Here is a 72089-nt window from a genome sequence, read left to right on the forward strand (position 1 = left end):
GGAGGGAAGGATAGTAGAGACCAAGATGAAGTACTTTGGCCACATCATGAGAAGAAAGGAAAGCTTAGAGAAGAGTATGATGCTGGGGAAAATGGAAGGAAAAAGGAAGAGGGGTCGACCAAGGGCAAGATGGATGGATGGTATCCTTGAAGTGACTGGATTGACCTTGAAGGAGCTGGGGGTAGTGACGGCTGACAGTGAGCTCTGGCGTGGGCTGGTCCATGAGGTCACGAAGAGTCGGAAACGACTGAACGAATGAACAACAAATATTGTCGAAGGCTTTCATGGCCGAAATCACTGGGTGGTTTTAGGTTTTTTTGGGCTATATGGCCATGTTCAAGAGGCATTCTCTCCTCTGAGGATGCTTGCCATAGATACAGGCGAAACGTCAGGAGAGAATGCCTCTAGAGCAGGGGTCCTCAAACTTTTTAAACAGAGGGCCAGGTCACAGTCCCTCAAACTGTTGGAGGGTCGGATTATAATTTGAAAAAAGCATGAATGAATTCCTATGCACATTGCATATATCTTATTTGTAGTGGGAAAGACACTTAACAACAATACAATAATTAAAATGAAGTACAATTTAAACAAGTATAAACTTATTAGTATTTCAATGGGAAGTGTGGGCCTGCTTTTGGCTGATGAGATAGGATTGTTGATGTTGTTGTGTGCTTTCAGGTAGTTTCAGACTTAGGTTGACCCTGAGCGAGGGCCGGGTAAATGACCTTGGAGGGCCACATCTGGGCCCCGGACCATAGTTTGAGGATTCCTGCTCTAGAACATGACCATATAGCCCGAAAAAACCTACAACAACCTACTGAACAACAAACATTTAAAGTAGAATTCAAGAATCTGATCAGAAAGTAAAGTCCATCCTTGATTCCCTTTCAATTTGATTTGAGGACTGATTTTCATGTTGCCGCTGGTGGGGGCATTTATGCACAATGCATGTCATGTGCAAAAACTGCATCTATTTTGGAAGATAGCTGGCTTCCAGGTGCAGATAAGAATACTGACTGTTCCAAAGATTTCCAAAAATATCCACTTTACAAGGAAAATGCTTACTTAGATTTTTATTAAATAGGTGTATCTGGTTAACAAAACCTGACAAAGAAGTTCTAGCCCTCTCTCTTGTCTTCTATCTGGAAGTTTTCTTAAACCTTGGAAAATATTTTCCAGCAAAGAGCCACCATAGAGTAGTTCTGCTCTTTTTTTTTTTGTGGTGTAGGAGCCCATTTTCTATTTATTGTCGAAGGCTTTCATGGCCAGAATCACTGGGTTGTTGTAGGTTTTTTTTGGGCTATATGGCTGTGGTCTAGAGGCACTCTCTCCTGACTTTTCGCCTGCATCTATGGCAAGCATCCTCAGAGGCTCAACTTTTGTTGAGAGGTGATTAGATGTCCTTGTTTGTTTCCTCTCTGTTGTTGTGCTGTTATAATTTAATGATGTTAAATATATACAAACTCTAAAATTACAACAGCACAACAACAGAGAGGGAAACAAAAGTTTGCTCCAGGCACTGCCAGGCAATCAAATGCTAATCAAGGTGATCAAATGAAACATTCACACCTAGCTCCAGCTGACAAGAGTCCTTTGTCTCACCCTGGTCATTCCACAGATATATAAACTCTTTTTCCTAGTTCCTAGACCTCACTACTTCTGAGGATGCTTGGCATAGATGCAGGCGAAACGTCAGGAGAGAATGCCTCTAGACCATGGCCATATAGCCCGAAAAAACCTACAACAACCCATTTTCTATTATTTCCATGTTATTTCTGCCTCTGGTACTGAATCTTATGTTAAAGAAATAAAGCTTAGGAGCACAGCTACAGTGGGCCCTTGATATCCGCTGGGATTTGGACAAGGATAACAAAATCTGTGGATGTTCAAATCCTGTTATATACAATGGCACAGGAAAATGGCACCCCTAGTTTTGCCCAAAATGGCAAAGCTAAACTTTGCTTTTCGGATTTTCAGGAATGGTTGAAGCCATGGATGAAGAATGTGGGGAAACAGAGGGTCCACTGTACTTCTTTAATTGAGATAGATCTGTACACTTTTCCATGTGATCTTTGATCCTGGCCCCCAGCAGTTAGGTATCAATTCAACCAAATACATTTTAAAATTAAAAATATAAGACAGTATGAAAGCTATGGGGACTGGGCATGATCCTTCTGGTTTGAGTGAAGAGACTGAAGGCTCATTCCCAAAATGGTAGAGGGAGAAACTCTGATTGCTATACTATACTATAAAGTAACCAAAAACCAAATTTTCAAGGTTTTCCCTTCAAATACTGTGACTCAGACATATCGTTCCTTATACAAAGAAACCTTCCAGACAATTGCTCCAGCAGCCAGCCCCGTTCTGGAGTCTGAGAGAGGAAAGCTGTCTGTATTACAAAGCCTAATTTATGGGGATTTTATATGTATGGGATTGGTGTCTGAGCACTTCTATTTTATCTCCTTACTCTTAAGTTGATAAGCGACACAGTCTAGCAAGACTCCTGCTTTAAAACCCTTAATCCTTTCTAATATTTAAGTTAAATTTTTCATTTGGCTGGGTCTGATTTTATGCCGGAGCTTGAATTTCTCATATTTTTTTTTCTTTGATGTCTGGTTAAATGTGGCTTATTTTATTTTTAATTAGTTAAAATTCAAATTCTTGCCATCTCAAGGTTGGGGGAAGCCAGTATGGTGAATACGTATCAGCATTTGCACTGCGGTTTCGTAATATCTAATGCCTCGAGTTTGGCATTTTTAAAGCTAAGAACCAGCATGATGTATTTTAATATGCATTATAGACCTATGGAGATTATCGTCTGTCCTCTCTCCCTTAAGGGGAAGAGATTTGATGGCTTAGTAGGCCATAGACATCTTTAACCTTCCTGATTCTGCACAAGACATTGGGAGGAGATTTCTATATGTCAACATCACAAATGGGATACTCAGTTTTCACCGGCAGACAGTGTACCTGATTTGCTGAAATCTGCATCATTCTGGGAATGAAGTTCAAGGGCTTGGTATTTATCTAATGTATTAGGAAATGCATGCTTATATAATTGGGGTTCACTCTGTTCTACTTCATCCTGGGGAGAGCTGGCTATTAGGGGGCCACAAGGTCTTGTCTTGAGCCCACGGCTATTCAATCCAATCTGTGACTTGGATGCTGGAATAGAAGGCATGTTTATTAAGCATTGCCAATAAGCTGTTCCTATGTCTGACAACTGCAAGACCTCTTCTGAGCAATTAACAAATCAGAGATGAATGCTGGATCCAATTAAAATTGACAAGACTTCAGAGCTGAAAACAGCTCTTGGAGAACGTGTGAACAAACTGCCACAACATAATAGTCTCCTTGAAAGAATTGCAGTTATAAGCACTGTTTTCACCTCTGGTTTGTTGTTGAAAGGTGTTGATGGCAGTGGAGAGGGAACAGCTGTTAGCTCTCTGTTTACCCATGACATTATATCACAACTATTAAAAAGTGGAGGACCGGAGCAGTAATTTTGACAATTTTTTGTACTTCCTCCTCTTTTTCCTTCTTTTCCTTCTTAATTTTTTACTTTAAAAAGGGGATTAGATGTATTATTATTATTATTATTATTATTATTATTATTATTCTGACACAAAAGCACAGTATGTCACAGCAAACGAGATCTCTATGCTGGATTTCGTATAACAAAATCACAAGTCAAACACTTCCCATGCGTCTAGGACTATGTGATGTATTTTCGAATGATCCGTGCAGATCGAAGCAAGGTGGCCTTTTGTAGTTGACAGATCATGATTTTGTCAATGTTTATTGTTTCCAAATGCTGGCTGAGGTCTTTTGGCACTCCACCCAGTTTGCCGATGACTACTGGGACCACTTGTGCTGGTTTATGCCAAAGCCTTTGCAGTTCGATTTTGAGGTCCTGATAATGGCTGCATTTTTCCTGTTGTTTTTCCTCAATGCAACTGTCACCTGGCATGGTGACATCAATAATCCAAACTTTTTTCTTTTCCACAATCGTGATGTCTGGTGTATTGTGTTCCAAAACTTTGTCAGTCTGGATTCAAAAGTCCCAAAGTATTTTTGCGTGTTCATTTTCCACTCCCTTTGCAGGTTTATGATCCCACCAATTCTTTACTGCTGGCAGGTGGTTCTTGTGACATAAGTTCCAGTGAATCATTTGGGCCACAGGGTTGTGCCTTTGTTTGTAGTCCATCTGTGCAATTTTCTTGCAGCAGCTGAGAATATGATCCATGGTTTCATCAGCTTCCTTGCATAGTCTGCATTTTGGCTCATGAGCTGATTATTATTATTATTATTATTATTTAGGCATATTTAAACATGGTACTTTGTTTAGTCCTGCGTCTTACGTGTCATGTTTTCATTTTCCAGGGAAAAAGACCACAGGGCCTTTGTTCTATGCCGACAGTTGAGATGAACCAGATTGAGTGAACTGAATTGTGGTTGCTACTCACAATTTTACACTACTGTAATTTGGGTCTTCTTTATGTAGACTAATTACATCACTTGGAGGGCAGACCTCAATGTAGACCATTTTTTTAGGACTTGCAAGTAATGCTTGTATTAAGCCCATTAATTATGTGCATTCTTGAGAAATGATTTGCATAATTTAAGTTAAAATGTTGGCTATTTCACATTGTAGATTCATTGATGTTGGGGGCTCAGGGAACAATTTTCACATCTGATCTCTATGTTGGATATATTCGAAGTAAAATCATGTCACCTAACATTACTGTTTGGATTACGTTTAGAGGTCTCTGTGAGGCTAACAAAAGGTAAGCTACAGCATTTTGGGATGGTTTGGCGGTTGATTTGAGCAGTTTAGGGCAAAACATTCTGGGGAAAAATATGGATAAGTGAGGGGCCTTTAGGGTTGCAGAAAAGGGATTTGGGGTCTGCATGAATTCAATGGATCAACTGTAGTTGGGACTAGAAAATGGATTTGGGCAAAGGAAAACACTGAGTTGAGAGTTCATGACCTTGGTTCCAAAAATGACCCCTGGGCCAATAAAATGGACATGTCATGTTAGATGGATCAAAGTAATTTTCTCAGCCCTCTTTTCCTAAACGTTCCATCAACAGAACCTCATTAGCTTGGACAGCTTTCTTCTGATTCGAAGGACACATTGCTTGTTGGGTATGTAAGAGCGGAGAAAGCAGGAGAAGCCCCCAAAGCTGCCAATCACCCTCCTGCCGCAAATGAGCTTTGGCCTCTGCGGAGACGGTTGGTAATTGATTCAGGTGCAAGGAGAAAAGGGGGAGCTTGTCTGGCGATAACATCAATGCCAGGACATGCTCACCTGCAAGCAAAAAAATTCAATAGACTTGCACAGTTTGACTAGGCCAAATGATAAGCTCCTTCTCTTTATTGTCTAATATTTTTTCATTATTTTCCTCATTTTGTGTCCCATCTTTCAATAAAACACCTTTGGATAGCTTATGAATGTCTAAAATACAATAAAATAGAAATATACAAATTAAGGATGGGGGGGGGGAACCTATCAAAATGTGGAAATCAGTGCAAAAAGCAGGAAGGAAGAAGAAATAACAAGGAAGAAGAAATAATGTAGTTGGAGTTTTTGCCTTCCACGAGTGGTCTTGCTGAAGAAGAGAGAAATGTGTTATCTTATTGAATTGTGGGTAGAATATAATTTTTGCCAGGTTGAGTAGCCCTGATCCAAAATCCCCAGGAACGGAAGTATTTTGTAATATTTTTAGTTTTTTTCAGATTTTGGAAAACTTGCATTTGCACATCGATGCGTCAGAAGATATGTTGGAGTTGGAAATGTCAAAACATGAAATTTGGCCCAGGGGTAATTATAGATAATATTTTTAATAATTTTGTGCATAAAATAAACATTGTGATCATGGAAGTGTCAGAAAGCATACCAAGATATAAATTGTCTATCAAGTAAACATTTCCGCAGGAGAATCCTACTTCTTCTTGCATTTTGGAATCCCTTCTTGAGGATCCAGCAGAGGAGAGAAATCTAAATTTTGGTTTCCCTAACGTTTTCTTAGTTTTAAATTAAGAGATATACTTCTTAATTAACTCAAACATTGCCCAAGAATTTCCAGACAGCTTGCATGGCTACTTAGTAGCAATCCCTCACAACAATACTTACTCTTGCATCTTGCAATCCCTTCTTTAGGATCCGGCGGAGGAGAGAAATCTGGATTGTGATTTTTTGAAAGTATTTTTTTGTTTCAAATTAAGGAGCCAACTTCTTAATTAACCCAAACCCAGATGTTGCTCAAGAATTCCCAGGCAGCTTGAATGGCTCTGCAATAGTGCTGCCTTGCATTGCTGTTTTAACTCAGCTCCCGTTTGGCTTCACCTCCCGGATATTTCAATTATTCATTTGCAGGGACAGCTGATATATGTGGTGTCCTTATCTCTAGGGAAACAGAGCAGGCTATTGCTGTTTGATTTATCCCAGGGGAAGGCATTTCAATTACCAGCTTAAGCCTGCAATTTTGTGAATCACCCCCTATTTAACATACTCCACTGCTCCCCCCCCCCCCCCAAATCCACTGCGGTGGGTGTTGGATGGCTGTAGATAGTGTCCACAGCAGTAGAGATGTATTTATCAGAAAAGAAAGAGTGTGGCAGTCTGTTCTTTCACCTTGATACAGATCTCTGGTGACAACTCCATTAACATTAAGTGGGAATGTAGCTATGGATCAGGTGCAAGATGAGCAAAGGATAAAGAATTCTGCCCCCTCAAATGAAGTTTTTGGTCCCCAATTTTTAACACAGCATTTAGAAATGAAGCTGTTTCCTCTAAGCCTTCGACAAAACATTGTTCCCACTTACTTAGGAAATCCCTCGTAGCTCCAGGATGATTGTCTTCCAGATGTGGTATCTTGGCGGTGGGTCCGTAGGTGGCTGTGGAACCCTATTCTTGATTCGCAGTGAGGATATCGGTTTCCAGACGGAAGGTGGTCCCAGTCAGGGCTGGATTGATGTGCCTTCCTCTTGGCACATTTCTCCCTTTTGTCCTGTATTCACGCCTTCTCAAATTCTGCAGCACTGCTGGACACAGCTGACCTCCACTTAGAGTGCTCAAGGGCCAGGGCTTCCCAGTTCTTGGTGTCTATGCCACAGTATTAAAGGTTGGCTTTAAGCCCATCTTTAAATCTCTGTTCCTGTCCACCAACATTACATTTCCAGTTTTAGAGTTTGGAGTACAGTAACTGCTTTGGGAGACGGTGATCGGGCATTCGGACAACATGGCCAGTCCGGCTGAGTTGATGGCGGAGGAGCACCACTTCAGTGCTGGTGGTCTTTGTTTCTTCTGGCATGCTGACATTTGTCTGCCTGTCTTCCCAAGAGATTTGCAGGATTTTTTGGAGGCAGCGCTGATGGAATCATTCCAGGAATTGAGTATGACTTCTGTAGACAGTCCACATCTCGCAGGTGTATAGCAGGGTTGGGAGGACAATGGCTTTATAAACAAGCACCTTGGTATCCCTACGGATGCCTCGGTCCTCAAATACTCTCTGCTTCATTCGGAAAAATGCTCAGGCGATGTTGTATTTCAGTATCAATGTTCCCTCTATAAATCCCTAATTCCACTGGAGGAAGTCGACCATAGAGTCACACTGGAGGACTTCAGAGATTCCACAAGAGAACATTTTGAATTAACTTTGAGAATAATCAAATTCACAAAAGTCAAAATTGCAGATGTGGAGGGATGGCTTTGTAGCAGGCATGAGCTTAAGTGGCTGAGGGAGGAAAGGAAAGGGCCTGAGGCTGTTAGGAATTGTGGGAGTTGAAGTTCAAAACACCTGGAGGGCTAAAGTTTGCCCATGCCTGCTCTATAGTGTAGGCATCTAAAGAAAAAGAGGTTAAGTGGAGTAACCAAGGAGAGCCAACATGGGGTAGTGGTATGGGCATTGGATTCTGGAAATCAGGATTCGAATCCTTGATCGTCCCTAGATGACTGTGCAAGTCACACTCTCTCAGCCTCAGGGGAAGGCAAACCGATCAAATCTTGCCAAGAAAACCCCATGACAGATTCAGAAATAACTTGAAGGCATACAGTTAAAACAACAGAATGCCCAAAGGAATCCAAACACAGCAAACACCAGAAATTTCTATGTGTGAAGGGCATTCAAGGTCTTGCTTTCTCCAATGCTAGAAATTTTGGAATTTAATGAAAAAATTTAATTGTGGGCAGAATTCTTATATGTGGGCAGCATCCTTACTTTGAACACCTAGCTACACCCCTAATGTTAGGAGCACTGGAAAAAAAGAAATCCCCAAAGAAAAGATTTGAAATGACTGTGGTAGATGGGTGAGCCACTCGGGAGAAACCAAGGGCCACATGGAACCACTTGAACCTACTTGGGCCCAAAAGAATTGCCAAAAATGCTCTTTCTCATAGGAAAAAAACCCAGGAATAAGCCTGGTTATTTGGCTATCATTTGGCAAAATGAACCCCCTCTTTGGAGAGAACCTACATATATGGAACATATGCTTTGGATCTATGCCATTTTCCCAGAATCCTAGAGTTGGAAGAGATCACAAGGGACATCCAGTCCAATCCCACCCTATGCAAGAACACACAATGAAAGCACTCCATACAGATGGCCATCCATTTTTTGCGTCTAGGATTCAGCACTTTGGATAATTCCTTCAAAGTCCGGAATAAAACCCGGAACGGACTATGCAGCCCCATAGCAGCACTAATGTCAACAGACTCATGTATGCTTAGCATAATGGAAGAAACTGTTGTAACGTGGAGAAAAAAATAGCCTACAACTCTCCCCATCGGCCATGAAAAAAATGATTTCTCATTCATGGTGCAAGCGCTCTTTTTTCACAGGCTCTGCGTCAGCCTGTGGGTGGCTGTGATGTGAAGAACTGACTCATTGGCCCTGGAAGATGTTGTTTGTGCCCTGCTTGTGGGAGGCTGGGAAAGAAGTGGGATTGCCTTTGGCACCACTCTGGAATTGCGCAGAAATGATTTTGCCACTCAAGTTTGTACTGACGCTTGCATTTGTTGGGTGATTCACGTTGGATAACATCAGAGGCCACCTCAATCCAAAAGCAGCTGGCAATATGGTCTTTTTTCAGACTAGAAGGACCAAAATCTCTCTCTCAAGTGTGGATACTGGCTGAAATTTGATTCTGGAAACTGTAGCCTGGCTCTCTACTATAGAATTGTAGGTTGGCTCTCTACTATAGAAGAGAGATATTGACAAGGTGGAATGTGTCCAGAGGAGGGCAACTCAAATGATCAAGGGTCTGGAGAACAAACCCTATGAGGAGCGGCTTAAAGAGCTGGGCATGTTTAGCCTGATGAAGAGAAGGCTGAGAGGGGATATGATAGCCATGGATAAATATGTGAGAGGAAGTCATAGGGAGCAAACTTGTTTTCTGCTTCCCTGGAGACTAGGACACAATGGAGCAATGGCTTCAAACTACAAGAAAGGAGATTCCATCTGAACATTAGGAAGAACTTCCTGACTGTGAGAGCTGTTCAGCAGTGGAACTCTCTGCCTTGGAGTGTGGTATTTATTATTTATTATAAAAGGCCCTGTCTCTCATCCCCGCCAGGTGCATTTGTGCTGTTGACGGGAGCGAGAGCAGGGCCTCCCCAGATGATCTTAGGTTTCGAGGTGGGACATAGGGGTGGATGCGTTTGGAGAAGCTCCTTCTTTGGAAGCTTTTAAACAGAGGCTGGATGGCCATCTGTCGGGGGTGCTTTGAATGCAATTTTCCTGCTTCTTGGCAGGGGGTTGGACTGGATGGCCCAGGAGGTCTCTTCCAACTCTATGATTCAATAGACTGAATGCAGTTTGGCACCATTGGAACTGCCATGGCTCAATCCTAGGAGTAGTATTCTGGTGAGGCACAGCACTCTTTGGCCAAGAAGGCGAATCATAGAATCAAAGAGTTGGAAGAGATCTCATGGGCCATCCAGTCCAACCCCATTCTGCCAAGAAGCAGGAAAATTGCATTCAAATCACCCCTGACAGATGGCCATCCAGCCTCTGTTTAAAAGCTTCCAAAGAAGGAGCCTCCACCACACTCCGGGGCAGAGAGTTCCACTGCTGAACGGCTCTCACAGTCAGGAAGTTCTTCCTCATGTTCAGATGGAATCTCCTCTCTTGTAGTTTGAAGCCATTGTTCCGCGAAAGACCTTGTTAAACTACATCTTCTGGAATTCCATAGCATTGACCCATGGCAGTAAATATGTTGTCAAACTGCATTCATTCCATAGTGTAAATGCACCCTCAGAATCACACTCTTCCCCTTTCTTTGGCAAAGAAGGTTAAACTACAATTCTCATGATTATGATGACTAAAGTGGCATCAAACTGCATTATGTCTACACAATGTATAGATTCACCCATAGTTATCCTATTTCTGAGTTCTGCCCACCAGCCAATGACAGGATATATTAGATCAAAGGGAGACAACAACATATATTCCAACTATCCTGATTTGGTCGAACGGTCTCAATCCTTTCCCCACTTTCCCAGTTGGTTTTAAAATGTCCCAGTTTCTTTTCCCTACTCCCAATTCCCCCTTTGTCATCAGCAAAGCCCCCGGTGGTGCAGTGGGTTAAACCCTTGTGCCGGCAGGACTGAAGACTGACAGGTCGCAGGTTCTAATCCGGGGAGAGGCGGATGAGCTCCCTCTATCAGCTCCTCATGCGGGGACATGAGAGAAACCTCCCACAAGGATGATAAAAACATCAAATCACCCGCGCATCCCCTGGGCAATGTCCTTGCAGACGGCCAATTCTCTCACACCAGAAGCGACTTGCAGTTTCTCAAGTCGCTCCTGACACGACAAAAAAATAATAATCAGCAAACTGAGTTCAAAATCAGTTGACTCAGAGAGGGAAGAAGAGCAGGCAGAGTCTTATATTTCCCAGAAAATATTTCCAGTAACAGACCCCAGATTATTTCATTATATTGATTTAATTGGTTTATTAGCCAGTTTCTATCTCCAGAATTAACTGTATATATTTTCCCAGTTCTGAACAGCAGAGGGCAGCAATGGGTTTCAATGGAAAGCTTGACTTGCATCAGAAGCTGGAGAAGCAAATACTGTAAAATGCAAGAGAAATACTAAAATTCCAGCACAACTCTTGTTGGCATTGATGTATGACATTAGAGTCGGGCAAATTTATGATGCAGATAGAGAGATACATTCATGTTCCCACCGTGACAGCTTCAAGAACAGCAGTGCCTTCTTGTTAACTGTTGTCGAGCTCAAGTTATGGTGATTCCCAAAGTTTTTTGGAGTTTTGTCCCTCCTTTCCATAGTTTTAGCATCCCTTCCAGTTTTTTGTCAGTTGCAAACTTCATAAAGATCCCTGCTGCCTGTCATCTAAGCCATTGATTCAAATGTTGAAGAATAAATGTCCCCACTTCTGAGCATCACAGTCCCCTTTGGGGAGATGGTGTTGGGGTATAAATAAAGATTATTATTATTATTATTATTATTATTATTATTATTATTACTATTAGTATTATTCCCACCACCAGTGGCAACTTTTTATTCTTACCTTGGGGTGCAGATGGTTTTTTAAAAAACATATATCATTCTTAAAAGGTTCTAAGGGGAATGAGTATCCCATACGCATGGGCCATGCCCTCCCTCCTGTGTTTTTTTCAGTCGAAGGGAGAAGATATTTTTCTGCTGCTGCAAAAGAAGAAATTCAAGGAGGGAGTGGACACCAAAGTGGGCAATTACCATCCCTCAAAATCAGAGAAGATACACTATGTTGATCAGTCTTGAGGAGACTCCAAGGACCCTTCCACCCAGCCATATAACCTAGAATATCAAGGCAGATAATTCACAATATAGCTATGCGAAACTCAATATAGCTAAGGTGCTCTTACTGCCTATTACAGGGAAAACCAGCTGATCCCTAATCCATCTAAAACACAGACATGTGCTTTCCACCTTAAGAACAGATAAGCATCCCGAGCTCTGAGGATTACCTGGGAAGGAATCCCACTGGATCATTGCAGCACACACAAATACCTGGGAGTCACTCTGGACTGTGCTCTGGCCTACAAGAAGCACTGCCTGAATATCAAGCAAAAGGTGGGTGCTAGAAACAATATCATACGAAAGCTGACTGGCACAACCTGGGGATCACAACCAGACACAGTGAAGACATCTGCCCTTGCGCTATGCTACTCTGCTGCTGAGTATGCATGCCTAATGTGGAACACATCTCACCTATGCTAAAACAGTGGATGTGGCTCTTAATGAGGCATGCTGCATTATCACGGGGTGTCTGCGCCCTACACCACTGGAGAAATTACACTGTTTAGCCGGTATTGCACCACCTGACATCCGCCAGGAAGTAGCAGCCAATAGTGAAAGGACCAAGACAGTGACATCTCCAGCTCATCCCTTGTTTGGGTATCAGCAGCACGTCAATGACTTAAATCAAGAAATAGTTTCCAAAGATCTACAGAGACACTCGCTGGAACACCCTAGCAAGTGAGAGTCCAAAAGTGGCAGGCTCAACCCAGCACCTCAATCTGTGGGTGATACCAGACGAGAGACTCCCCCCTGGGCACACAGAAAACTAGGCGACTTGGAAGGCGCTGAACAGACTGCGCTCTGGCACCACGAGATGCAGAGCCAACCTTAAGAAATAGGGCCACAAAATGGAATCCACGACATGCGAGTGTGGAGAAGAGCAAACCACTGACCACCTGCTGCAATGCAACCTGAGCACTGCCACATGCACCATGGAGGACCTTCTTATAGTAACACCAGAGACACTCCCAGTGGCCAGATACTGGTCAAAGGACATTTAATCAACTACCAAGCTTGCAAACTTTGTGTTTTGTCTGTTTGTTTAGTTAAAAATATAATAAAAATGTCTGGTTGCTCCTGACACGATAAATAAATATTCACAATATCTGCTTTGAACTGGGTTATCCAAGTCCACCCTGCTATATAACCCAGTTCAATATTGTGGGATTTTTATACAGCTATGTGGAAGGGGCCCAAGACAGGAAAGTCCTTGTGGAGATCACAGTCGGTCTTGAGTAGTTTACCCAAATCATTCCTGTTCATCTTTGCCTAGAAGACCCAGTAGCCACCGCTTGAGCAAACATGTTCTCCAAATGATAGAATCAGTGATGAAGGAGTGCTTTGGCCCTTGGGAGGATGTTGGGGTCTCAAAACATGGAGGGTAGAGCAAAGAATGGGACATCCTGCCTATTGAGACACCAACAGAAAGACAACCTCTGGCCCATTCATCTCTCTTAATGTGATCTCTGAGGATTGTGTTCAGATCATGTCTATGAGACAGGGCATTCACTGTCGGGGCTGTTAATGAGAAGAGCTGAATGCACATCGATGGTGTTTTGCTCCACTTTCTCTTTTCTCCTTTCTTTCCTTGAATGGGTCCCATCCCTTCCTTGTAAATAGAAGCATAAGATGGCCCCTGTTGCAGGGGTAGCCCAACGGGTATTACACCCCAGGAAAGAGATACACAAGGAGAGGGAAAGTTCCTTTGTCCGGCGAGCTCTAATCTGTTTTTTTGTCCAAGAGACCAAGATAATTGGAATTTAGAAACCCCACCTTCGGGCTTTGCCAATGGTCACAGACTTAATTCTGGAGAGAATCGCTCCCCGCAGTTATGCTTATAAAGCAACGGGATGATGCAGATGGACCTTTTGAGCTTCGGGGGCCGGGCCGGACCACCCAGGCGCCGCTGAACAAAGTTCTGGGGATCACGTGGCCAGAACCGCATGCTGGGCCGCTGGCCACATGGGGGTCAACCGCAATTGGATCATGATGGGACATATTAATGGGCCACCCCATTCATCCCCGGAGGTCAAAGGCAATTAGACGGAGACAGAGAAGGCGCCCGAATGCCACATCCTTCAAGCCTGGTTACAAACCCGCCTTCGTATTGTTCCCCTCCGCTTTTTAATAACATTAAAAAGGGATTACATTTTTTGTTCTCGTCCCCTTCCTTGAAAGAGGAAACAAAACACAGATTTGGGAGGAGAAAAAGAGAAGGAGGACAAAAAATATATATACATCCATGATTGAGACTCCTTGTAGAAACAGAGCAAGGCCTCTTGACCTTACTGGATTCCTTGTTTTTTTCATCACTTTAGTTTGGTTTCCGGAGACATTCATTGTCTAAAAGAGCCCAGCAGAAATGGGTTGGAATCCAGTTGGTGTCAGGCACCTGTGCAAATTCTCTATTCGCCTGGTTGTCCTTTTTTTTTGGTTGTTGTGTAATGGGAATGCTGTGGGCATTATGACATGGATCCATTCCATGTCACAATGCCTGGGAAGTCTGACTTGCCAACGGTAGTCCATGCTCTGGTTACATCCCATATAGATTACTGCAATGCTCTCTACGTGGGGTTGACTTTGAAGACTGCTCGGAAGCTTCAAATAGTCCAATGGGTAGCAGCCAGGTTGCGTTCAGGGAGCATACAACTCCTTTGTTGCGCCAGCTCCACTGGCTGCCAATCTGCTTCTGGGTACAATTCAAAGTGCTGGCTTTAGCCTATAAAACCCTAAACAGTTTTGGTCCAACTTACCTATCTGAATGTATCTCTCCTTACGAACCATCCAGAATGCTAAGATCCGGGGAGGCCCTGCTCTCGCTCCTGCCTTCCTCACAGATGCGTTTGGCTGGGACGAGAGACAGGGCTTTCTCAGCGGTGGCTCCTCAACTGTGGAGATAAGATCGGCCCCCTCCCTCTTGTCCTTTCGAAGAATGGTGAAAACCTGGCTTTTCAAACAGGCCTTCCCAAATATGGCATAGATATATGATATTATGGACAATCGACGACGCAACCGGACATTGATTTGAGATGGAGACGCTTTGACAATGTTTTTAAATGCTGTGTATGATTTTTATGTTTCATATTGCTGTTAGTATTTTAAAGTAAGTATGATTTTAATTTGTTGTATTTGCACTGGCATCGAATTGTTGCCTATTGTTAACTGCTCCGAGTCGCCCTTGGGCTGAGAGGAGCGATATACAAATGTAGTAAATGAATAATAATAAATAAATCTTCCTGAAATATATTTTGGGTCATCTGGATCCCTGCTTTTCCTAAATTGAATTATACTTAGTGCATCTGGCAGAAGCATACCATTGAATTGGGCAGGAGGGCTCAGGAAATGCCTACAGAAGAATACCCAGCATAATTCTATGGTCAACTTCCAGCAGAATGTCTTGCAAAGAGAGTCTCACCACAGAATTGGGTTGGAGGACCTCACAATGCCCAGGGAAGTGTTCTTTCTAGGCCTTCAATAGTCTGGAGAATCTTTAGTGGAATGTTTGGCAGAAGTTGACCATAGAATCATGTGGAAGGCCTATAAAAAATACTTCCCTGGGCATTGCTAGGTCCTTCCGGAAGAGTCTAAGTTCTTCCCATATATAAGCTCAAGTAATGAGTAGCCTGTATTCTGTAATAAGTGACTGTATTCCCTTCCCGGTTACTTGAGCAGAGTTCAAGACATTCAATCTTTTCATGTGGACTTCAGTTCTGCCACTTCTCCCAACTGGATTTGCCTATGTATTGATTCACTGTCCAGGCATAGAGTCCTAAGAGTTGGAGGAGATCTCAAGGAGCATCCAATCTTATATGTAGGAAGACACAACGAAAGCACTTCTGAAAGATGCCCATGCACCTCTGCTTAGAAACCTCCAAAGAAGGATAGCCCAGCACCCTCCAAGGCAGTCTACTCAGCTGCTAGAACCATGAACGGGTCTTACTTACTTTTACTTACTTAGGCGATCCTTCGTTGTCATAATAGGATTGTCTTCCAAGATCGGTGTATTGCCGGTGGGTCTGTCGGTGACTGTGGAGCCCTATTCTTGATCTGCATCTTCTCCCACAGTGAGGGCATTGGTTTCCAGGTGGAACGTGGTCCCGGTTGGGGTTGGCTTGACCTGCCTTCCTCTTGGCACGTTTCTCTCTTTCTCTCCATTCATGCCTCTTCAAATTCTACAGCACTGCTGGTCACAGCTGACTTCCAGCTGGAGCGCTCAAGGGCCAGGGCTTCCCAGTTCTCAGTGTCTATGCCAGAGTTTTTGAGGTTGGCTTTGAGCCCATCTTTCAATCTCTTTTCCTGCCCACCAACATTCCATTTCCCATTCTTGAGTTTGGAGTAGAGCAACTGCTTTGGGAGATGGTGATCCGGCATCTGGACAACGTGGCCAGGCCAGTGGAGTTGATGGTGGAGGACCATCGCTTCAATTCTGGTGGTCTTTGCTTCTTCCAGCACGCTGACATTTCTCTGCCTGTCTTCCCAAGAGATTTGCATGATTTTTCAGAGGCAACACTGATGGAATCGTTCCAGGAGTTGCATGTCTGTTGATAGTTCATGTCTTGCAAGCGTATAGCAGGGTTGGGTGGACAATAGCTTTATAAACAAGCCCCTTGGTATCCCTATGGATGTCCCGGTCCTCAAATACACTCTGCTTCATTCAGAAGAATGCTGCACTCGCAGAGCTCAGGTGGTGTTGAATTTCAGTGTCAATTTTGACTTTTGTGGAGAGGTGGCTGCCAAGGTAGCGGAAATGGTCAACATTTTCTAATGTTGGGTTCTACTTTAGTTGGGACCAACCAACAGGATTCTCTAATTTTGGATCTACTTTAGTTGGGATCAAGCAACAGGATTCTAGCCATGCAACTATTTGTCAGTGCCTCCAACGCATTGCTGGATTCATCTCCACTGCAGAATGAATTCAGTTTCATCTCACCTGAACTGTGTGGCTCGATGCTATGGAATCCTGGGAGTTGTAGTTTGAAAAGACCTTGTTAGAAGCTTCCTTGCCTAAGAATAATTCTAATTCAAGGGGTCACCATTATGAGCCATTCGAAGCCATGTAAAGTAAACTAAACTGGGTGGATGGGGTTGTGTTCCCCATGAAGGTTAAATATTGCAATTTCCACACTGGAGTTTTAGCATCATTTTGGTTGCTGTGGCTGCATCATTTGCAATTGCATGAGCTGCTTTGAATTCTCCGCCAGGGGAATGAATGCAAGAATTCTACATACCTTCATCAAACTACACATCCCAGGATTCCATTGGATGCATCTTAGAGCATTAATGTGCTTTGTTGTTGTGTGCCTTCAGGTCATTTCCAATTTGCTGTGACCGTAAGGCAAAACTATAATAAGACTAGCTGTCCACGTGTTGCTGTGGCCCAGTCTGTTGATCTGGAAAATAAAGTAATGAGAAAGTGTTGGTTTCTAATATATGTAATTTCTTTATGCTTGTGGGTAAACAGTATTCCTTGTTGTTTCTTTGTTAGTGTTGATATGGAGCGTGTCTGGTTTTCCCACCCTGGAACATGCAATATATCATTGTTCTTCTTTAAGGGTCCCTTTCAAATCTATGATACTATATCTCTGTATGAATCATATCTATCTATCTATCTCTATGGCTGGACGGCTCTTTGTCAGGAGGACTTTGATTATGTTTTCTTGCCCTGATGAAGACAGTTGGATTGGATGGCCTTAAGTATTTTCTGTTGGTCATGGGGGTTGTGTGTGGGAAGTTTGGCCCAATTGTATTATTGGTGGGGTTCAAAATGCTCTTTGATTGTAGGTGAACTGTGAATCCCAATGACTACAACTCCCAAATGTCAAGGTCTATTTCCCCCAAACTCCATCTGTGTTCATATTTGGGCGTATTGAGTGCTTGTGCCAAGTTTGGTCCAGATCTATCATTGTTTGAGTCCACAGGGCTCTCTGCATGTAGGTGAACTACAACTCCCAAACTCAACGTCACTGCCCACCAAACCCTTCCAATATTTTCTGTTGGTCATGGGAGTTCTGTGTGCCAAGTTTGGTTCAATTCCATTGTTGATGGAGTTCAGAATGCTCTTTGATTGTAGGTGAACTATAAATCCCAGCAACTACAACTCCCAAATGACAAAATCATAATTTTTTGAGTGATGGTCACTCCTTGTGTTGTGAGACATTTTGTTGCCAAATTTGGTGTGATTTCATTCATTGGTTCTTTTGTTTTTAAGGTACTCATTATGCACAGAGCATTTAGATAGATAGATTATTATATTATTGCCAAGACTTGCTTAAAGGGGGTTGTTTTTGCTTTCCTCTGAGGCCGGGAGCAAGTGATTTGCCCAAGTTCACCCAACAGATTCCTATGGCTGGGTAGGATTTCAAACTCTAGGGTCTCTAGGCACGTAATCCAACACTCGGATCACTTTGCCATACTCCTTTGGTTGACACTTTATTTTCTTTCATTGGTTTTGTATTGTGAGCAGGACAGATTTTTGGTGGAAGATTTCCAACGCTAGATGGAGCAGCAGACCTGGAGAAGAACCACAGAAAAGCTACTTGTTGCTTATGTGTTTCCGATGGGCTCTTTTTGGAAAGATAACAGGAAAACGCTGGTGCCTCCTGGATTTCAGTAAGGCCTTCAATAAGGTCCCCCATGATCTTCTGAAAAGCAAATTAGTCCAATGTGGGCTAGGCAAAATTCTAGTTTTCTTAATGTAAACACTTAGAAACGAATGCAGACATTGCTAATAGTCAACATGGATTTATAAAAACAATCATGGCGGACTAATCTGATCTCTTTTTTCGATAGAGTTACAAGCTGGGTAGATGCGGGGAATGCCGTGGATGGAGCAGATCTGGATTTCAGGAAGGACTTCCTTCAATAAGGTCACCCATGACCTTCTGACATGGAAACTAGTCCAATGCTGTCTAGGCAAAACTATGGTTGGGTAGATCTGTAATTGGTTAAGCAAATGAACCCAGAGGGTGATTCTCCCCAGTGCTTCCTCCTCTTCATCCTGGAAAGAAGTGACGATCGGAGTGCCATCAGCAGGGTTCCGTCCTGGACCCGGTCCTACTCAGGATCTCCATTTATGACTTAGATGGTTAGAAGGCATGATCATCAAGTTTGCAGATGGGACCAAATTGGGAGGGAGAGCCAATACCCCAGAAGACAGGAGCAGAATTCAAAACCATCTTCACAGATTAGAGAGATAATGGGCCAAAACTAACAAAATGAAGTTCATCAGGGACAAATGCAAGAGACTCCACTTAGGCAGAAAAAATGAAATGCAAAGATACAGAATGGGGGACGATTCAAACTACAAGAAAGGAGTTTCCATCTGAACATTAGGAAGAACTTCCTGACTGTGAGAACTATAAATCCCAGTAACTACAACTCCCAAATGCCAATGTCTATTTTCCCCAAACTGCATATGTATTCCTATTTGGGTATATGGAATATTCATGCCAAGTTTGGTCCCGATCCATCATGGTTTGAGTCCACAGTGCTCTCTGGATGTAGGTGAACTACAACTCCCAAACTCAAGGTCAATGCCCACCAAACGCTGCTAGTATTTTCTGTTGGTCATGGGAGTTCTGTGTGCCAAGTTTGGTTCAATTCCACCGTTGGTGGAGTACAGAATGCTCTTTGATTATAAGTGAACTATAAATCCCAGCAACTACAACTCTCAAATGACAAAATCAAAATTTTTGAGTGAAGGACATACATTGGATCGTTAGGTGTATGCTGTCCAAATTTGGTGTCAATTTGCCCACTGGTTTTTGAGTTCTGTTAATCCCACAAACAAACATTACAATTTTATTGATATAGATTTAGACCAGGCATGGGCAAACTTCATCCCTCCGGGTGTTTTAGACTTCATAGAATCATAGAATCATAGAATCAAAGAATTGGAAGAGACCTCATGGGCCATCCAGTCCAACCCCCTGCCAAGAAGCAGGAATGTTGCATTCAAATCACCCCTGACAGATGGCCATCCAGCCTCTGTTTAAAAGCTTCCAAATAAGGAGCCTCCACCACACTCCGGGGCAGAGAGTTCCACTGCTGAACGGCTCTCACAGTCAGGAAGTTCTTCCTCGTGTTCAGGTGGAATCTCCCCTCTTGTAGTTTGAAGCCATTGTCCCATTGCGTCCTAGTCTCCAGGGAAGCAGAAAACAAGCTTGCTCCCTCCTCCCTGTGGCTTCCTCTCACATATTTATACATGGCTATCATATCTCCTCTCAGCCTTCTCTTCTTTAGGCTAAACATGCCCAGCTCCTTAAGCCGCTCCTCATAGGGCTTGTTCTCCAGACCCTTGATCATTTTAGTCGCCCTCCTCTGGACACATTCCAGCTTGTTAATATCTCTCTTGAATTGTGGTGCCTAGAATTGGACACAATATTCCAGGTGTGGTCTAACCAAAGCGGAATAGACTCCCACAATTCCTAACAGCCAGTAATAGTCCTAAAAGTCCAAAGCACCCGGAGGGACAAAGTTTGCCCTTGTAAGTGGTGTCCAACTGCATTCATTCTTCAGTGTAGATGCAGTCTCAGGCTTTGGTCCCGAGTTTTGGGATAGTCCTAGATATGACCACCACACCATCCATCTCCTTTGTAACCCAGAGACAATGGCAGTGATATCCTCTTCTTCTTTACCTGTCCTCGCCTTCCAAAGGGCTTGGTGGCTTAATTTAGGCATGTTCTTCCCTGAATCATGACTCCAGCAATTCTCAAAGCGGTCAGACCTGAGGAATTTTTTATTTCTGCCAAGAATTTTGCCAAGTCAGGAGAGGCAAGCTCCCAAAAACACAAGACAATAGCATGCCATCTCCCTCGGGAAGGAGGGGACTTTTGGGCTTGTGCCTTTCTTCCTCCTCTGCCCAAATACCTGATGCCCCAGGAGGTATTGAGGCTTATGCTGCAGTTCTTCCAAGGCGGAGGCACGAAAATCCCTTAATGCATCCTACTTGAGAGGCGCATTGTATTATTTTTCTAACATGAGTGAAATTGGCTTTGTTGCTGCGTCAGCATTGCTGTTTCCAAAGGTGTTTTTATGGAACTTTTGTCTTAAATGTGGATTTATATAGCAGGGGAACAGGCTGTATGAGGGAACACCCGCACTCTATAATAAATGAAAGGTTGCAAATATTGCCTGCTTTTGGAAGCTAAGTAGCGTCAGCCCTGGTTAGTCCTTAGATGGGAAGCCACCAGCTAAGACCAGGTGCTGTAGGCTCAGTTTCAGAGGCAAAAACTAATAAAGCTACCACGAGTATTCCTTGCCTAAAAAAACCCTACGAAATTAACTAAATCACAAAAAGTTGATAGGCAAATTGAAGGCACATCTTTCTATATATGAGGCTATTCAGGCTCTAAGGTAGTGGTTCTCGACCTTCCTAATGCCGTGACCCCTTAATACAGTCCCTCATGTGGTGGTGACCCCCAACCATAACATTGTTTTTGTTGCTACTTCATAACAGTCATTTTACTACCGTTATAAATCATAATGTAAATATCAGATATGCAAGATGTATTTTCATTCACTGGACCAAACTGGGCACAAATACCCAAAGCAACCACATGTAAATGCTAGTGGGGTTGGGGGAGGATTGATTTTGTAATTTGGGAGTTGTAGTTGCTGCGATTTATAGTTCACCGATAATCAAAGAGCATTCTGAACTCCAGCAGCGATGATTTTGAACCTAATTTGCTGCACAGAACTGCCATGACCAATGGAAAACACTGGAAGGGTTTGGTGGGCATTGACCTTGAGTTTGGGAATTGTAGTTCACCTATATTCAGCGAGCACTGTGGACTCATGCAATGGTGGATCTGGACCAAACTTGGCACAAATACTCAATATGCCCAAATGTGAACACTGGTGGAGTCTGGGGAAAATAGATCTTGACTTTTGGGAATTGTAGTTGCTGGGATTTATAGTTCACTACAATCAAATAACATTTTGAACTTCACCAATGATAGAATTGACTCAAACTTCCCACATGGAATCCCCATGACCATCAGAAACAAATACTGTGTTTTCTGATGGTCTTTGGCGACCCCTCCAACACCCCTTCGCGACCCCCTCAGGGGTCCCGACCCCCAGGTTGAGAAACACTGCTCTAAGGTCTTGTGCATTTACACAGTAGAATTAATGCAGTTTGACCCACTTCAACTGCTGTGGCTCAATGCTATGGAGTCCTGGGAGTTGCAGTTTGGTGAAGCAGAGAAGGACAGAGACCATGTAAAACTGTGAGTTTTTTGGGCTGTATTGCCATGTTCAAGCAGCATTCTCTCCTGACGTTTCACCTGCATCTGTGGCTAATGGCATCTTCAGAGGTTCTGTTGGCAATGAAAGAAGTAGAGTGCATTTATACTTGTGGAATAATGTCCACAGTAGGAGAAAGAACCCTTGTCTATTTGAAGCAAGTGTGAATGTTGCAGTTATCAAGCTTTTGAATAGCATTGAGTAGCCATGAAGTTTGCAAAGTCAATCAGTGAGGGTATCTGCACAGAGAAAGCTGGCAAGCGCTTCTGGAAACCAAAACAGCTGGAGGACTGCAGTTTGAGGATGCCTGGTTTAGCCCATTGTGCAACGGGGGGCTCCATTGCTCTGGAAGTTCTATTTTTACTTATTTAATATTCATTTACTACAATTTGATGCCAGAGCAGTTACAACAAAATAAAACAACCATTAATACTCAGTCATCTCGAGTCTTGACTACTTTAACGCCCTCTACATTGGCCTTCCTTTGTCAGTGATCCGGAAACTGAAGCTGGTGCAAAATGTGGTGGCTCGTCTTCTTGCCAGGGTGCCGGCGAGGAGTCGTATCACCCCAATTCTACAACAGCTGCACTGGCTTCCGATTGAGTACCAGATTACTTTCAAGGTGCTGGTACTAATCTTTAAGGCCTTATATGGTCTGGGGCCAGCGTACCTGAGGGCCCACTTATCCCCCTACCGACCCCAGAGATTACTTCGGTCCAAAGACCAAAATTTGCTTGAAGTCCCCAACATCCGGACTTATAATCTGTCCTCTACTAGGCAGAGAGCCTTCTCGATTGTGGCCCCTTATTTATGGAATGCCTTGCCAGTTGAAACCCGAACTATCCGAGACCTACTTGCTTTACGGAGAGCCTGTAAAACCTTTCTCTTTCGACAAGCTTTCGATGGGTGAATAACTCAGGACTATGTCTGTTCTTGTTTTTATTGTATTTTAAAGTTAATTGTATTGTTTTAATCTACTGCTGTAAACCGCTCTGAGCCAAATTGGGAGTAGCGGTATACAAGTCAAATAAATAAATAAATAAATAAATAAAACTACTAACAGCTCTATAAAAACATAAAAATCATACACAGCATTTTAAAACATTATCAAAGCGTCTCCATCTCAAATTGTTGTCCAGTTGCGTCGTCAGACGTCCATAATATCATATATCTATGCCATATTTGGGAAGGCCAGGTTTTCCCAAATATGTTCGAAAAGCCAGGTTTTCACCATTTTTCAGAAGGACAGGAGGGAGAGGCCAATCTTATCTCTCTAGGCAGGGCGTTCCAGTCGAGGGGCCACCGCTGAGAAGGCCCTGTCTCTAGTCCCTGCCAGACGCATCTGTGAGGAAGGCGGGAGCGAGAACAGGGCCTCCCCAGGTTGACCCACTGAATCAATGGCATTTACTGCTGATTAATGCTGCTCCCCTTGAGTCAATGGGTCTAGATTGAATTTGATGGGTCTCCATTAGCCATTGGATTAAATCAGTTGTCTCACTAATGGCTTACTTACTTACTTTACTTAGGCGATCCCTCGTTGGACGAGTAAGATGGTCTTCCTTGATGACTATTTTTGTGGGTTTGTAGGTGGCTGTGGAGCCCTATTCTTGCTCTGCATCTTCTCTCACAGTGAAGACATTGGTTTCCAGGTGGAAGGCGGTCCCGATCGGGGTTGGCTTGACGCGCCTTCCTTCTGGCATGTTTCTCTCTTTCACCCTCCACTTGTGCCTCCTCGAATTCTGCAGCACTGCTAGTCACAGCTGACCTCCAGCTGGAGCGGTCAAGGGCTAGGGCTTCCCAGTTCTCAGTGTCTGTGCCAGAGTTCTCAAGGTTGGCTTTGAGCCCATCTTTAAATCTCTTTTCCTGCCCACCAACATTCCGTTTTCCGTTCTTAAGTTCAGAGTAGAGCAACTGCTTTGGGAGACGGTGGTCAGCCATCCGGACAATGTGGCCGGTCCAGCCGAGTTGATGGCAGAGGACCATCGCTTCAATGCTGGTGGTCTTTGCTTCTTCCAGCATGCTGACAGTTGTCCGCTTGTCTTCCCAAGAGATTTGCAGGATTTTCCGGAGGCAGCGCTGATGGAATCGTTCCAGGAGTTGCATGTGACGTCTGTAGACAGTCCACGTTTCGCAGGCATACAGCAGGGTTGGGAGGACAATAGCTTTCTAAACAAGCACCTTGGTATCCCTACGGATGTCCCAGTCCTCAAACACTCTCTGCTTCATTCGGGAAAATGCTGCACTCGCTGAGCTCAGGCGGTGTTGTATTTCGGTGTCGATGTTGACTTTGGTGGAGAGGTGGCTGCCAAGGTAGCGGAAATGGTCAACATTTTCTAATGTTACACCATTAAGTTGTATCTCTGGCATTGGGGAGGGGATGGCTGGTGACTGCTGAAACAGCACTTTGGATTTCTCGATGTTCAGTGACAGGCCAAGCTTCGTGTATACTTCTGCGAAGGTGTTTAGAGTGGTTTGTAAATCTTTTTCTGAATGCGCTAATGGAAACATGACTGATTTCCCACTGGCTTTTTCTCCCATCTTATTTTCAATTTTCTAAATACATAGGTCAGTTGAAGCTGCAGCCTTTGCGGACTTTGGCACATTTGGCACCGGAGAAAAAAATATTCCCCTAAAAGACAACGATAGGGAAATGGTTAATGTCGAAACTCTATTGAAAATGGGTGCTAAATGCAATCTACATGTAAAAGAGCACCACGCATAACTCTTTCTGCCTGCAGTTGCGGAGATAATATGGAAAATACGAAGTCACTGCAGGGGGCCTGGGTCCTATCTGCTTTGTTGCTGCGAAACAGAGCGGCCCCCTTCCCTCCTCGACTCCGCGGCGACACATAACGCAATAAAATATTTTCTTGTAGTACACGCTACAAACAATCTCATGCTGTTGCGTGACTGGGGATATTTGCATAAGCAGAGATAAAAGTTGCAAGGGGGGGGGGGGAGAAGAAGTGTATGAAAGGGATTGCTCGAGGCCCGAGAATTTCCAGAACTTTCTCAAGCAGACCTATCTCAAATGCATCATTGGACACCGTTGGCACAAAGAAGCCGTGCGCGTCTCTTCGGTGGCACGGAGCAAATCGCCATGCAACTTGGGGAGGGGGCTCACAGAGACTTGGGCAACCCAATCTTCATAGTTCAAGAAGCCGGGCCAAGATAAGGAGGAGAAGCTGTTGAGGTATTAAGGCCTCAGGGCCCAAGATAAACCTCGGCAATCATGGATGAACGTTGAGGTTGAGTTGTAAAGATCCTCTCCTTTTAAGGGGTTCTTCTTCCAAGTCTCGCCTGTTTATTAAAATGGTCTTATTCCATCTTCCTCCCCACAGAGTTGGAACTCTTGTGGGCTGCCTACTCTCACCCACTGGAAAAACGAAATCTTCATTATTCATTATTCAGTCATGAAGCCCCACGGGGAAGAATAATAGACCAGCAAGAACCTTGCTCAATTTCCTCCCCATCTCCAAATATCTCGAAGTGCTGCAATATAATTATTCTGTGTAGGAAAGCATGGGGGTGTTTTTTTGGCATGAAAATGTTTCCTGCATAGCAAAACAAGCTTTACTTACTTACTTAGGAAATCCTAAGTAAGTAAGCCAGAGGATGATGGTCCTCCAAGTGTAGTGTCTTGCAGTGGGTCCATAGGTGACTGTGGAGTCCTTGTTGTTGTTGTTGTTCATTCGTTCAGTCGTCTCCGACTCTTCGTGACCTCATGGACCAGCCCCCGCCAGAGCTCCCTGTCGGCCGTCACCACCCCCAACTCCTTCAAGGTCAGTCCAGTCACTTCAAGGATGCCATCCATCCATCTTGCCCTTGGTCGGCCTCTCTTCCTTTTACCTTCCACTTTCCCCAGCATAATTGTCTTCTCCAGGCTTTGCTGTCTCCTCATGATGTGGCCAAAGTACCTCAACTTTGCCTCTAGTCTCCTTCCCTCCAATGAGCAGTCGGGCTTTATTTCCTGGAGGATGGACTGGTTGGATCTTCTCGCAGTCCAAGGCACTCTTAGCACTTTCCTCCGGCACCACAGCTCAAAGAATCATAGAATCAAGAGACCTTGTGCTGTTGCACACGGGGCCTGAAATAATGTCTGTTTACAGGACATACTCTCTATATGCCCAACGGGACGCTGGGGTGCCTCAGCTGAAGGGCCCTTTAGATTTCCCAACACAAAGTTTTATTGAGGCTCAGGATAAATTCAACAAAGTTCTTTATTTGGGCTTAAATCTTCAAACAAATGAATCAAACACTTTATAACCTTGGAAAACCGGTAGCTTCCTCAATCTGCCAACAAGGGGCAGGCAACTGGTAGTAAACTGTTCCTTTCTTCCTTAGGGAAATCCTTTGACCCCTCCCTGGGCAGTCTCTCTTTACCTTGCTGGTGTGAGGCCCCTACTCCCGGCTCCAAGCTGCTTTATGGATAGCCCGAGTGGTCCCTTACCAGGCAAGGTTCCTGTAGATCTACCAAGCTGAAAGGTGTCCTTTAGTTTCTTCACAAAGGCTGTAGGAACTATTTCTTTAATCCCCAGCAGAGCTGTGGATCTATTTCTTTAACCCCCAGCAAAAGCTGTGAGAAGTTAAGCCTTTGTGCAGATGAGAGATCCACACATCCTGCTGTTAGGCTTCAAAACAGTGAGACTGAACAAAGGTCCTCCTTTGCCTCCAAAACCCTGGGGAAAGGGGTGGGTCTAAAGATTCTAACGATGATTGCCAAGTTGTTGGCCCTATGATTGCAACCTGAGGGAAGCTTCCTTATTGCAAAATGCATGACTTAAATAGATTCATGCAAACTAGCAGTGCAAGAAAAGAAATTCAAATCTCCTGGCACTACCATGCCAGCACAGACCTCATGGGCCATCCAGTCCAACCCCCTGTCAAGAAGCAGGAAAATTGCATTCAAAGCACCCCCGACAGATGGCCATCCAGCCTCTGTTTAAAAGCTTCCAAAGAAGGAGCCTCCACCACACTCCTGGGCAGAGAGTTCCACTGCTGAATGGCTCTCACAGTCAGGAAATACTTCCTAATGTTCAGATGGAATCTCCTTTCTTGTAGTTTGAAGCCATTGTTCCTTTGTGTCCTAGTCTCCAGGGCAGCAGAAAACAAGCTTGCTCCCAGACCTCACAACCTCTCAGGATGCTTGCCATAGATGCAGGCGAAACGTCAGGAGAGAATGCCTCTAGAACATGGCCATATTGCCCGAAAAAACTTACAACAACCCAGTGATTCCGGCCATGAAAGCCTTCGACAATACATTAACCTTACTCCCTCCTCCCTATGACTTCCTCTCACATATTTATACATGGCTATCATGTCTGGCACTGGAGAGGGATTGCTTGGTGACTGCTGGAAGAGCACTTTGCACCTCTCCTTAGTGCAATTGTGCTCACGTGCCAATCTGCGGCTTTGCAATCGTATTCTGCACATCCTTAATATTTTTTAGCACAATTGCACAACTCAGCATTAAGGTAGGTCCTACATCCTACCTTTGTAGTGTGTTTATCCCATGCACCAAGAACTCAGCAAAGGTCCCCTCTTTTGAATAAACATCCCCAGAATAGCCGTGCTCATTTGTGATCCCATTGTTATTGTAATGTCACCACAGCCAAGGGTCTTTTGCTCCAGTCACTTTCCAATGGACAATCGATTGATATTATTCAGCTTCAAGGTCTGCAACTGTGTTGGTGGAAACAGTGGGATCAACGTTTCCACAGCTAACTCCTCTTGTTCTTGGAAGTCCATTGTGAAGGTCACGTTTGGTCAAAGATACATCCGTGCCTATGAGAGACCAGAGGAACAAATAGAGTCAGAGATCAGGCAAGTTCAAGATTCAGGTCATTTCCTCGTTGTCTTAACATGTGCTTTTCGGACACTCGGAATAATCAGGCTCCAGCTGCAGGTCAAAGGTTGGGGATTAAGGACACAACCAGTGGCAAGAGAGCAAGACGTACACAGTCCAGGCTCCCTAAAGCTGCATTAGGCCCAGAGTTGAGGGAGGGAATTTCCTCATTTGGAACTACGATATCTAGACACTGACCATTTTTACACTACAGGTGATGTCCTGTTGTTAGACCAGATTCATCCGGGCTAGAAGCAGGAAGCATATGACCCTCTTTTGGGGGTAAATTGCCTTCTTGTACTATAACTCCCAGCCCTATCCAATTGGCTCTTGTGCTCTGAGACATGTAGTCCACAAATATGCTTACCTTACAATAAAAATGGGAATCATACACCTCTCTACGTCTGGTGGATCTAGAATTCTCAGAAGGTGTTCCTTACCACCATAACTAGAAATCTAGAAATAGTTTTCTAAGATCTACAGAGACACTCGCCGGAACACCTCAGCAAGCAAGAGTCCAAAAGTGGCAGGCTCAAACCCAGAACCTCAACCAATGGCTGATACCAAATGAGAGACTCCCCGCTGGGCACACAGAAGACTGGGCAACTTGGAAGGCGCTGAACAGACTGCGCTCTGGCACCACGAGATGCAGAGCCAACCTTCAGAAATGGGGCTACAAAGTGGAATCCTTGACATGCAAGTGTGGAGAAGAGCAAACCACTGACCACCTGCTGCAATGCAACCTGAGCCCTGCCACATGCACAATGGAGGACCTTCTTGCAGCAACACTGGAAGCACTCCAAGTGGCCAGATACTGGTCAAAGGACATCTAATCAACTACCAAACTCACAATTTTTGTATTTTGTCTGGGTTTTTTTGCTTTGTTCTGTTAGAAATGTAATATAATCAACTGGTTGCACTGACACGATAAATAAAAATAAATAACCACCATAACTAGTGCAGTGGTGAAGAATGCTTGGATTTGCAATTCCAGAGCCACATGGTTCCCCTTCTTGATCTTGCCTCTGGCCCACCAATCTTCTCAATCCAAGATGGGCAAAGTTTGGCTCCTGGGCAATGTGAGACTCTTAGGACCCCAAGAGCACCCTAGAAGCCCCCCAACTCCTTTAAAATGGGCTCCATATGTGGTGGACCTATGTGATCATACGTTTTGACTGCATCTATGGCAAGCATCCTCAGAGGTAGTGAGGACCTCACTAACTCTGAGGATGCTTTCCATAGATGCAGGTGAAACATCAGGAGAGAATGCCTCTAGAACAGCGTTTCTCAACCTGGGGGTTGGGACCCCATGGGGGGGGGGTGTCGGGAAGGGGTGTCAGAGGGGTTGCCAAAGACCATCACAAAACACAGCATTTTCTGTTGGTTGTTGGGGTTCTGTGTGGGAAGTTGAGCCCAATCCTATTGTTGGTTGGGTTCAGAATATTCTTTGATTGTCGGTGGACTATAAATCCCAGCAACTACAACTCCCAAATGTCAAGGTCTATTTTCCCCAAACTCCACCAGTGTTCACATTTGGGCATATTGAGTATTCATGCCATGTTTGGTCCAGATCCATTATTGCTTGAGCCTACAGAGCTCTCTGGATGTAGGTGAACTATAACTCCAAAACTCAAGGTCAATGCCCACCAAACTCTTGCAGTATTTTTTGTTGGTCGTGGAAGTTCTGTGTGCCAAGTTTAGTTCAATACCATCATTGGTAAAGCTCAGAATGCTCTTTGATTGAAGGTTAACTATAAATTCCAGAAAATACAGCTCCCAAATGACAAAATCAATCTTCCCCCAACCCCACCAAAATTGGGCGTATTGAGTATTTGTGACAATTTGGTCCAATGAATGAAAAAACATCCTGCATATCAGATATTTACATTACGATTTATAACAGTAGAAAAATTACAGTTGTGAAGTATCAATGAACATAATGTTATGGTTGGGGGTCACCACAACATGAGGAACTGTATTAAGGGGTCGTGGCATTGGAAGGTTGGGAAACACTGCTCTAGAACATGGCCATATATGACAAAACCTACAACAACCCAGTGATTCCGGCCATGAAAGCCTTCGACAATACATTCCAGGAGTTGCATGTGACGTCTGTAGACAGTCCACGTTTCGCAGGTATATAATAGGGTTGGGAGGACAATAGCTTTGTAAACAAGCACCTTGGTATCCCTACGAATGTCACGGTCCTCAAACACTCTCTGCTTCATTCAGAAGAATGCTGGACTCGCAGAGTGTTGTATTTTGGTGTCAATGGTGACTTTTGTGGAGAGGTGGCTGCCAAGGGAGTGGAAATGGTCAACATTTTCTATGGTCATCATGGTCGATATCTCATCCTTCCTCATACAAACTCAGAAGGATACATTCTAAAAGCACAGCTGTAATGACAAGTTACGGAAACCTAGAATCCTGAATCTACTATGACAAATTATACACATTACAAAATTACTACTATCTTAAATCATACATTACAAAAACTCTGTGAAAATGCTACAAAAGTAATACAGAGAAACACCATACAAAGAGAAAATCAAATTCCTGCTGATTCCCTGCATCCTTTTATAAATAACAATGATGAGAAATGCGAGGATCCACCTCCTGCTTCACTTTCCTGACAAAATGCTAGTTTCTCCAAACAGAGGAGTTGCAACAAAATTAGGATTTTGTTTTATTTGTCTTTAAAAAAATAGTTTCTGGAAGAAAATATTACATTAGATAATGGTACACTGCTGGAGAGCTTTATCATCATCATCATCATCATCATCATCTATTGTAAATACAATTATTGCTCTATGGCCCCTTCTACATTGCCATATAATCCAGATTAACTGCTTTGAACTAGATTATATGGCAGTGTAGACTCATATAAACCAGTTCAAAGCAGATAATGTCGATTATTTGATTTGATAATCTGGATTATCTGACAGTGAAGACTCATTTAATCAAGTTCAAAGCAGATAATGTGAATTATTATTTGATTTGATAATCTGGATTATATGGCATTGTAGAAGGGGCCTATGTTTGAGGTTTTGATTTTTCATTGATTTTATTAGAAATGCTCTCTTTAGGAATCTCTACGAGAATACCAGATTTACACAAGGTTTAGATGAACCCTAATTCTATTTTAATATGTATATATTGTGGATTTTAGATTGCATTGTTCTCGATTAAGAGATAATACTGGGGTAACAACAACAACAACAACATGCTCAATTCAGAATACATATGGAACATGAATGGATTTTGTGTTTAGACTTGGGTCCTATCTTTAGTATATCTGATTATGTAATGTATATAAAGAGTTGGAAGAGACCTCATGGGCCATCCAGTCCAACCCTCTGCCAAGAAGCAGGACAATCGCGTTCAAAACACCCCCAACAGATGGTCATCCAGCCTCTATTGAAAAGCCTCCATAGAAGGAGCCTCCATCACACTTCAGGGTAGAGAGTTCCAGTGCTGAACAGCTCTTCACAGTCAGAAAGAAGTATTCCAAAAACCAAGACACTTCTGGTTCCAAGCAATTTTGGAAAAGGGATACTCAACATGTATTCCCACTGTTAACACCTTTCCTCCAGGCAGCCACTCCACCTCATTCATAATGGCTTGAGACTTGGCTTCTCTCCAGATGGCAAACACCATTTGAATGCCCCAAGTACTGGAATGCGGCTTATCGCCTTGCCTGGGTTTCCTATTCTCCTCCTCTCTGTGCCCCATTTGGAGACTCAGGAGCACCTTTATCAGTCCTTACCCTGTTATAAATGTCTTATCTACAAATCAAGAGGATTTTTACAAACACAGGAGCCGCAACAGCCAGGGAACAGCAATCTCAATTATGTCTGGCATGGAATGCAACTTGTCCGATTCACCAGAAACAAACTTTGGATCTGTGCCGAGCAGGAGGAGACTTGGCCCCAGTATTTCCTAGAATCATAGGCTTGGAAGAGACTCCAAAGGCCATCCAATCCAACTCTATTCTACAAGTATTTGCAGTTTATTCATTCAGTCGCTTCCGACTCTTCGTGACCTTCTGGACCAGCCCACACCAGGGCTCCTTGTTGGCCGTGGCCACCCCCATCTCCTTCAAGGTCAAGCCAGTCACTTCAAGGATGACATCAATCCATCTTGCCCTTCCTTTTTCCTTTCCTTTCCCCCAGCATCACTGTCTTCTCCAAGCTTTTCTGTCTTCTCATGATGTGGCCAAAGGACTTCATCTTTGCCTCTAATCTCCTTCCCTCCAATGAGCAATCATTGACCTTGCAGAGGCATTCGACACAGTGAATCGCAGCGCTCTCTGGACCATCCTCCAGAAAATCGGGTGCCCTAACAAATTTGTGAACATTCTGCGGCTCCTCCACGATGACATGATGGCAACAGTCTTGGACAGCAATGGCTCCCAAAGTGACCCATTTAAGGTGGAATCAGGTATCAAACAGGGATGTGTTATTGCCCCAACCTTATTTTCCATCGTCCTCGCTATGATACTTCATCTTGTTGATGGGAAGCTTCCCACCGGAGTGGAAATCATCTATCAGACAGATGGCAAGCTATTTAACCTCAGCAGACTGAAAGCCAAAACCAAGGTTACAGCAACATCTGTTATAGAACTCCAGTATGCTGATGACAATGTCATCTGTGCGCATTCAGAAGAAGACCTACAAGCAGAAGCATATGAGAATCTCGGCCTGTCATTAAACATCGAGAAAACCAAAGTGCTCTTCTAGCAGTCACCAGCCAATCCCTCTCCAATGCCAGAAATACAGCTTAATGGTGTAACATTAGAAAATGTTGACCATTTCTGCTACCTTGGCAACCACCTCTCCACAAAAGTCAACATTGACTCTGAAATACAAGACTGCCTGAGCTCTGCGAGTGCAGCATTTTTCTGAATGAAGCAGAGAGTGTTTGAGGACTGGAACATCCGTAGGAAGACCAAGGTGCTTGTTTATAAAGCTATTGTCCTCCCAACCCTGTTATATGCCTGCAAGACATGGACTGTCTACAGATGTCACATGCAACTCCTGGAACGATTCCATCAGCGCTGCCACTGGAAAATCCTGCAAATCTCTTGGGAAGACAAGTAGACAAATGTCAGCGTGCTGGAAGAAGCAAAGACCAAAAGCACTGAAGCGATGGTCATCCGCCATCAACTCCGCTAGACTAGCCATGTTGTCTGGATGCATGACCACCGTCTCCCAAAGCAGTTGCTCTATTTTGAACTCAAGAATGGAAAACGGAATATTGGAGGACAGGAAAAGAGATTTAAAGATGGGCTCAAAGCCAACCTTAAAACTTTGGCATAGACACTGAGAACTGGGAAGCCCTGGCCCTTGAGCGCTCCAGTTGGAGGTCAGCTGTGACCAGCAGAATTTGAAGAGGCACAAACGGAGGGCGAAAGAAACATGTCAAGAGGAAGGCGCGCCAAGCCAACCCCGACCGGGACCACCTTCCACCTGGAAACCAATGCCCTCACTGTGGGAGAAGATGTAGATCAAGAATTGGACTCTACAGTCACCTACGCACCCACCGCCAGAACACCAACCTTGGAGGACCATCATCCTCGGACTACAAGGGATCGCCTAACATGGGGAATACCATTTCTTTAACTATGTGGATCTTTGTTGCCAATGTGTCTATACTCTTAGCTATTTTATTGAGATTGGCCATTACTCTCCTCCCAAGAGTTAAACATCTTGTGATTTCCTGGCTGCAGTCTGGAAGAGCACTGTTGTGTTCCCTTCTAGCTTGTGCATTAGCTGCTTTGAGTTCCATTTAAGAAAGAAATGTGGCATATAAATATAATAATAATAATAATAATAATAATAATAATTCCCACCATCACCTGGTTGGCTACTGTGGGAAACAAGACGCTTGCCTCGATGGGCCTTTGATCTAATCCACTGGGCCTCTTATGTTCTTAGGATAATTGCCGTTCGGGATCGACTGAGAAATTATACGATAAAATGGTGTATCATCATTAGGGGAAATTATGTAATTAGACGCCGATGTGCGGATGCAGAAGAGCATATTCCAGGAGCGCAGGGAGCCTGACAAAGGGAACATTGTAATTGTTAATTGATGGGATTCGTTGCCTTGGCACGCTGGGCCTTTGTCACTGCCTTGGATTAGGATACAATGCAATAAAATCGTGGATTATACCTGCAGATCTATGGCTCCCAAGAGGACTTTCTGGCAGGGCTTGAAATCCATGCCCTGGCCAAGTCTGCAGAGGTTTTACCACTTCTGCTGCGGAGTCATTCAGGAATGGCAAGAGCACAATCCGCGCGGTGAAAGACGCCTTTTGAACAGAAACCTCCAATGCATTCGTACTAGCCTTCTTGGCATCCCGTTCAGCAATTAACAATAATAGGAAATGGATTTACAATACAGTACAATCCCTTTTTTCTGCAGGGGAAACAATCCAATCTAAACCATGATTATCTGAAACCATGGATACAACCAAACACTCTTAAATGACTTCACTTTCCTGGTGCATCCACACTGAAGAATGAATGCAGTTTGACACCGCTTTAACTACCATGTCTCAAAGAAATTGGTTTATGGTAGTTTTAGTTTTAAAAAAAGTTTTACAAGGACTTTGCCCAGCATTTCTCAATCTGGGGGTCGGGCCCCCAGTGGGGTTGTGAGGAGTGTCACCAAAGATTATCAGAAAACACAGTATTTTCTGTTGGTCATGCGGGTTTTGTGTGGGAGGTTTGGCCCAATTCTATCATTGGTGGGGTTCAGAATGTTCTTTGATTGTAGGTGAACTATAAATCCCAGCAACTACAATTCCCAAATGTGAAGATCTATTTCCCCCAAAATCCATCAATGTTTACATTTGGGCATATTAAGTATCCTTGCCAAGTTTGGTCTAGATCCTTGTTTGAGTCCACATCTCATTGTTTGAGTCTACATCTCTGGATGTAGGTGAACTACAACTCCAAAACTCAAGATCAATGCCCACTACACCTTTCCAGTATTTTCTGTTGGTCACGGGAGTTCTGTGTGCCAAGTTTGGTTCAATTCAAACCTTTGTGGAGTCTAGAATGCTTTTTGATTGTAGGTGAACTACAACTCCCAGCAACAACTCCCAAATGATGAAATCAACCCCTCCCTCCCTGCAACCCCACCACTATTCAAATTTGAGTGTGTTGGGTTGTTTGTTGTTCATTCGGTCAGTTGTTTCCGACTCTTCGTGACCTCATGGACCAGCCCACAGCAGAGCTCCCTGTCAGCCGTCACTACCCCCAGCTCCTTCAAGGTCAGTCCAGTCACTTCAAGGATACCATCCATCCATCTTGCCCTTGGTCGGCCCCTCTTCCTTTCTCTTTCCCTTTCCCCCAGCATCATTCTCTTCTCCAAGTTTTCCTATCTTCTCATAATGTGGACAAAGTACTTCATCTTTGCCTCCCTAATATTCTTCTTTCCAATGAGCAGTCGGGCTTTATTTCCTGGAGGATGGACTGGTTGGATCTTCTCGTGGTCCGAGGCACTCTCAGAACTTTCCTCCAACACCACAGCTCAAAAGCGTCTCTCTTCCTTCGCTCAGCCTTCCCTAAGGTCCAGCTCTCACATCCGTAGGTGACTACAGGGAATACCATGGCTTTGACTATGTGGATCTTTGTTGCCAGTCTGATGTCTCTACTCTTTACTATTTTATTGAGACTGGACATGGCTCTCCTCCCAAGAAGGAAGCGTCTTCTGATTTCCTGGCCACAGTCTGCATCTGCAGTCTTTGCACCTAAAGATACAAAGTCTGTCACGGCCTCCACGTTTTCTCCCTCTATTTCCCAGTTGTCAATCATTCTAGTTGCCATAATCTTGTTTTTTTTTTTTTTATGTTTAGCTGCAGCCCAGCTTTTGTGCTTTCTTCTTTCACCTTGATGAGAAGGCTCCTCAGCTCCTCCTCGCTTTCGGACATCTGCATATCTAAGGTTGTTAATGTTGGGTATTTGTGCCAAATTTGGTCCAGTGAATGAAAACAAATCCTGCCTATAAGATATTTACACTACGCGGCTGAGGGGGAAAAGGAAGGGGGGAGAGACTGTTAGGAATTGTGGGAGTTGAAGTCCAAACACCAGAAGGACCGAAGTTTGCTCATGTCTGTTCTACAGCATAGATGCACTCCAAGGTTTTATTTTCGAATGCTAGAATCTTTGGTGCTGTAACACTTTTGTGTTTACAGATGGGATTCTCAGGAGGTCGCAGCTTAAAGAGCTGGGCATGTTTAGCCTGAAGAAGAGAAGGTTGAGAGGAGACATGATAGCCATGTATAAATATGTGAGAGGAAGCCACAGGGAGGAGGAGGGAGCAAGCTTGTTTTCTGCTTCCCTGGAGACTACGACGCAATGGAACAATGGCTCCAAACTACAAGAGAGGAGATTCCATCTGAACATGAGGAAGAACTTCCTGGCTGTGAGAGCCGTTCAGCAGTGGAACTCTCTGCCCCGGAGTGTGGAGGAGGCTCCTTCTTTGGAAGCTTTTAAACAGAGGCTGGATGGCCATCTGTCAGGGGTGATTTGAATGCAATATTCTTGCTTCTTGGCAGGGGGTTGGACTGGATGGCCCATGAGGTCTCTTCCAACTCTTTGATTCTTTGATTCTATGATTCTATGAGGCCACAACCATAATGGCCATAATAAAAAGAGTGCACCTTTTGCTGCTGCACATAACATTTCTCAGCAAATAGAGTTTATTTTGGTTTCAGGGTTTTGAAAATTGAGGTGCGCATTAGATTCGATGGCGTATTAAACTCTAGTAAATACGAATTCGACATCACTTTAGGAAAAGAGGGAGACCTTATTCCTTTGACCCAAGGCTATGCAATCATTTGAGTTGCCTTTCCATTTTTGTATTTTATTTTTTTCCTCCCTTCTTCCATTATATTCTTAATTAATTTTGTTGCCTGCATTCTTAGAAGAGGTCACAGCTGGGAGGCATGTTTTGGAGGCTTGTTTTGGGAGTCCAAACTGGATGTAGCCTCACCTGGTAGCATGCCAACCATCACTTGGCTTCTTCTTCGTAAAGCCCTTGTTGATGAGGTTTTTCATCGCCGTGAACCAGGCCAGCCCACAGCTGGGCCTGGGTTATGAAGCCAGCGGCGGCAGGAGACCTCCACCAGCCCGGCAGATGCTTATCGCCCATCTGTCATGACCCACCCATTGTTCCTTCCTCCTCTCGCCCATTTTCAGCTTGGCAGGTCCTTGTGTTTCTTGCACTCTCGCTTTACCTTTCTCTGGGTTTCTCAATGGAGAGGGGAAGCTGGGCCACGTGCAGAGCTACAACTCGGCTGGTGATTAAATTTGGGCGCAAGGAGTCTCCAGGCGTCCTTGAGTGATGACAAGCAGAGCAAACGTGATGTGACCCCAGGAGCATCGGCATCTGTCCTTCAACAAGCAGATACAGCTGGTGTGTGTATAGCAAAAGGCATGCGATAGGCAACCCGAAGCAATTGGGATACCTGGCAGAGCAAAGGTGGCAAATTGGTTATAGCCATTCTTCCGTATCCACGGATGCTGCAACCATGAATTCAACCAGCCATGGCTTCCAAAAAGATAACATTCCAAAAGGCATGCCTTGGTAGTGCCATTGTACATAACAATATGTAACACGGTTTATGTATCAGGAGTCTACCGTGTTCCATGCAGCTGTGGACAAGTCTACATAGGGACCACCAAATGCAGCATTGCCCAAACTCGAATCAAGGGACATAAAAGGCACTGCAGACTACTTCAAACAGAGAAGTCAGCCATAGCAGAGCACCTGAGGAACCAACCTGGACACAGCATAGTATTTGAGAACACAGAAATGTTGGACCACTCTCACAACCACCATGTCAGGCTACACAGAGAAGCCATTGAAATACACAAGCATGTGGACAATTTCAACAGAAAGGAGGAAACCATGAAAATGAACAAAATCTGGCTAGCAGTATTAAAAAACTCTACATTTACAACAGCACAACAACAGAGAGGAAACAAACAAGGACATCTAATTACCTCTCAACAAAAGTTTACTCCAGGCACTGTCAGGCCATTATATGCTAATCAATGTGGTCAGTTGAAACATTCACATCTAGCTCCAGCAGACAAGAGTCCTTTGTCTCACCCTGGTCATTTCATAGATATATAAACCCTTTTGCATAGTTCCAACAGACCTCACTACCTCTGAGGATGCTTGCCATAGATGCAGGCGAAACGTCAGGAAAGAATGTCTCTAGACCATGGCTATATAGCCCGAAAAAAACCTACAACAACCCAACATGGTTTTTGTTCCTGGGTTGTACATGTAATTTCTTAATTGATAATAATAACAAGGATTGAAGAGAAACAACTGGAAAAGCTGACACAATATGAGGACTTAAAGATCAAACTGCAAACACTCTGGCTCAAACCAGTCAAGGTGGTCCAGTGGTGATCAGCACACTGGGTGCAGTGCCTCAAGACCTTGACCTGCACTTAAACACAATAAGCGCTGACAAAATTACCACCTGTCATCTACAAAAGGACACATGATACGCCGATACAGCATACAGTCCTAGACACTTGGGAAGCGTCTGATGTGTGGTTCAATACAACAGCCAGCAGAGTGATCTTGTTTGCTGTGGATTCATCTTGTGTTTCAAACAACAACAACATCATCAACAACAACAAGCCAGTAGAACCAATGCCATCAAAGCCTGAATTGAAAAGTCAGTGACAGATTCCAAGTGTAGACTCTGCAAAAATCCATAGATTTCCAAAAACAAAATTCCAAAAACTTTAGCATCCATGGATTTTGGTTTCCACAGGATGTTCTGGAACCAAACTCCAGTGGCCCACTGTGGGTATATATAAACTTCAAGACTGTGTCTTATGCTTTAAGCCAGCACTTTTCAACCTGGGGGTCGGGACCCCTGGAGGGGGTTGCGAGGGAGTGTCAGAGGGTCTTTTCTGTTGGTCATAGGGGTTCTGTGTGGGAAGTTTGGCCCAATTCTATCGTTGGTGGGATTCAGAATGCTCTTTGGTGTTAGGTGAACTATAAATCCCAGCAAATACAACTCCCAAATGTCAGGGTCTATTTTCCACAAACTCCACCAGTGTTCACATTTGAACATGTTGAGTATTTGTGCCAAGTTTTGTCCAGATCTATCATTGTTTGAGCCCACAGCGCTCTCAGGATTTTGGTGAACTATAACTCCAAAACCCAAGGTCCATGCCCAACAAACCCTTCCAGTATTTTCTGTTGGTCATGAGAACTCTGTGTGCCAAGTTTGAATCAATTCCATCATTGGTGGAGTTCAGAATGCTCTTTGATTGTAGGTGAACTATAAATCTCAGCAACTGCAACTCCCAAATGACAAAATCAATCCCTGCCAACCCCACCAGTATTTGGGTATTTGTGCCAAATTTGGTCCAAATACCAAATTTGTAGATGCTGTGGATGAACGAAAATACATCCTACATATCAGATATTTACATTGCGATTAATATCAGTAGCAAAATTACATTTATGAAGTAGGAACAAAAATAATGTTATGGTTGGGGGTCACCACAACATGAATAATTGTATTAAGGGATTGCGGCATTTGGAAGGTTGAGAACACTGCTTTAAGCTGTTTTTAGTTGCAATGGCTAGAGGCTACTGAACCATAGGAGTTGTATTTTTAAATGGTGCATTAAAGTAGTGTCCAAGTGCACTCATTCTATTGTGTAGATGCACTCTGGCCTCCAGCGTTGCAGTCCCACATTCCAATTATTATGCCATGCTGGAGAGACTTTTCAGGATGGACCCCTTTTGTGCTGTCGCACGCTGGGCCTATGCATAAGACTATAGACAGGACATAAATTCTGTGTGCTCAACGGGATGCCAGGGCTGCCTTAGATTAAAGGCCTTTGGATTTCCTTAAAACAGAGTCTCTAGAATGCTTAAAGGTTCAACAAAGTTCTTTATTGATGAAAACAAATAGGTACTTTAAGGCTTTCTTAACAGTCTATTGGCTCTCTCTCAATCTTGTCCACAGGGAACAGGCACTATCTTCACAACTGTAACTAATGGGGAAATCCTTAACTTCTAATCTGGGCAGTCTGTCTTTGCCTCTGTTGGCGTGGAGCCCCTACAACTGGTACCAACTGCTTCTGGCTTCCGCGAGTGACCCTTACCAAGCAGAGCTTTGTAGACTTCCAGGGGAAAAAATAAGAAATTCAGGTTTCAGTGAGGGCTGACTGAAGTCCCTCAGCAACGAAGATGTAAGGCTGTATATAATCCTCAGCCAAGCTATGGGGCCTTTTCTCCCCGGCCAAGCTGTAGAAGACGAAGCTTTCTACAGGAGCTCTTGGTATTATGTCCTGCATGAAAGGCTTCTCTGTGTGGACTGGCTCCAAAATGGCTCCTATTCCCTCCAAAACCCAAAAAGGGGGCGGGACCAGGGAACCTAACTATAATTGACAGGTGGCTTGCCCTATGATTGCAGCCAAAAGAAGCCACCTATCTGCAGAGTCCCTGAAACTCAGGACTACAACAAACATTCAATGCAAAGCAAACAAAATAGGAGCTCCTGGTACAGTTGTACCTGCACACCTTTAATCTTCCGGATTCTGAAAATGGAAATAATTTGCAAAAGAAGCAATTAATCTACTCTTCCCATTTTGAACTGGTAGGATTTCTGAAAGTACATTTACATTATAGAATTAATGCAGTTTGACATCACTTTAATTGCCATGTCTCAAGGCTGAGGAATCATGGGAGTTGTAGTTTGAAAAGGCTGTTTACTCTTTTTGCCTCAGGGCACCAAACTCCCTTGATTCCATAGCATTGAGCCACGGCAGTTCAAGTTGTATCAAACTGCATTAATTCTGCAGTGTAGACATACCTTGGCACTCAACTTGTAGCACCAAAATGTTTGTGAGATTCTGCAGGAATGCTTAGGAACAATGCCTTGTAAACAGGTGCTCTCCCTTCTGCTGGCCCAGCTGCAACGTAAGGGAAGGATCCTGACCTCGTTGCCTTGAAATGTCAGCCAGGTTTTCATTACGAACCAATCAAGGCTTTTAGCATTCCTCCAGAGGCCTTGGGCTCCCAGTCACACTCCCAGAGCCAGCAAAAGAAACCGATGACTGCCAGCGATGGGAGTATTTCAATATCGCCTCAAGCTAGACAGGTGTGATCAAGAACGGGAGAGAGGCAAATTGTGTAAGCAAAGGCCTTTTGGTGGCAATACAGGTGTTTACTGCAATGAAGTCTGGAATATACCTATAGATACGCACCATAAAGGAGTAATACAGGATTCAGAAAGAAGGCAAGGCAAAAAGAAAAAGGAAACAGAAGTCCCAGCAGAATGGAGAAGGGAAATGTTGTCCCGATCTTCAAGAAGGGAAAAAAGAGGACCCAAACAATAACCAATGTCCAGTTAGCCTGACATCAACACCAGGAAAGATTCTGGAGTAGATCATTAAGGAGGCAGCTGTTGTATGTCAGCCTGTTCAGCCTGTGATTGTGTCTAATGATCAGGTTGCTTTGGATGATGGGAATGACAATGTTGTGTCTAATGATTGTCACGATGCCAGGGCTCTGCCTTATTCAGGTAGAGATGAACCAAACAAACACCCAGTTTGAATCAAACAGTTTAATTAAAACAGCACTTACTTTCTGGCTGTTTTAATAGTCCAAAACATAAAACATAAAGATAGCACTCAACCACAGAATATAAAACAAAAGCTGACAGCAAACATTGTTGCAAGTTCAAAATAACACCATAGTCAAAAGATCCAGTCCAGTGGTCAAACGCAGAGAGTTCAGTGAGCAAAGTCCAGGGATCAAGAGTCTATGTTGTTCATTCGTTCAGTCGTCTCCGACTCTTCGTGACCTCATGGACCAGTCCACGCCAGAGCTCCCTGTCGGCGGTTACCACCCCCAGCTCCCTCAAGGTCAGTCCAGTCACTTCAAGGATGCCATCCATCCATCTTGCCCTTGGTCGGCCCCTCTTCCTTTTGCCTTCCACTTTCCCCAGCATAATTGTCTTCTCTAGGCTTTCCTGTCTCCTCATGATGTGGCCAAAGTACTTCAACTTTGTCTCTAGTATCTTTCCCTCCAGTGAGCAGTCGGGCTTTATTTCCTGGAGGATGGACTGGTTGGATCTTCTCGCAGTCCAAGGCACTCTCAGCACTTTCCTCCAACACCACAGCTCAAAAGCATCGATCTTCCTTCGCTCAGCCTTCCCTAAGGTCCAGCTCTCACATCCGTAGGTTACTACAGGGAATACCATGGCTTTGACTAGGCGGATCTTTGTTGCCAGTCTGATGTCTCTACTCTTCACTATTTTATCGAGACTGGACATTGCTCTCCTCCCAAGAAGTAAGCGTCTTCTGATTTCCTGGCTACAGTCTGCATCTGCAGTAATCTTTGCCCCTAGAAATACAAAGTCTGTTACAGCCTCCACGGTTTCTCCCTCTATTTTCCAGTTGTCAGTCATTCTTGTTGCCATAATCTTGGTTTTTTTGACGTTTAGCTGCAACCCGGCTTTTGCGCTTTCTTCTTTCACCTTGATTAGAAGGCTCCTCAGATCCTCCTCGCTTTCGGCCATCAGGGTGGTGTCATCTGCATATCTGAGGTTGTTAATGTTTCTTCCAGCAATTTTCACCCCAGCCTTGCATTCATCCAGCCCCGCACATCGCATGATGTGTTCTGCATACAAGTTAAAAAGGTTGGGTGAGAGGATGCAGCCTTGCCGTACGCCTTTCCCAATCTTGAACCAGTCTGTTGTTCCGTGGTCAGTTCTGACTGTTGCTACTTGGTCCTTGTACAGATTCCTCAGGAGAGAGACAAGGTGGCTTGGGATGCCCATCCCACTAAGAACTTGCCACAATTTATTATGATCCACACAGTCAAAGGCTTTAGAATAGTCAATGAAGCAGAAGTAGATGTTTTTCTGAAACTCCCTGCCTTTCTCCATTATCCAGCGGATATTGGCAATCTGGTCTCTCGTTCCTCTGCCTTTTCTAAACCCAGCTTGGACATCTGGCAACTCTCGCTCCATGTATTGCTGGAGTCTTCCTTGCAGGATCTTGAGCATTACCTTACTGGCATGAGAAATAAGGGCCACTGTACGGAAGTTGGAGCAGTCTTTCGCATTTCCCTTTTTTGGTATGGGGATATAAGTTGATTTTTTCCAGTCTGATGGCCATTCTTGTGTTTTCCATATTTGCTGGCAAATGGCATGCATCACCTTGACAGCATCATCTTTTAAGATTTTAAACAGTTCAGCTGGGATCCCGTCGTCTCCTGCTGCCTTGTTGTTAGCAATGCTTCTTAAGGCCCATTCAACCTCACTCCTCAGGATGTCTGGTTCTAATTCATTCACCACACCGTCATAACTATCCTCAATATTATTATCCTTCTTATACAGATCTTCTGTATAGTCTCGCCACCTTCTCTTTATCTCTTCAGCTTCTGTTAGGTCCTTGCCATCTTTGTTTCTTATCATACCAATTTTTGCCTGAAATTTACCTCCAATGTTTCTAATTTTCTGGAAGAGGTCTCTTGTCCTTCCTATTCTGTTGTCTTCTTCCACTTCCATGCATTGCTTATTTAAAAATAGTTCCTTATCTCTTCTGGCTAACCTCTGGAATTGCGCATTTAACTGGGCATATCTCCCCTTATTATCACTGTTTCCTTTTGCTTTCCTCCTTTCTTGGGCTACTTCCAGTGTCTCAGCAGACAACCATTTTGCCGTCTTGGTTTTCTTTTTCTTTGGAACGTACTTTGTTGCCGCCTCCTGAACAATGTCGCGGACTTCTGTCCATAGTTCTTCTGGGACTCTGTTTTCTAAATCTAGTCCTTCAAATCTGTTCTTCACTTCCACTGTATATTCGCTCGGAATGTTAGTGAGATCATATCTAACTGGTCTGTGTATTTTCCCTGATCTCTTTAGTTTTATTCTAAATTGAGCAATAAGAAGTTCGTGATCTGAGCTACAGTCAGCCCCAGGTCTTGTTTTCACAGACTGGATGGATGTCCGCCACCTTTGGCTGCAGAGGATGTAGTCAATCTGATTTCGGTGCTATACTTTTGACTATACCATAGTCAAAAGCCAGTCCAAAGATTCAAGTTTCCAAGGGTTCAGGAGACAGGTCAGGATACCGAAAATCCACAAACCTGGGGGAAAACCAGCAGCATCTACCACCAAAATAAAACAAATACTTATCTCCCCAAAGATCAGTCCCAAGGCTAGCTCATTATATCCATAAACACCCTGCTGCAACCTATCTCTTGCATGCCTCCACCCTTAACTGCTTTCACCGATGAACTCTTACTTACAGATTACTCAACACTTTAGAACTAAGACTTACATTAACATTCCATCACCAACTGCTAGGCCTACCACCACCAATCACCATCAACTGCTGAACATTATACATGACAATGATCAAGTTGCTTTGGATGATGGAAATGATAATTGTCCATGTTTAAATTGATTCCTCTGATGGGAATGCAGGTGCTGTTCATAAAGATGTTCCTGAAGAGAATGGGGATGATCGGTTTCCTGGGCTAAGTTTTAAGAATGTGGGGCCTGAATGCAGTTCAGTTGTTGGCTTAGACACGCCTGTGTTGCTACAAAGGGAATCTCAAGGTCTTGAGCCTGGGAGAAACTCTTAGCTGCAGTCGCAGGGTCAGTTATTTCCAGTGCAGATTTTAATGAAGCCTTGAACAGACTAAGAGCTTTTAGCCAACAGAGACAAACAAATCAGGGACTAAGGCACTCAGCCAGATTAGAGCAGAAGCTAGTAGAGAAACCAAAACTAAGGAAAAATCGGTTCCTAGCTGTTTGGGAAACAAAGTAGATATATAATGCCAGGTACGGAGTCTAGCTTCAGACTGTCATGTATCATGTTCTGCAATTGATGGTGGTTGGTGGTGGTAGGCCTAGCAGTTGCTGATGGAAGGGGGTACTTTGAATACAATTTTCCTGCTTCTTGGCAGGGGGTTGGCCCATGAGGTCTCTTCCAACTCTATGATTCTATGTATGTAAGTCTTAGTTCTAAAGGGTTGAGTAATCTGTAAGTAAGAGTTCATGGATGAAAGCAATTAAGAATGGAGGTATGCAAGAGATAGGTTGTAGCTGGGTGTTTCGGAATATAAGGAGATAGCTTTGGGACTGATCTTTGGGAGAAAAGATCAGTCCCAAAGATCTCGGTGGTAGATGCTGCTGGTTTTCCCCCAGGTTTGTGGATTTTCGGTGTCCTGATCTGTCTCCTGAACCTTTGGAATCCTGGAACCTTGAATCTTTGGACTGGCTTTTGACTACAGTATAGACTCTTGATCCCTGGACTTTGTTTATTGAACTCTTGGCATTTGGCAACTGGACTGGACCTTTTGACTACAGAGTTATCTTGAACTTGCAACAGTGTTTGCTGTTTTTGTTTTATATTCTGTGGCTTAGTACAATCTTTATGTTTTATATTTTGGACTATTAAAGCAGCCAGAAAGTAAGTGCTGTTTTAATTAAACTGCTTGATACAAACTGGGTATTTGTTTGGTTCATCTCCACCTGAATAAGGCAGAGCCATGGCATTGTGACACAGACGAAGCAATGTTGGATTTATGAATAGTTCTTCACGCCATGTTCCTGGACCTTGGTCTTTGTTTGATTCCCATTTAAGTGTTTTTGCTGTTGTTTTTGCCTTTGACAGTATCTCTGTGGATTTATTGCTCTTTTTACTTCCTAATCAATTGGATTTGCCTTTTTTACTGTGGATTACTTTTATTGCTTTGGCTTTTACTATCTTCAATAAACTGCTTGCTATTTTAACTCAACTGTGTGGTGTTGAGAGTCATAGGGAATCCTGTTCTGGAGTACAACGGCAGACTGCAATCACTTTGAAAGAAGTTACAAGCTTGGTAGATGCAGGGAGTGCTGTGGATGGAGCATATCTTGGTTTCAGTAAGGCCTTGGACAGTCACCCATTGTTGCACCTCAGAATAGATTCACCTTGCTGAAATCACCAGAACTGCACACAGACTGAAGTCTTTGTAGTTTATTAAAAAGTAAAAGATGAAAAGTTTAAAAAGCAAGCAATGTTCCAAATATCCATAAAACATAGCACTATAAAGCAGGATTCCAAGAGGCACCAATGAAACAAAGTCCCATGAGAACATGACAAAATCCCAAGACCATGGACACAAGAACTGTAAGATAATCCAGGCAAATGAGCACAAGCTGCTTGGTTGAGTGAGAAGTTGCTCTGACAAAGGTTTGTTTTCAAGCACACTGCTTAATACCCTTTGCAATACATGAAAACTTTCCTTTGGCCTCTGACCTACTTCTTGTTGGCTATTCTCACACTCCTTTGAACTCTGAATTCCAAACGGTCAGCCCGATCTAAGATTCCCCTTTCATTAAGGTCAGGCTGCTCGTTAGTGTCAGCCTGGTTGCCTTCCTGCCTACTCTCAGGCTGAGAACGGTCCTCCTTTTCTGAGTCAATTTGCACCTGGCTAGTTTCAGTATAGAAAACATCATTCCCTGCTGTGGGAAACTGAACTTGCACACCCTGTTCCTCATTGTCTGTAAAAGGGACATTTTGAACCTGATTGTGAACCTGAATCCCATATATAAATATGTGAGAGGAAGCCAAAGGGAGTTGGGAGCAAACTTGTTTTCTGCTCCCCTGGAGACTAGGACACGGACCAATGGCTTCACACTACAAGAAAGGAGATTCCATCTGAACATGAGGAAGAACTTCCTGACTGTGAGAGCCATTCAGCAGTGGAACTCTCTGCCCCGGAGTGTGGTGGAAGCTTCTTCTTTGGAAGCTTTTAAACAGAGGCTGGATGGCCATCTGTCAGGGGTGATATTTCTGCAATATTTCTGCTTCTTGGCAGGGGGTTGGACTGGATGGCCCATGAGGTCTCATCCAACTCTTTGATTCTATGATTCTATCTTCATCATAGTCACGCTGAGACCCCATCTGAGTCACAACACTTTCAGTCTGTGTCTGTGGTTCCAGCTGACTCACAACATCCATGACCTTCTTGCAAGCAAACTAGTGCAACATGGGCCAAGCAATACTACTATTAAGTGGATCTGTAATTGGTTAAGCGACCGAACCCAAAGGGTGCTTCTCTCCAATGGTTCCTCTTCTTCATCCTGGAAAGAAATTACTAGTGGAGTGCCATGAAGAGGGTTCGGTCCTTGGCCCAGCACTGTTCAACATCTTTATTAATGACTTTGATGAAGGTATAGAAGGTATGCTGATCAAGTTTGCAGATGACACCAAATGAGGAGGGAGAGCAAACACTCCAGATGGGAGCTCCTCCCAACTTAGAATCATAGAATCATAGAATCCTAGAGTTGGAGGAGACCTCATGGGCCATCCAGTCCAACCCCATTCTGCCAAAAGCAGGAATATTGCATTCAAAGCACCCCTGATAGATGGCCATCCAGCCCCTGTTTAAAAGCTTCGAAAGAAGGAGCCTCCACCACACTCCGGGGCAGAGAGTTCCACTGCTGAACGGCTCTCACAGTCAGGAAGTTCTTCCTCGTGTTCAGATGGAATTTCCTCTCTTGTAGTTTGAAGCCATTGTTCCCTTGTGTCCTAGTCTCCAAGGAAGCAGAAAACAAGCTTGCTCCCTCCTCCCTGTGGCTTCCTCTCACATATTTATACATGGCTATCATATCTCCTCTCAGCCTTCCAATGGATCTCTCAATTGCAAAGGAGGCCTCCAAGCCAGGAGAATGTGAGCTCAGATTGCACGTCTCTTGAGGGTCTTTGACAAGGCAAGGTCGGAAGTCCTTCAGGCAGGATGATGGGTTATTTAGGAAGCAGGAGGAAGGGGCAGGAGAGGGTTAGAAGCGGAGGGGAGAAACCCTTCCCTTTGTCAACAGACTCTGATAAGGCTTTACGGACCCTCAAATATGAACAAGTTTTCCTTGGCATCAAGCTGAAGTGGGCATCAAGGGCTCATAACAACGTCTGTTGGTTTTACTGCAATGGATTAACCCCTAAAGTTTGGAATAAGTCCTTGCTAGGGATGCTAAATACAGTGTTGACTAGAATCTAATGGGAGTCCTGCTCCGGAGTATATTTCCCTTCCACACCTGAAGCCACATTGCAAAAGTAATGCAGTTTGACACCACTAATGTTATGTATTTTGGTGAGGCAACATCATTTTTTGCCAAATAGTTATAGAGATGGGTAGATGAATAAAAGGTACATCTATACCAGGCATGGGCAAACTTGGGCCCTCCAGGTGTTTTGGACTCCAACTCCCACAATTCCTAACAGCCGGTAGGCTGTTAGGAATTGTGGGAGTTGGAGTCCAAAACACCTGGAGGGCCCAAGTTTGCCCGTGCCTGGTCTATACTGTAGAAATAATGCAGTTTTGACAACACTTTAGTCGCAGTGAGTCAAGCCTATGGAATCCTGGGATTTGTAGTTTCACAGCAACTTCAACCTTATCGGCCAAAGAGTGCTGATGCCTCACTAAATTACAACTTCTAGGATTGCACAGCATTGAGCAGGGCTGATAAAGTGGTACAAAACTGCATTAATTATATAGTGTAGGTATGCTCTTCTCCATCTCTTGATTTCTATACCTATTTATGCACCTCTCTCTATTTTCACCTGTAACATTTGGAAAATGGTGAGCATTTTGCAAGCAAATCGCCTTCAGCCTGGCATTTCTGAGGTTTTGGATCATTCTCAGATAGAAAGTGCGAAGGCGATCAAACTCGCGATTGAGAAATAGAGACAAAGGAACTAACTTAAATGGGGCAGAAGGGACGAGAATAAAAACTGGTGGCTCAAAATAATGAGGCTTTGATCCTTGATTTGATGTCAACCAAGATGAAACGAGAACATTATGGCTTTTACCCTTCTAAGGGGGGAAAGAAAACCCGCGGCTGCCACTTGAAACAGAATAATTGGATAATTAAAAGGCCTTACCTGATGTCAAATTTTATTTAGATGCCTCCTTGATTTGACACTGGGATGTGGCACAGCCTTTCTTTCTTTCTTTTTCTTTCTTTTCCTTCCTGCCTCTTTTATTCTTTTATTCTTCCTTTCTTTCCCTTCCTTCTGTCCTTCCGTCCTTTCTCCTTCCTTCCTTCCTTCCTTCCTTCCTTCCTTCCTTCCTTCCTTCCTTCCTTTCTCTCTCTTTCTTTATTTCTTTCCCTCCCTTCCTTGTTTTTATTCCTTCCTTCTCTTTCTTTCTTACTTTTTTTCTTATTTTTCCTTCCTTCCTTCCTTCCTTCCTTCCTTCCTTCCTTCTTTTATACTTGCTTTTTTCCTTCCTTCCTTCTTTAGTTGCTTCCTCCCCTTCCTTCTTCCTTTCCCTTCCTCTCATTCATTCATTCTTTCTTTTTTATTTTTTCTTCCTTCCTTCATTCCTTCCTCTTTTATTCTTTTCTTCCTTCCTTCTTTAGTTGCTTCCTTCTTTCCCTTCTTTCTTTCCTCCCTCCTCTTCCTTTCATTTGTTCTTTCTTTCTTTTTTATTTTTTATCATATTTCTTCCATCCTTTTCTTCCTTCCTTCCTTCCTTCCTCTTTTATTCTTTCTTTCTTTTCTTCCTTCCTTAGTTGCTCTCTTCCCTCTTTCCTCTCCTTCCTTCCTTAGTTGCTTCCTTCCTTCCTTCCTTCCTTCCTTCCTTCCTTCCTTCCTTCCTTCCTTCCTTCCTTCCTTCCCTCCCTCCCTCCCTCCCTCCCTCGCTCCCTCCTCCTCCTTTTCTTTCTTTCTTTCTTTCTTTCTTTCTTTCTTTCTTTCTTTCTTTCTTTCTTTCTTTCTTTCACCTTCTCTGATGTCAAATTTTATTTAGATGCCTCCTTAATTTGACAGTGGGATGTGGCACTTCCTTCCTTCCTTCCTTCCTTCCTTCCTTCCTTCCTTCCTCTTTCTTTTTTCTTCCCTCCCTCCCTCCCTCCCTCCCTCCTTCTTTGATGTCAATTTTTATTTAGATGTCTCCTTGATTTGATGTGGCATTTCCTTCCTTCCTTCCTTCCTTCCTTCCTTCCTTCCTTCCTTCCTTCCTTCCTTCCTTCCTTCCTTCCTTCCTTCCTCTTTCTTCCCTCCCTCCCTCCCTCCCTCCCTCCTTCCTTCCTTCCTCCCTCCCTCCCTCCCTCCCTCCTCCTCCTCCTCCTCCTCCTTTTCTTTCTTTCTTTCTTTCTTTCTTTCTTTCTTTCTTTCTTTCTTTCACCTTCTCTGATGTCAAATTTTATTTAGATGCCTCCTTAATTTGACAGTGGGATGTGGCACAGCCTTCCTTCCTTCCTTCCTTCCTCTTTCTTTTTTCTTCCCTCCCTCCCTCCCTCCCTCCCTCCTTCCCTCCTTCCTTCCTTCCTTCCTTCCTTCCTTCCTTCCTTCCTTCCTTCCTTCCTTCCTTCTTCCCCCTCCTCCTTAAAGATTTTGGTGGGAAAAAAACCCCTGCCAATTTCTCCCTTTGAGGCCTTTTCTGGAAGTTTGAAGCACAGATGGAAATGGAGTAAGAAGCAAAAAGACTTGCTCAAATGTTCTGTCACTCAAAAGCACCTGTCTGTCCTTCAGGACTCACCTAACATTGGCCGCTCTTGGCCATTCAGAGAGGGGTGCCTGCTGGTTTTACAAACCAGAATGAAATGTCTGCATTGTGTATAATCATACTGTAGGTTTGGAGTCCCGCCTCTACCAGAATCCTGGGAATTCTAGGTTGGTGGGATTATTGGAGACACTCTTGAGCCCTTGGAGCAACTTGTTTGCGTGGAGCAACTTACTTGGAGCAACTTGTTTATGACTTATAGCAATCCTATCAGGGGGTTTTCTGTAGCGGAGAGTATGTGACTCACTCAAGGAGAGCCAATGGATTTTGATGGCTGAGTGGGGATTTGAACCCTGTCTCATGGCCCACGGCACTGCGCTGGTTTCCTATAAAACCCATTGGTATCTGTAAAGAAACATGGTACTCAATGGCTTCTGTGTTGGTTGAGTTGTGAATCCTTTCTGGGTTCTACCTATGACAGCTTCCATCAACTCTGAGCCAAAATAAGTGGAAGGAAGGGTGGAGAAGGTCTCACTTGCATCCCACCCCATTGCCTCTATGGTGCCAATCCCATTCAAGAATAGCAAGGACAGAAAACCAGGTTGCAAAAGGGGGGCTTTATCCTCTTTCTTCTGACCCACTGATTTTCCCTGGCCAGCCATCTCCACCCCCTGTATTTTTATTGCCCCTTTCTCCATCAAACTGTCATTTTACTTCCAGTTGTAAATGCAGGAGAAGGAGGAAAATGGCAGGGAAACTATTGTCATGCGAAGGAGACTTCGGCCAAGTGTCGAATTTAGCATCCCTTGGTGAAACTGATCCATGCAAATATGGAAAGGGCCCCAGAGGCTCTCTTGCATCAACCAACTGCAGCTCGGACAATATCCCCAAATAATATACAACTCCAAAAAGCAATGCTTAGAAGCATAGAATCACAGAGTTGGAAGAGACCTCGTGGGCCATCCAGTCCAAGAAGAAGCAAAATCACATTCAAAGCACCCTTTACAGATGGCCATCCAGCCTCTGTTTAAAAGCCTCCAAAGAAGGAATCTCCATCGCACTCCGGGGCAGAGAGTTCCACTGCTGAACAGCTCTCACAGTCAGGAAGTTCTTCCTAATGTTCAGGTGGAATCTCCTTTTCTGTAGTTTGAAGCCATCGTTCCATTGTGTCCTAGTCTCCAGGGAAGCAGAAAACAAGCTTGCTCTCTCTTCCCTATGACTTCCCTTGATTGTGCCATTTTGCTGCACTACTGAATCTAATCAAACTTGAAAATATGTAGATTTTGGATCCAAATACCTTCAGGTATGAGGGGCCCACTTGGAATTGCAACTATGGAAAAGTTACTTTTTTTGGACAAGCCAAACTTCCACGTTAACATCAGTTTCCAGGCTTAAGGTGGAAAGAACTGTCCAATGTGCTGAAGATTGACCCCAAATATATCCAATGATTTGGAAAGCCCATTAGTGCCTAAGTGTGTAACCACACTGTAGAATGAATGAAGTTTCATACCATTTGATCAGCCATGGCTTAATGTAATAGGATCCTGCGAGTTGTAGTTTTATAAGGCCTTTCATCTTCTCTGCCAGAGGAGCCCCTGGTGGTGCAATAGGTTAAACCCTTGTGCCAGCAGGACTGAAGACTTGACAGTTCAGAGGTTCAAATCCAGGGAGAGCATGGATGAGCTCCCTCTGTCAGCTCCAGCTCCCTATGTAGGGACATGAGAGAAGTCTTCCACAAGGATGGTAAAACATCAAAACACCCAGCTGTCCCCTGGGCAATGTCCTTGCAGACGGCCAATTCTCTCACACCAGAAATGACTTGCAGTTTTTCAAGTTGCTCCTGATACACACACACACACACACACACACACACAACCTTCTTTGCCAAACTGCATTCATTCTAGTGTATATGCAGCCTTAAACTTTGGATGTATTAAATCGACTAATTGTTTTGGATACGCTCTCCAAATTTCCTACAACTGGCCCTGCTATTTTAGGGATTCTTGGAGTTTCTAGCCCCAAAAGTAACTTTTCCAAGCTCTGGTCCTCGCCATCCTTATGGACAAATAACTTAATCCATTCCTGTCTTGCTCTTCTAGGTTACCAAGTTCTTACATTTTAATTTCCTCCCTAAGGATAGAGAAAAGTCTCTCATTGTTCCATTTTGGGTCTTGAAGCCACTTTGGGGCTCGATTAAGAGGCCCAAAAAACGATGACAAAACAACAACACTTTACATTTCAAAATATTCCATAAACATAATGTACGAGTGACGTTCATTAAAGCTTTCCCCTGACCCACTTCTATTTATCACAGGATGCTGAAACTACACATGTGTGATGATACAAGTCTCTATAGGTTACATGCAAATGTACAACTCAGGACTAATAACAGTCTTGATTTTGCAGGTGCTGAAGTGGTGTGAGGTTTGAGAATGGACCCAGTGGAATACAGAGCAGCCCTCCAGTTCCTTGACTTGAAAGGCCACACACCAAAGGAGATGTTCGATGAGATGAAAGAGGTTGATGGTGAGGATTCCCCATCAGATGATGGAGTCAAGAACTGGCATCGGCAAGTGCTGGTGTTGACCTATAAAGCCCTAAACAACTCCGGCCCATTTTACTTGTCTGAATGGATTATCCCCTATGAACCATCAAGGTTGTTAAGATCTTCTGGAGGGGCCCTGCTCTCGGTCCCACCTCCTTCGAAATCACGTCTGGTGGGGACAAGGGACAGAGCCTTCTCGGTGTTGGCCCCTCGGCTCTGGAACTCTCTCCCGTTGGAGATTAGATCTGCCTCTTCCCTCCTGACTTTCAGAAAGCTGGTAAAAACCTGGCTTTGGAATACAGCATTTGCAGAATGATGATTGAGTCAATAACGGCTGACCACACCGGCAGATGGTGATGAATTTGTGATTTTATTCTGATGACCTGGCTTTTGTAATTGTATGATATTGTATGATTTTAATGTATTTTGTATTGATGTATTATGATGCTATTATGCTTACTATATTTGTGTTGAATTTTCTGCTGTTAGCTGGCCTGAGTCCCTTTTCGGAGGTCGAGAAGACCGGGTTATAAAAGCTCTAAATAAATAAATAAATAAATAAATAGATTTATAGATTTACTATCCTTGTATACCGCCCCTCTCAGCCCAGAGGCGACTCGAGGCGGTTTACATTTGGCAATCAATGCACCACAAGATAAAATACAGTAAAAAACAATTACATATAGTATAAACCGTATAAAAACAGTAACAATAAACAATTAAAATCATAAAATACAGTTCTCAGCATCTCATCATTAAAATCATTTTCCATCGCATTGTCCTGTCATTCCATGAGTCTTAATTAATCAGTTATACTGTGTCTGCAAATGCCTGCTCGAACAGCCAGGTCTTAACTCTCTTTTGAAATGTCAGGAGGGAAGGGGCCGATCTAATGTCCCTAGGGAGGGCATTCCATAGCCGGGGGGGCCACCGCTGAGAAGGCCCTATCTCTCGTTCCCACCAATCGGATCTGCAAAGAAGGTGGGATCGAGAGCAGGGCCTCTCCAGATAATCTTAAACACCTAGATGGTTCATTGGAAGAGATGTGTTCAGGTAAACTGGGCCAGAACCATTCCAATGTGGTTGGACTTCAGTGCAAACAGCTCCAATTCCAGGGGGACCCCACTCAACTGTTGATGAAGACACCATCCAGCAAGTGGAGGTTGCCATTTTGGAAAATTGCCACATAACCATTTGCTACCTAGCCCAAAATGTCAAGATGAGTGTGGGGTTCATGGGAAAAAATCACCCAAGACCATCTTCACATGCATAAGGTATCTGCTCGCCCAGTCCCCCGGCTGCTCACACCTTTCCAGAAGCAGGAATGAGTTGAATGCTCTCAGGCTTGATTGACAATGATGTGCCAGGGAAACCAGGAGGACTTTTTCAACAGAACGATCACACAGGATAAAAACCGGATCCATCACTATGATCCTGAGACTAAAGTCCAGTCGATGCAATGGAAGCATCCTGACTCACCACCTCCAAAAAAGGCATGTGCCAAACTCTAGGCAAGCAAAGTCATGCTCACAGTATTTTGGGACCAGCATAGAGTAGGATGGATGGATTTCCTAGCAAAGGGGACCATAATCGGGTTGTTGTGGGTTTTTTCGGGCTATATGTCCATGTTCTAGAGGCATTTTCTCCTGACGTTTCGCCTGCATCTATGGCAAGCATCCTCAGAGGTAGTGAGGTCTGTTGGAACTAGGAAAAAGGGTTTAGATATCTGTGGAATGACCAGGGTGAGACAAAGGACTCTTGTCTGCTGGAGCTAGGTGTGAATGTTTCAACTGACCACCTTGATTAGCATTTGATTGCCTGGCAGTGCCTGGAGCAATCTTTTGTTGAGAGGTGATTAGATGTCCTTGTTTGTTTCCTCTCTGTTGTTGTGCTGTTGTAAATGTAGAGTTTTTTAATACTGGTAGCCAGATTCTGTTCATTTTCATGGTTTCCTCCTTTCTGTTGAAATTGCCCACATGCTTGTGGATTTCAACGGCTTCTCTGTGTAGCCTGACATGGTGGTTGTGAGAGTGGTCCAGCATTTCTGTGTTCTCAAATACTATGCTGTGTCCAGGTTGGTTCCTCAGGTGCTCTGCTATGGCTGACTTCTCTGGTTGAAGTAGTCTGCTGTGCCTTTCATGTCCCTTGATTCGTGTGTTGGGCAATGCTGCTGCGTTTGGTGGTCCCTATGTAGACTTGTCCACAGCTGCATGGTACACGGGAGACTCCTGCAGAAGTGAGAGGATCCCTCTTGTCCTTTGCTGAACGAAGCATTGGTTGGATTTTCCTGGTGGGTCTGTAGATAGTTTGTATGTTGTGTTTCCTCATCAGCTTTCCATAATCACTGGGGCGGACTATGCTTCACTGCTGTGGAAATTGCAGAAGGCCATCAAAACCAAGAGAAAATATGGCATGCTCACTAAAGTTGTCCTTTGCCTTCTGCAAGACAATGCACCCGTTCACAACTCACATGTTGCCCAAATGGAAGAAGCATGTTCCTGTGGCCTTGAAATTCTCCCGCATCCCCTTATTCACCCGACCTTGCACCATTGGATCTCCACCACTTTCCAACAAGGAAGTTATTTCTGAAGGGCAAGCCTATTTCAGGTGATGGGACTCTGATTTCTGAAGTCACAGTGTGGCTTTTGGAGCAACCTGTCGACTTCTACAAGCGAGCTGTTTACAGTGGCTTCAAAAGATGGGAGAAGATGGCATCGATGGAGAGAAGGACTCAGAACTGGGCCAAGTTTCATTGCTCTCAGTCCACAGGAAGAGGGTCAGGGGAAATCTTTAATGAATGCCCCTTGTACATTAGAGGAGAAGGAATTAATTTACATGGGTTATATTGTTTACGTTTTGTATCTTCATGTCAACCTATGGTGACCCCATGAACTTCATTTGGTTTCCTTAGGTCAGATATACCCAGAAGCGTCTTTGCCTGTTCCTTTAACCAAAATAGAGTTTGCAGCACTTGGGATTCATTGGTGGTCTCCCATCCAAGTGCCAACCAGGGCTGACCCTGCTTAGCTTCTGAGGTCAGGTGGGATCAGATCCATTTGCAATTTCACTTTGTTTCTAAATGGAGATATGTCCCCCAATGTGCCCCATGAAGATGTAAATGTTTCTTGCTGTATCAAAGGCCATAATCTATTGGCTAATGGGTGAGAAGGAAGCTACGTGTTTGTTATCACAACAAACCCAAACTTGCGACTTCTAACACACACCTCTGAAAAGAAAAGCAACATTAACAATGGAAATATGGGCTAAAATTCCCTTAAAAAAGAAGAAAGAGGGGGTGGAAATAACAACTCAATGCTAACTTGTTTTAGCACATTGGAAACAATGCAGGATTCTAGCGTAGGCATGGGCAAACTTGGGCCTTCTCTCCAGCTGTTTTGGACTCCAACTTCCACCACTCCTAACAGCCTCTGGCCTTTTCATTTTCCCTCTCAGCCACTTAAGCAGGGAAGGCTAAAGGCTTTGTGAAACGACAGCTCCCAGGATCCCACAGCATTGAACCATGGCAGGAAAAGTATCCGACGGCATTCATTCTACAGTTTACATGCAACTTCATTTCTTCCCTGATTTTTCCTTTCCTCTTGGTTTCATTTTACACCAGTATCTTGCAAAGATATAGTCTAAAATACCAAATGGACTCATACTTGCAATTTCTATGGTTCTGATTAACAAAGAAAAATGGAGAAGAAGAAGAGGAGGAGGAGGAGGAAGAGGAGGAAGAAGAGGAAGAAGAAAAAGAGGAGGAGGAGGAAGAGGAAGAAAAAGAAGAGGAGGAGGAAGAAGAGGAGGAGGAGGAAGAGGAATAAGAAAAAGAGGAGGAAGAGGAGGAGGAGGAGGAAGAAGAGGGAGATGAGGAAGAAAAGGAAGAAAAAGAAGAGAAGAGGGAGAAGAGGTGGAAGAAGAAGAGAAGGAGGAGGAAGAGGAAGAGGAAGAAGAGGAAGAAGAAGAGGAAGATAAAAAGAAAAGAGAAAGACAAGGAAGAGGAAGAAAAAGAAGAGAAGAGGAAGGAGAGGTGGAAGAAGTGAAGGATAAGGAGGAAGATGAAAAGAGGAGGAGAGGAAGAAGAAGAAGAGGAGAAGGAAGGGGAAGAAGAGGAAGAAAAAGAGGAGGAGGAGGAAGAGGAGCAGAAGAAGAGGAAAAAGAGGAGGAAACGGAAGAGAAGAAGAGGAAGAAAAAGATGAGAAAGAGGAGGAGGAAAAGAATAAGGAAGAGAAAGATTAATGGGAAGAGGAAGAAGAGGAGGAAGAAGAGGAAGAAAAAGAAGAGGAGGAGGAAGAAGAAATATGCTGATGGGAAGAAAACTCACTTAATTGAAATGTGGTTCTGGAGAGGAGAGACTACTAACAAAGATAAATAAATGATGGTTGTAATAAATAAGGTTTGAATTGTTTCCAAAAGGATTAAATGGAGTGTTCTGTCACGCGCTGGGCCTGTAACAGCTGTACTTTTTTATAGGACGTATAATTTAAGCCCAGCGGGAAGCCAGGGGCGCCTCAAAGAGAAGTTCACAGGGATTTTTCTGAAGTAATGGTCTTTAGAGTCTTTAATGACACAACAAAGTCTTTATTATGGAACAAACAACAAATCTTCAATGGTTCAAACAACACTTCAAGGCTTTCTTAGTCTAGCCCTCAATGGACTGATACCTGACTTTGATTAACTAAACTTTCTCTGTAGGAAAAACCCTTTTTAACCTCTCCCAGGCTGCTTTCTATCTATGCCTCATCGGTGTGGGTCCTACTACTGATTCCAAATGCGTCTGGGTATCGAGTAGACCTACCAGCCGAGGCTTGTAGATATTTCAGATGGAGTTCCGTGGATCTGTAGTGCTGTCCTCTCTCAGAGAATTCTTTGAAACCCTCAGGGTTGATTTCCCTTTGATTGCTGTGAGGCTGAGAGGACCTTTCCCCTGGAATTTCTGTTTCTGTTTCCCCGGATGTTCTTGAGAAAAGAAGCTTTTCTACGGGACGAGCTGGTCTATATCCTATAGTTAGTTTCCTTATGTGAGACTGCCCAAAAAAATGTCTCCTTTCCCTCCCAGAGCCCTGAACAAGGGGCGGAACCAAAGCTTAATTATGATGGACAGGAGGCCTGCCCTATGACTGCAAACAGATAACAGCTAGAAAATAAAGTTGGAGCTCCTGGTACAGCTGTACCAGCACATGGAGGCTGTTTAGATTTTGGCTGTATCATGAGAAGGGCAATAAGGCTTGGAAAGGTTGGAGGAAGCAGAACAAGAGGAGACTGCTTGGTTAATGGATGGACTCCATGAAGGAAGCCAGGGCTGCCCTGAGTTTGCCAAACCTGAGCATAGCAAAGCAGTGCATAAGGGGGGCTTTGGAGGGGGGGTGTCCCTCATTGATGGTTTCCCCATAAATCAGATCTGACTTGGCAGGAAATCTCGCCAGTTGTGCCGCTGTCCTGCCGTTTGCATCGCCACCTCTTTGCCCTTCCTTGCTGCACCTCCATGCCAATTGCTGCTCTCACCCAGGTGCCTAAGGCTCCCATTGCCACCTTTCCTTTATCTGTGGTTTTACGAGCTCAGAAAACGACGTCTCCCAGACATCAAACAACAAGCTGGGTCCTCCTTGGGAGTAAGTGTGAAGAGGTTAGAGTTTTTAAAATTATTATTTTGGAGGAAAGGCTGTTTTCTTGAATAGGGCAGAGAGACATTTAGGTTGCCCTCCAAATGGGAATTCATGTTCGATGTTGGAAGGCATTCCACTACGCCCATTGACGTAGTGACTGAACCCCTTGACTCAATGGTTGAACATGCAACAACACGTAAGTATCCTCTAATTGCAACTCAGGCCAGGATTTAGGCTTTAAACATAGAATCATAGAATCTAAGAGTTGGAAGAGATCTCATGGGTCATGCAGTCCAACCCCATTCTGCCAAGAAGCAGGAAAAATGCATTCAAAGCACTCCTGACAGATAGTCATCCAGCCTCTGTTAAAAAGCTTCCAAAGAAGGAGCCTCCACCACACTCCGGGGCAGAGAGTTCCACTGCTGAACAGCTCTCACAGTCAGGAAACTCTTCCTAATGTTCAGATGGAATCTTCTTTCTTGTAGTTTGAAGCCATTGTTCCACATTCTAGTCTCCAGGGAAGCAGAAAACAAGCTTGCTCCCTCCTCCCTGTGGCTTCCTCTCACATATTTATACATGGCTATCATGTCTCCTCTCAGCCTTCTCTTCTTCAGGCTAAACATGATCAGCTCTTTAAGCCACTCCTCATAGGGCTTGTTTTCCAGACCCTTGATCATTTGAGTCACCCTCCTCTGGAGACATTCCAGCTTGTCAATATCTGTCTTCAATTGTGGTGCTCAAAATTGGACACAGTATTCAAGGTGTCCTCTAGGCAGAATAGAGCATGGGGAGCCTGACTTCCCTGGACCTAGACACTAGACTCCTATTGATGTAGGCCAAAATCCCAGTAGACCTTCTCATTTGGGAGTTGTAGTTGCTGGGATTTATAGTTTACTTACAATCAAAGAGCATTCTGAACTCCACCAATGATGGAATTGAACCAAATTTGATACACAGAACTCCCAAGACCAACAGAAAATAGAAAGGGTTTGGTGGCCATTGGCCTTGAGTTTAGGAATATTAGTTCACCTACATCAAACAATGATTGATCTGGACTAAACTTGGCATGGATACTCAATATGCTGAAAAGTGGACACTGGTGGAGTTTGGGGAAAATAGACCTTGACATTTGGGAGTTGTAGTTGCTGGGATATAGTTCATTTACAATCAAAGAGCATTCTGAACCACAGTAATGATAGAATTGGGCCAAACTTTCCAGACAGAATTCCATGACCAACAGAAAATACTGTGGTTTCTGATAGTCTTTAGTGACCCCTCTGACATCCCCTCACGACCCCCACAGGGGTCCCTACCCCCAGGGCTAGAGCATTGCTGTCCAGCATCTTTTTGAATACAGCAGGTAAGGTCTGACCAGTGCAGAATTCAGAAGAGCTATTACTTTGCTTGACTTGGAAACTTTTCTTGTATTAATGCAAGCTAAGACAGCATTGGCCTTTTTGCTGCAGCATCACATTATGGGCTTATATACAACAGGATCACAGAGTTGGAAGGGGACTCATCAACCATTGTTCTCCAGGCTTCTTACCATCTACAAACTGGTTCCAACTTGTCTCCATCCTTTTGGAAACCAAAAATCCAGAACTGAACACAGTCCTCCAGATCAATGCAGAACACACTGATTTGGAAGACTGCATTCTGATAATATTAACATTCACTATCTTTGCTGCAGCATATTACAGTCTCATAGTAATGTGTGATGGTGTTGGGAAAGGTGTCCGTCTTCATTAACGCGAGGGCTTCCCGGAGAGAACACAGGGACACCGCAGCCACCGCTGTTGATCCTTCCAAGGCCTCAACGTGACTCATGTCAATACAGAAGGTTAATTAAGGTTAATTATCTCCCCCACTTAGCAGCACATGCAAGTTCAAAAGAGGAACAGGGGGGCTTCTTGACACCCCTCCGGTGGCCATGAATCATCTTTCTCCTTGGCTTAATGTACAGTGGCAGGCCGCCAGGAGCGCTGGCATCAAAGCGGACGCTCCGTCAACTTGTGAACCCGGCAATTTCGGAGGTGCTTCTGGCGAGGGCCTTTGCCAAGCTTTGCAGATCAGATGGATGGTGGAGGTGGGTGTTTGTAGGCTGCAGGGAACAACTTATTGGGAACTAGCATCAAGTCTACAGCAGGCATGGGCAAACTTCGGCCCTCTAGGCTGTTAGGAGTTGTGGGGGTTAAAGTCAAAAACACCCGGAGGGCCCAAATTTGCCCATACCTGTTCTACAGTCTAGATCAGGTATGGGTAAACACAGGCCTGGGGGCCAGATGTGACTCCTTGGGCTTTTTTCAGGCCTGCCTCTTTCTCACCATCCAACCTTCCTTCCTTCTCTTTCCTTTCTTCTTCCCTCCCTCTTTCTCCCTTCCCTTCCCTTCCCTTCCCTTCCCTTCCCCCCTTCCTTCCTTCCTTCCTTCCTTCCTTCCTTCCTTCCTTCCTTCCCTCTCTCCTTTCTCCTTTGTTCCTTCCCTTTTGTCTTTCCTTCCTTCTCTTTCCCCTTTCTCCCTCCCTCCATTTTCTTCCACCCTTTCATCCTTCCTTCCCTCTTTCCTCCCTCTCCCTGTCTCTTCCTTCCCTCATTCCTTCCATATTCCTCTCTCTCTCCTTCCTTCCCTTTCGTCCTTCCTTCCCTCTCCCTGTCTCTCCTTCTTTCCTCCCTCCCTCCCTTCCTTTCTCCCCTTACTTCTACCTTCTTTTATTTCCCGTCTTTCTTTTTTCTTCCTCCCTCCCTCCCCCTCCCCTCCCTCCCTTCCTTCCTCCCCTTCCTCCTCTTTCTTCCACCTTCTTTTCTTTTATTTTCCATCTCTTTCTTTTTTCTACCTCTCTCCCTCCCCTCCCCTCCCTCCCTTTAGTCCTACCTTCTCTCTTCCCTTCCTTCTTCCCTTATTTCCTTCATCCTTCCCTTCCTTCTTTCCATCCTTGTCTTCCTCCATTTCTTCATTCCTTCTTTTTCCTTCCTTCCCTTTTCCTTCCTTCCTTTCTTCTCTTCCACCCTCCCTCCCTCCCTCCCTCCCTCCCTCCCTCCCTCCCTTCCTTCCTTCCTTCCTTCCTTCCTTCCTTCCTTCCTTCCTTCCTTCCTTCCTTCCCTTTCTCCTTCTTTCTCCTTTGTTCCTTCCCTTTTGTCTTTCCTTCCTTCTCTTTCCCCTTTCTCCCTCCCTCCATTTTCTTCCACCCTTTCATCCTTCCTTCCCTCTTTCCTCCCTCTCCCTGTGTCTCCTTCCTTCCTCCCTCCCTCCCTCCCTCTCTCCCCCCTTTTGTCCTTCCTTCCCTCTCCCTCTCCCTCTCTCTCCTCCCTACCTTCCTCCCTCCCTTCTCCTCCCCTCCTCTTCCTTCCTCTTCCTCCCTTCCTCCCTGCCTTCTCTCTTCCCTTTCTTCTTCCCTTCTTTCCCTTCATCCTTCCCTTCCTTCTTTCCATCATTGTCTTCCTCCATTTCTTCCTTCCTTCCTTTCTCCTTCCCTTAATACCCTTTCATCCTTCCTCTTTGTCTTTCTTTTCCTTCCCCCTCTCCCTCTTCCTGCTTCAATCCCTCCCGAAAGGAGAAACCCTTTCGTCCTTCCTTCCTTCCTTCCTTCCTTCCTTCCTTCCTTCCTTCCTTCCTTCTTTTCTTCTATTACTGTGCAGCTAGTCCTCCTAGCAGGGAGTGCTAGTACGCGACCCTCAAGTTAGAAAGTTTGCCCAGGCCTAGTCTAGAGGTATACATAGATTCAGTTAGTCTGTTGTAAGTGACCTGATTAACTCCATTTTGACAATAGCTGAACATCTAACTCATGGCCTTTATTGTTTTGCTGAGCTCTGTCTTTTGTCCTATACTAGGAATGCTTCATTTTCAATATTGTATGCCTGGAGACACCCCATCTGATCGTATAGGAAGGAAAAAGAAGGAATGAAGAAATGGAGGAAGACAAGGATGGAAAGAAGGAAAGAAGTGGCCAAACCCCGAGAACATCCTCATAAACAATAAACAATATCTGTTTACGTTCTATGCTTGTTATAAAAACCTTACGCAGAAATTATCCCATATGCATAAGATATGTATTTGCATAATTCTAAAGTTCTTCAAAATACTGATGATTGGAATAAACTTAATCTGTCTTGACAAGTGGACTGAAAGCAGTGAATCATAGAATCATAGAATCAAGAGTTGGAAGAGACCTCATGGGCCATCCAGTCCAACCCCATTCTGCCAAGAAGCAGGAATATTGCATTCAAATCACCCCTGACAGATGGCCATCCAGCCTCTGTTTCAAAGCTTCCAAAGAAGGAGCCTCCACTACACTTCGGGGCAGAGAGTTCCACTGCTGAACGGCTCTCACAATCAGGAAGTTCTTCCTCATATTCAGATGGAATCTCCTCTCTTGTAGTTTGAAGCCATTGTTCCGTGTCCTAGTCCCCAAGGAAGCAGAAAACAAGCTTGCTCCCTCCTCCCTGTGGCTTCCTCTCACATATTTGTAGATGGCTATCATATCCCCTCTCAGCCTTCTCTTCTTCAGGCTAAACATGCCCAGCTCCTTAAGCCGCTCCTCATAGGGCTTGTTCTCCAGACCCTTGATCATTTTAGTCGCCTTCCTCTGGACACATTACAGCTTGTCAATATCTCTCTTCAATTGTGGTGCCCACAATTCCAGGTGTGGTCTAACAAAGCAGAATAGAGGGGTAGCATGACTTCCCTAGATCTAGACACTATGCTCCTATTAATGCAGGCCAAAATCCCATTGGCTTTTTTTGCCGCCACATCACATTGTTGGCTCATGTTTAACTTGTTGTCCATGAGGACTCCAAGATCTTTTTCACATGTACTGCTCTCAAGCCAGGCATTGTCCCCCATTTTGTATCTTTGCATTTCGTTTTTCCTTGCATTTGTCCCTGTTGAACTTCATTTTGTTAGTTTTGGCCCATCTCCCTAATCTGTCAAGATCGTTTTGAATCCTGCTCCTGTCCTCTGGAGCATTGGCTCTCCCTCCCAATTTGGTATCGTCTGCAAACCTGATGATCCTGCCTTCTAGCCCTTCATCTAAGTCATTAATAAAGATGTTGAACAGGACCGGGCCCAGGGGGGAACCCTGCGGCACTCCACTTGTCACTTCTTTCCAAGATGAAGAGGAAGCATTGGGGAGAATCACCCTCTGGGTTCGTCCATTTAACCAATTCCAGATCCACCTCACCGTAGTTTTGCCTAGCCCACATTGGACTAGTTTCCTTGCCAGAATGTCATGGGGGACCTTGTCGAAGGCCTTCCTGAAATCCAGGTACGCAACATCCACGGCATTCCCTGCATCTACCCAGCTTGTAACAGTGCTGGGATGTGATAATTCCTTCAGCCAATGCTATTGTTTGCTATCCGTTTGACTTCCAGCTCGGTTTCAAGGATCATCCTATGTTTACGTCCCACCTGGGAGGATTTGGTGGGGCTGATATTTCCATCCTATCCTACCATTAAAGTGAAGCTGAAATAGCTTGGACATGGGAAAGCATGATTCCTTAGAAAGAATGCTTGGTCAGGTAGAAGGCAGGAGGAAAAGAGGAAGACTTTTCCGCATGAAGGTGGATGGACTCCACCAAGGAAGCCTCTCCTACCTTCTCTCTTCTTCATCAATGTATGTCGTCATCTTCATCGCTCCCGAGAACCCGCCATGTCCAACGCCAGTCTGGAGAAGCTGATGTCATGGTCTGAGTTGGCAAAATCATCCCTTTTCATCCTCCGGCAGGCCTTTCTTCGCTTCTGTGGCACAAAGGCCAACTGAAGCCGCAGCGCCGTCGGTACACGCCGCGTAATGATGCTCTTTGACATCAACCCCCATCAGTAAACAGTGATTTGCCTTGTGTCGGGGTCTAAATTGATGTTTATGGCCAGAGCAGAACGCAAGCTGGGAGCTTGGGAACTGCTGCCGAAGCAGATGCCGCCCTCCCTAAGCATCGCCATGCCTTTATCCTACCACAGAAGGAGTACGTATGTAGATATTAGCGGTCCACAGCCATTGAAGGAGGAGAAGGCCATGGTGGTCATCAAAGAGGCAAGCCAACAGCTCCCATCGGCAAAGAAAATGTCCCTAGAAGAACAGAATCATTGTGTTGGAAGAGACCCCAAGGAGCAACCAGTTCAACCCTATTCTGTCATGCAGGAAGACACAATCTAAACCAGTAGTTCTCAACCTTCCTAATGTGGCAACCCTTAATACAATTCCTCATAGTGTGGTGACCCTCAACCATAACATTATTTTCGTTGCTACTTCATAACTGTAAGTTTGCTACTGTTATGAATCATAATATAAATCTCTGGTATGCAGGATGTATTTTCATTCACTGAACTATAAATCCCTGCAACTACAACTCCCAGAAATCCCAGCCAGTTTACCAGCTGTTAGGATTTCTGGGAGTTGAAGGCCAAAACATCTGGGGATCCACAGGTTGAGAACCACTGCTCTAATCAAAGAGCATTCTGAACTCATCCAACAATGGAATTGAACCAAACTTGTCACACAGAACTCCCATGACCAACAAAAAATACTGGAAGGGTTTGGTGGGCATTGATCTTGCATTTGGGAGTTGTAGTTCATCTACATCCAGAGAGCACTGTGGACACAAACAATGATGGATCTTGACCAAACTTGGCATGGATACTCAATATGCCCAAGTGTGAACACTGGTGGAGTTTGGGTTAAATGGACCTTGACATTTGGGAGTTGTAGTTGCAGGGATTTATAGTTCACCTGCAATCAAAGAGCATTCTGAACTCCACCAACGATGGAATTGAACCAAACTTGGAACACAGAACTCCCATGAGTAACTGAAAATACTGGAAGGGTTTAGTGAGCATTGACCTTGAGTTTGGGAGTTTTGGTTTATCTACATCCAAAGAGTACTGTGGACTCAAACAATGATGGATCTGAACCAATACTCAATATGCCCAAATGTGAACAGTAGTGGAGCTTGGGGAAAATAGACCTTGACATTTGGAAGTTGTAGTTGCTGGGATTTATAGTTCACCTGCAATCAAAGAGCATTCTGAACTCAACCAACGATAGAATTGTGCCAAACTTCCCACACAGAACTCCCTTGACTAACAGAAAATACTGTGTTTTTCTGATGGTCTTTGGCGACCAATATGACACCCCCTCATGAACACCCCCCCCCCCCCCCGGGATTCCCAACCTCCAGGTTGAGAAATGCTGATCTAAGCCCTCCCAACCTCAGGTGAGAAACCTTCAGAGAAGATTCTACCAGACTCTTAGGTTGCATATTTCATTGTTGGACAGTTCTTTTAGATCAGGAAGTCTTTCCTAATGTTTTGGTGGAATATCTTTTCTTGAGCTTAAATCCATTGCTCTGTGTCCTAATTTCTGGAGTAGCAGAAAAAAACTGGCACCATCCTCAATATGACATCCTCTTAAGTAGTTAAATGTGGTTCTCATGGATACTCTTGACCTCTGAGCTGCTCCTGAACTTTACCCATCCCAAATGGATCTGTGACCTTGCAAAATCCCCCTAAAGTTCAGGCTAAACTTTGCAGCAGATGTACTCAAAAGAAGTTGAGCACCTTTGAATGCTCTTTTAAAATTTGGATCAAAACCCAGAGGGGATTTGCCACCCCCGTGACAGCACTGCCCTCTGGCCTCTTACTATTCCCTGTCTTCCCTCGCAGAAACTTCTGCTAATTAGCTGAATACATATTTTAGCAAAACGTCTTCCCTTGCTTCTTGATTCCAGCCTAAAATCATGCCCTTCTTAATGTACGTATGGGCTTTGAGATGCACCCGGATGACATTAGCATCGCCCGTCAGTCATCACCTCTTCAGGCTAAACATGTTTAATTCTTTTCATCTTTCTTCACAAATTAAAAAATCTTTCCGCAACTTCCAAATAATTTCATCAAAACCCTCCTCCACTTGCTGGTTGCCCCACCAACTTCCTTCTGTGCACCCCCACTCAATGCCTCTTGGCTCCCAGGTGTATTTGGAAGCAATATGTGTCATGATAAGATTAGGGGGGTTTAGATAGAGCTGAAAAGAAACATCTGATGTCTAGCCCACACAGTTTGCCCCACAGCGAGTCACAAAACACAGTGTGAAGGCGTTCTGAGGAACCATGAAAGTCACAGAGATACCTCCAGGTGAGCCTTGAAAAAGAGATTGAACCGTAATAGTGGAGAACCAGGAGGGCTATGACCCAACTCTATGTTCTGGTGATGGGTCTCCTTCTACACCTCAGATGTTCTCAAGAGCAAGACCAAATCCTGTTAGTATTACAATCCTGTGTAAGTGTTAATGTTGTGTGTGTTCTGCAACTTATGGTTTCCTTGCCAAGTTCTAATCAGAGGACTTTTGTCACTGTCTTCCTCTAAGGCCAAGAGAATGGGTCTTGTCCAACGATACCAAGTGGGTGACCATGGCTGAGAGGGAATCTAAACCTTGGTCTCCTGAACAGTTATCTGCTTTTCGGATTCTTGGTCTTCTGAACCTTGATCTCCCCTTTATCTCTTGAACCTTGGTCTCCTGAACCTTTGTCTATTCCTCAAACTCTTGATCTTTTCAGTTCTAGTTTCTTGATCTCTTGAACCTTGGTCAGCTTCTCAGACTCTTGGTCTTCTGAACCTTGGTCTCCTGAACTCTTTTCCATCTCTCAAAATCTTGATCTCTTGAACTTTGGTCTCTTGATCTCTTGTCTACTTCTCAAACTTTTGGTTTCCCTAATCTGAACTCTTGTCCACCTCTCAAACTCTTGGTCTCTTGAACCTAGGTCTCCAGAACACTTGTCTGCTTCTCAGACTCTTGGTCTTCTCAATCCTAGTCTCCTGATCTTTTGTCCACCTCTCAAATTCTTGATCTCTTGATTCTAGGTCTCCAGAACATTTGTTCGCTTCTCAGAATCTTGGTCTTCTCAATCTTAGTCTCCTGATCTCTTGTCCATCTCTCAAACTCTTGGTCTCCTCAACTTTAGTCTCCTGAATTCCTGTCCACTTCTCAATCACTTAGTTCTTCTGAATCTTGTCCACCTTTCAAACTCTTGTTCTCTTAAACCTTGGTTTCCTTAACTCTTGTCGACCCCTTAAACTCTTGGTTTTCCTAACTTTGGTCTTCTGAACTCTTATCTGCTTCTGAAACTCTTGGTCTCCTCAACCTTGGTCTGCTGAACTCTTGTCCACATCCCAGATTCTTGGTCTCAGGTGTTGCAGAATTCTGAATGTAAAACTTTTACATTATGCTGAGTATAGACTCTACCCCAAGTTTAACAAATAAGGAAAATAGACAGTTTTCAACATGAGATTCCTTCCTTTTGTCCCAAGGATCAAAAAATTGGGGCCAGGCCTTGAGTTCTTGCAATGTCTAGATCCTAAGGCATGGTAGTCTTTTGGATGTGGAGGAATCAAAGCTTAGTTTTGTTTCACACTTTCATTACAGAAATTTGACATCACTAACACTGCCCTTGCTGTATCCTATGAAATCCTAAGATGTGTAGTTTGGTGAGGTCCTAATGCTCTTTAGTTTGTTGTTGTCAAACGCCTTCAAGTCGACTTATGGCAATCCAATGAATGAGAGACTTTTAAATTACCTTATCATCCAAAACCCCGATCAAAGAGTGATGGTGCTGTACCAAACTACAGCTCCCAGAATTCCATAGCACCAAGTTATGGCAATTAAAGTGGTGTCAAACTGCATTAATTCTACAGTGCAGGTGCACTCGTGGTCTGGAGTCACCTTGGTGTTCCTAATCTCTCACTCTCGAAGGGTTAATCTAGTGACAATGCGGTCTTATTGCAACATTAATTCCTGTTTTATGTTTTGGATTCTTTACTGAGTAGCAAAGTTGACTGACTGTGGGAAATGGTTTGAAAGTAGCTGTGAAACGAGGAGTTGGGAGATGGCCCCAGAATCCTTGGCTCTTGGCCCGGCACAGGCTCACCTGTACAGTGTGAAATGACACGGTCATATTTATGGAAAATAAAGCATCAGCATAATCCTCCCTAAACACAGCTGATAACTGACGCTTGAAAACACCGGACTAAAATAGCAAGTTGAGGCTTTCATCTCTGTGCGCTCGTGTGTGCGCATTGCAGGTGCGGGATTTGCAAAAAGCCTTTTGGAGCAAATCTGCTCTCCAGTTTTATGCAGAGTCTGACTATGCAAGGTTTTCCATTCAGGATTCGCATTTGCAGTTGGAATGGTCATTTTTGTCTGGAAACCCAAGTGCATTTGCTTCTTATCACAATCATAGATACGCTTTCAGAAATGGTACGCTTCTTTGGCTCAACTACGTGTTCCTCAAAGTTACATTCTAAATATGATTGCATGCCAGTCCTTAGAGTTTAAGAGAACTGAAATGGTCAAATGCTTCTGAACATGAAAGCTTTGCTTGTGGCCAAGTCCAAGGACTCTGGAAAATGCCTTTGTTGTTGTTGTTGTTGTTGTTGTTGTTGTTGTTGTCTTCCTTCTCCTTCTCCTTTTCCTTTTCTCCTTCTCCTTTTCCCCTTCTCCCTTTCTCCCCTTCTCCTCCTCTTCTCCTTTTCTCCTCTTCTCCTCTTCTCCTCCTCTCCTCTCCTCCTCCTCTCCTCTTCTCCTTCTCCTCTTCTCCTTCTCCTCTCCTCCTCTCCTCCTCTCCTCCTCTCCTCCTCTCCTCCTCCTCCTCCTCCTCCTCCTCCTCCTCCTCCTCCTCCTCCTTCTTGTGTGACTTCAACTCAAAGGTGACCCTAGCATGTGGTTTTCTTGGCAAGATTTGGTCATAATTGCATTGCCATTGCCTTCCTCTGAGGTTGAGAGTGTGTGACTTTGCCCAGGGTTTCATGTCCAAGCAGGGATTTGAACCTCTCAAGTCACAGTTCAACATCCAGACCACTACATGATGCTGGCTCTTTAAAAATGCTGACCTTTTGACTTTGAAGGACTTTCAGGGATTCTAAATGGATTCATGGGCTATAGTTTCGGGTCCACGTGTGGCCAATAAGCCACAATGTGCCCACCTCTGAGTTTAGGGTTGCCAACCTGAAAACTCTAAACAGCTTCTGTGTCTTTAATGCTTGCATGGGAGAGAGACATTCCCAGATAACAAGCAACACCTGGGTTTAAGAGACCAAGAGTTTGAGAGGTGGACAAGAGATCAGGAGACTAGGATGGAGAAGACCAAGACTCTTGAGAAGCAGACAAGTGTTCCGGAGACCTAGGTTTAAGACTCCAAGAGTTTGAGAGGTGGACAAGAGATAAGGAGACTAGGATGGAGAAGACCAAGACTCTGAGAAGCATACAAGTGTTCTGGAGACCTAGGTTTAGGACTCCAAGAGTTTGAGAGGTGGACAAGAGATAAGGAGGCTAGGATTGAGAAGACCAAGACTCTGAGAAGCAGACAAGTGTTCCGGAGACCTAGGTTTAAGAGACCAAGAGTTTGAGAGGTGGACAAGAGATGAGGAGACTAGGATGGAGAAGACCAAGACTCTGAGAAGCATACAAGTGTTCTGGAGACCTAGGTTTAAGACTCCAAGAGTTTGAGAGGTGGACAAGAGATAAGGAGGCTAGGATTGAGAAGACCAAGACTCTGAGAAGCAGACAAGTGTTCTGGAGACCTAGGTTTAAGAGACCAAGAGTTTGAGAGGTGGACAAGAGGTAAAGAGACTAGGATTGAGAAGACCAAGACTCTGAGAAGCAGACAAGTGTTCTGGAGACCTAGGTTTAAGAGACCAAGAGTTTGAGAGGTGGACAAGAGATCAGGAGACTAGGATGGAGAAGACCAAGACTCTGAAAAGCAGACAAGTGTTCTGGAGACCTAGGTTTAAGAGACCAAGAGTTTGAGAGGTGGACAAGAGATAAGGAGACTAGGATTGAGAAGACCAAGACTCTGAGAAGCAGACAAGTGTTCTGGAGACCTAGGTTTAAGAGGCCAAGAGTTTGAGAGGTGGACAAGAGATAAGGAGACTAGGATTGAGAAGACCAAGACTCTGAGAAGCAGACAAGTGTTCTGGAGACCTAGGTTTAAGAGGCCAAGAGTTTGAGAGGTGGACAAGAGATAAGGAGGCCAAGGTTGGGGAAACCAAGAGTTTGAGAAGTAGACATGAGATCAAGAGATCAAGAGTTTGAGAGATGGAAAAGAGTTCAGGAGACCAAGGTTCAGAAGTCCTTTAAGCAGAGGCTGGATGGCTATCTGTTGGGGGTGCTTTGAAGGTGATTTTCCTGCTTCTTGACATAATGGGGTTGGACTGGATGGCCCACCAGGTCTCTTCCAACTCTAGGATTGTATGATTCTTACCCCACCTGAGCTGCTGGTTCAGGTGTGGGAGGAATGGCCCTGTGAAAGCAACTCCCCCGTCCGTCTCTCCTTGTCTTCCAGACCCATCGCTGCCTTGCCAGATTAAAATGCCCTTTTCAATGATAGGGGTCACGGCTTCCTTAATAAAAAATAAAGTGGGGCTGAGTCATTATTTCCATATCGCCACCGCAAATACATTTCTGGGGCCGGCTTTCTCGGAACTGTATCGGAGCGTTGTTTTCGGCCTCCGCTACCCACCTGACCCTGCAAATTTCCCCCTCTTTCTGCCACTGCAACCTAAACAGGTCTATTTTGCCCGTCTTCTTACCTGTGATTGCCTGGGTCTCTTACCTGTCATTAACACTCTGACCTCGCAATTACTCACATCTGGCCGAGCTTTTTTGCGCCGCTTTGAAGTCTTTCCAATAACTTTGCTCCTTTCATTTCTTCCCCGGTGTGTGCATCGCGCAACCTCCCCTCCATCCTGCTAAACAAGGCTCTCCCATCTTCCCCCAAAGCAAGGCAACAGGGCTGGGAAATTATGTCAAATATATAGCGGCATTCCTGCTTAATAGGGTCAGGTGAGCTGCAATGGGATGCCTCGGACCTCTCTGGTGACCTTTCCCAAAATGTGGGCCGAGTCCACAAGAGCCTCTTGTCCCCCGTTCCCCTTTTGTAATTGGCAAGGGCTGCAATTTCCCCATTGGGCCTCTTTTGAGCCTCCCATCGAACGTGAATTGAACAACACACAAGGTAATGGGATTGTCAGAAGGCTCTAAGCACTGATTCATAGAGTTGTAAAGGGTCCTAAGGGGTATCTAGTCCAACCCCATTCTGCCCAGCAGGAAGATACAACCCAAGCCCTCCTGACAGGTGTCCAGTGTGCATGAATTTGGCACATAGTACATGTCATGCCTCTAGTGCTTGGTAGCTTCATAATGATCCTAGAGCTGGAAGAGACCCCAAGGGCCATCCAGTGCAACCTCATTCTGCCATATAATAATAATAATAATAATAATAATAATAATAATAATAATAATAATAAGCCAGAATATGTAAAGGAAAGGCAAGAACCTGCTTTAATTGAAGTCAATTATCGGAAACTACTCAAAGCACAGCAGACAAAGAGTCATAGAATCATAGAATCAAAGAGTTGGAAGAGACCTCATGGGCCATCCAGTCCAACCCCATTCTGCCAAGAAGCAGGAATATTGCATTCAAATCACCCCTGACAGATGGCCATCCAGACCCTGTTTAAAAGCTTCCAAAGAAGGAGCCTCCACCACACTCCGGGGC

The sequence above is a fragment of the Anolis sagrei genome, chromosome 6, assembly GCF_037176765.1.
Source record: "Anolis sagrei isolate rAnoSag1 chromosome 6, rAnoSag1.mat, whole genome shotgun sequence".
In the NCBI taxonomy this organism is placed as follows: domain Eukaryota; kingdom Metazoa; phylum Chordata; class Lepidosauria; order Squamata; family Dactyloidae; genus Anolis; species Anolis sagrei.